The sequence below is a fragment of the Lycium barbarum genome, chromosome 6 (assembly GCF_019175385.1).
Source record: "Lycium barbarum isolate Lr01 chromosome 6, ASM1917538v2, whole genome shotgun sequence".
Taxonomy (NCBI): Eukaryota; Viridiplantae; Streptophyta; class Magnoliopsida; order Solanales; family Solanaceae; genus Lycium; species Lycium barbarum.
In genome coordinates, this window is record NC_083342.1 from 61659799 (window position 1) to 61731887 (window position 72089).

Below are 72089 nucleotides of genomic sequence, written 5' to 3' on the forward strand. Positions count from 1 at the left end.
GTACTACATAGTCCGGTGTGATTTATGCCTAGCTATTCGGGAGGAAGGATAGCCACCGAGAATTATATGTTCCGGTGTGGTGCGCTATGCGCGATATGCTTGATTCTTGGGCCTGTATTGGCATGTGTGACATTCTTATTCTCTTATGGAATTGTTGATGACTATCTTAATTGATTAAAAGGGCATATTTGAAGTTGTAACTTGACAATAGGCTTTATGAATGGGGTTTGACATTTATTATCGAGATACCTAAGCTGAATAACTGTCCGTATATTGATTTCATATCATTTTTCAGAACTGATTTCTTTATATATTATTATATTTTATTTTCATAATACTTGTTGCCCCCGAGTTGCCGAGATGAGAATGTTGAGATGGATGTGTGGGCACACTAGGAGCGACATGATTAGAAATGAGGCTATTCGGGATAAGGTGGGAGTGGCCTCGGTGGAAGACAAGATGCGGGAAATGCGACTGAGATGGTTTGGGCATGTGAAGAGGAGAGACATAGATGCCCCAGTGCGGAGGTGTGAGAGGTTAGCCATGGATGGTTTCAGAAGAGGTAGGGGTAGGCCAAAGAAATATTGGGGAGAGGTGATTAGACAGGACATGACGCAGTTACAGCTTACCGAGGACATGACCTTAGATAGGAAGGTGTGGAGGACCCACATTAGGGTAGAAGGCTAGTATATAAGTCTCGTTATCTTTCCTTATTAGTAGGCGCATTAGCGCATTATAATTTCTTGTGCTTTGATTTATGTTATTATTTGCTACTTTCTGTACTTTAATTACTCTATTTTATCTGTGCCGCTTTCGTGATTTGCATTTCCATATCGCTTTGAATTCCTTGATTATCCTGTTTTACTGTGTCGCTTGCATTATTTCATTGCAATATCGTTTTAAATCTTTTAACCTTATCTGACCCCCTTTTTATGCTTCTATTGAGCCGAGGGTCTCTCGGAAACAGCCATCCTACCTTGGTAGGAGTAAGGTCTGCGTACATTATACCCTCCCCAGACCCCAAGATGTGGGATTTCACTGGGCTGTTGTTGTTGTTGTTGTTGTTGTTGTTGTTGCCCCCGAGGCACTCACTGAGTACGAAAGTACTCAGGCATACCATTGTTGTTTTTTATGGTATGTTAGGTAACGAAGAAGAGCAGGTTCGTGATACTTTCAACGCTTAAGAGAACTTGCTGCTATTGTTGATTTGGTGAACCCACATCCTTGTTCGTGGAACACTTCCTGTTTCGTTTATTATTCTAGATTTCTGGGCTGCGTCCCGAGGTTTGACGACTGTTATGTCTCTTAGAAGCTCAATAGATAGTTATCATAATTGTGGGTAGATTGTCAAAGTCTCGTACGACTTAATGGGTGTTTGTCACGTTTATGACTATTTACTTATAAAGACTTCCGCTGATTTAATTCATGTGATCATGATGTGTTACATTTAATTTATAAATTGTTGGAGGCGAATGTTGAACCTGGCGGGTTCAAGTATTATTATTGTGTCGTTTAGGTTCTTCCGATGTTGTTCATGACGTCGGATGCCGGTCACGTCTAGGGTGGATTTTGGGGCGTGACATTAATCGACTATAAGAACGCGTGACTATTTTCTAAGGAAAATTGGGCAGCATTTCCTTTGTTTCTACTACTTTTCCCATGTTTCATTTCAACTACCAGACATTCACAACAACATTCACAATATCGTATCAACAATCGTCATTTATCTACATTTACCACATTCCACCATTTTTCTCCAATTTCTCCACATTTACGGGTTTTAGCTCATCATCACATTTTCTCATACATCACACCTATTTTATGGTCTACACGACATTTATAACATATTTATACTCCCAATTCATCAACATTCATAATTCAATCCAACTATCATTCAACTATGGCACTATTCACATTTTATGACCCATTTACTACACTCTTCTATAACCCAGGTGTTTCAACGTATAAATACTTCAATCATCATGAGAAAGTCATAAAACTTACCTTAGATGTGGTAGGAATGAGCCTTGAGTAGCAATACTCTTCTATGCCAAAAATCTTACTTCACTTCCTTTGCAATTTCTTGGTGTAGATGAACTTTGATGAGTTTCACACTCTTGATTTCATGGTTTTAGTGTTGTTGATCTTGATTTTCCTTTGCTTCTCTTGTGGATGAATATTAGAGAGTATTCTAGATGTTTCTTGAAGTGTGGAGTGAAAATGAAATGAATGGAATGAAAAAGGGTCCCTTATACTTAACTTAAAATCTGATTTTTATGAACAGTAGTCGAAGTGCACAGTGGCCGTAAACCCAGTTTACGGGCCGTATTCTGGTTTACGGTCCGTCCTTCACGACCGTATTTAAGCATAAAAGAACCAGAAAGGTTTGCTGGAGTCATGGTGGTTTACGGTCACAGTTTACGGGCCGTATTTCGATTTACGGTCCGTATTCTGAGTCGTATTTAACCATGTAGACATTTGACAGAAAGTTGAAATTTTGTATATTGGAGGACGATAGCAATTTACGGGCCGTAAATCACTTTACGGGTCGTATTCTATTTTACGACCAACTGGGCTGAAGTGCAAATCTGCAACTTTCGCATTTTCAAAACTCATAAGTAGTCATCCCCTTCTTAGTAAAACGTCATACACTCATACTCTTCGTTGGTCTATTCATTGTACGTTCACGGAGAAATTTCTGAGGTGTAACAAAAATGACCATAAACCCCTCATACGATATCGAAACTTGATGATTTCAGTTGCTATGGTTCCAAAATTACGATACGGATATAATGGTTCAGTCGAAACACGAATCAAAGGCCGTTTGCTTAATATGGTGCCCTTTATGCTCAAATCAACGTCGATGCCGAAAATAATCACCATACAACCCAAACTTATCCAAAACTCATTGGAATCTAACCAAACTTTGTGGACAAAATCATCATGTAAACTTATTGGAACTTTCAAAACATTGACACGGGATCATCTTGACCCGATGTTGACCACAGTGAACTCCAATTCTAATTTAACTAGTTTCTCAACCAATGACTCAAATCACACTTGAACCCTTTGGGAACCAAACCAATGACACCACTAAGTCATAAATCACCCTCCGGACTTAATGGAACTATCAGAATTAGATTACAGGCACGTTTACCCAAAAGTCAACTTCGAATCAAACGATTTTCGCTTTAAGACCAATTTTCTAAAAGTCATTGCAAAACCCAAAATGATGCCTAGGGAACTGTGCCACCGGTCCCCGTGGATCAAGCGGGAGTTTTGGGTTAAAATTGTCCCTTATCTATGAGAGTAGGTTCATTTTGGTCCCTCAAATATACCGTTAAGCATATTTAATCCCTTAACTATGCTAAAGTGGGGCACTTTTGGTTTCCCTAGTAGAACCCGTTTAAAAAGTAACGGTGCTAAACCCATGTGACACTCATGTGACTCGTAAAAGGCTAAACCCATCGGACAAAATGCAAAGCAGAATAATGACATTTCTCTAAAAAAAATGCAACTCATATAAGATATTAGCAAAACAACTCATAATATTTGGATCATATGGTTGGTAACCAACTCTTAAACGGTAATCTGGCAGCACACATGAAACTATTCAACTTATTTTGGAAGCATGTGAATATAAAGTTTTTTTTTTTTAAATATTAAAAAAAATCAAAATTCTTTTTAACAACTGTTATAAATTATCTTAATTTGTGGAACTGCTCCAATTTTTTTCGGAAGCATGTGAATGCAAATTTTAATATATTAGATAAAGCTTCTACCTGTTTTAAAAAATCATCTTCTTCTTCTTCCAGCCAATTGAAGCTTTCTACAGAGAGGCTAGGGCTTTTTCCGGTGAAGTGTTTATTCATATGAAGTTGGGGAGCAAGGCGAATCTGTTTAGTATTTTTGTCCGATAGGTTTAGCCTCTTACAAGTCGCGTGAGTGTCACATGGGTTTAGCACCGTTACTTTTTAAACAGGTTCTACTAGGGGAACCAAAAGTGTCCCACTGTAGCATAGTTAAGAGATTAAATATGCTTAGCGTTATATTTAAGGGACCAAAATGAACCTACTCTCATAGATAAGGGATCAAATATGCGGGTAATATTTGAGGGACCAAAATGAACCTACTCCCATAGATAAGGGACAATTTTAACCCAAAACTTGATCAAGCGGCTTCGAAATAGAAAATTCTGGCGTTTATTTTTACATAATTTACACTTATCCATCAATATCATACTGTATTTTTAGGAAACTTCTTGTCTCACAACTTCACCAATGTTATTGGACCAACACCAAATCTTTGGACAATTTATTATCGGGAAATTGACATTTAGGTGCAAGTCTTACATAGTATTGGCATGCTTTTAACCCAAAGGTGTTTAACAAAACTTAAGGCTAGAAAAATTGGCACTATGTAGCCAAATGTTTCATCCGCATATTTTGTTTGAGCAAAAATAGGGAGAATATTTTTCTCTTTCCCTATTTCAAGCGATTGTATTCTTAACACTAAGGATTTAATTTATTTTTTTTGGTTACTGCATATCCATAAAATTAGGGATCTAGTTATTCATGTTGTTCCTTTTTATTTGAAGTATTAGTTAAAATACTATAATTATTCCCTTATTTCATGTTAGATATCCCTAAAAATTAGGGAGCAATTATTTTGTTTCCCTTATTTCATGTTTTTGCAGCATCATTAAAAAAAATCATATTACTAAAAGTTGTCTTTAACATCCTAATATTTGATATATGCATTTAATGTGGATGCTAAATCTTTTAACCCAAAATGTAAACATTTATTGAAGAGTATACATCAACTGTGAAAGAGTCTTTCATTTAATGAATACATTTAGTTGATGTATACATTTAGTTGGTATAAATAATTTATGTACACATTAGGCCGACTGCATATAATATTTGATATATACATTTAACATCGATACTAAATCTTTTAACCCAAAATGTATACATTTATTGATAAAAGTATACATCAAGTGTGAAAGAGTCATTCATTTGATGTATATATTTAGTGATGTATACATTTATGCCTTAAGATAAACTTTTACTCAAAAATAGGCTTCAGGGTCAAACCTCCTTAAGGAGTTTGCAAAATTCCAGTAGAGTAATTTTTTTTTTTTTTTGCCTTTTCAAAATCAGAATCAGAAGCATGATTTTTCCTAAAGTTCTTTGAAAGACTTTTCTTCCCCATATTTGTAGTATAAATTAACAACAAGCTCCATTTTGATTCGAGGTGTATATCTATTTTGAACTCCACTAAATCCATTTTTTTTTTAAACAAGATTCTTATAGTGAAAGTTTTAGTTGTAATAGGAGTTCTAATTGAATGATTTTAGGAGAACAAAGTGGTGGGTTTAGGAGAATAAAGTGGTGGGAGAAATTTTGGAGAGAGAATGAGAAACTAAGAAAATAAATTGGACAAAAGAAACGGAGAAACTAACGTATAAAGAGAACAAAGTAGGGAGAGAATGATAAGGTGGAAACTATTTTTTCTCAAAAAGTTACAAGTCATGTTGTGCTAAAATATTTGATCCAAAACATATATACTGATCTTTTTATGCCAACTTATTAAAAATTGGCTAATATATATATGCCAAATTAGCCCAACACTTAACCCACTGTGCCAAATTCCCTTTATTATCCAACATAAACTGAACCAATATTTTTGGACCAACACCAAATCTTTGGACAATTTATTATCAAACGTAGACTTCACCCATATAATTGGACCAACACCAAATCTTCGACAATTTATTATCAAGCATAAACTGAACCAAGAAAACCGAATTGTTGTTTGTACAATAACATTTGGCCATGGCTTTCTCTTCATTGTTATCTCGTTTACGATCCTGCTCAAAACCCTTTTGCAATAATCTAAGAACTTCAATTATCCAAAGACCCCATAATCCATCTAGCCTTATAGAGCCAGTAATTTGCTCAAGAAACGGGAAAACTCCATTATGGTTTGCTTCTTTAATCCCTTTAGCCTTTGCTGTCTCTGCTGGTTCACTCTCTCTCAATGATGCTCCACTTTCTGACCCAAAAAGGTAGTCTTTTTTTTGTGAGAAAATTACCCTCTATGTCTATTTTTTAAACTATTTAAGCCATGTAGCACATACTTTGGGTATAAACACCGGATTTAGTCCATATTTGTGTATAAACACCTTTTATACACTATTATACAAGGTTGATACATTATGTATAATGCTGTATAATATTGTATAATGCTGAATAATATTGTATATTCAGCTACGTGGCGTAAATATTTTCAGAAGTGGTATATTTTTGAAATATCCCCATTTTTGTTGATAAATTAGTAATGCCATAAATATTTTCTTGAAGTAGAATTATTGCCCCAGTGTGTCATGCTTTCTGTAGTATTTTGCCATGGCTTCTTCATTTCCGCTACTTTCTTTTCCAAACTGCTTTGAACTGTTTTTCCTCGACTCGAGGGTCTATCGAAAACAACCTCTCTACCTCCTAGGTAGAGGTGTAAGGTGTGCGTACACTCTACCATCCCTAGACCCCACTCTGTGAGATTACACTGGGTATGTTGTTGTTGTTGTTGTAGAATTATTACCCCAATGGTGGTGTGTTTAACAATTGGAAAGAGCGGACCTTTCTTTTGGGTTTTCTTAAATTTGAGTTTTTTTTTTTTTTTTTTTCTGATTATGTATGTTGGATATAAAGGGAAATTAGTATAATGATGGTTTTAACTATTGGAAAGAATGATACTACTTCTTTTGGTTTACATTTGTTAGTCTATTTGATAAATTAGTCATGCCATTGATTTTTTTTCTCTTGAAATGTGTTTATTATCTGAGATTCTACTCATTTTTTGTGGTTTAACAATTTGGAAATTTTATTTTTATTAAAGCTTATATATGAATAATCCGTGTGGATCATTAGTTATATTAAAACAATGTTGGTTATTGAAAAGAATGACACTTGTTTTTTGTTTCTATTCAAATTGAGCTTGTATGGGGAAGTCATGTTGGAAAATAAGAAAGTCACATGCTTTGAGCTAGATTTTGCAGCCTTTGGATATTCACGGGTTATGTAGAATGTATGAGGTTTGATTGGAATGAGATGAACCTCAATGGAGTGAGATGGTTACAGATGATGCCTATAGTAGACCTCAATTGATTAGGGATTGAGGCATTGTTGACTTGATTGATTAGTGAAATGGGTCCGGGAAGATATAAATCTTTATCCTTCATATGATTTAGATATGTGGACTTATTGATTTTCTTTTATGTGTTTGGTAGTGTGAAAATTGGTGGCAAAGGTAGCACAGATTATGCCGTGAAAGGTTCTCGTAGGGAAGTTCCACCAGAGCTTATAGAAGAATTGAAGGGAATTTGCCAGGTATTATGTTTTAAGATTTTTCTTTGCTGAATTTATTTAATACATATTAAGAATTTGGTCCTTAATTTGCTTCCTGAATATAAGCATATATCATGCTTTCTAATTATTTAACTAATTTAGATTGTCTTCACTGCTAGCCAAGCCTTTTTTTTGGATCAAGTAAAAGTATTTTCGTTCATAAACATTGCCACAACGGCCGTATACAAAGGGTATACCAAAAGATCAAGAATCTACAAACTATGATTCTCTACAAACTCCACCCAATCCTGCTAGCCAAGCCTTATAAATCTCTAGCAGCATCAGATAATATTTAGCTAAGTAGTGGAATTTTATATGTAGTTTTGTAATTGGTTTGAGGTATGTTGAAACAATATGATGTAGGAGAACATGACAACGGACGAAGATGAGAGATATGTTCACGGGAAGCCACAAAACAGCTTTCATAAAGCAGTAAACATTCCTGATGTTGTAGTTTATCCAAGGTCAGACTCAATTTGAACCAAAGTTACTATTCTAATTTCTTTGCTTCCGATGTGGGATGTATTTCAACTCCTTGTTGGTCGCTGAGCCGCTAAAGCAATTTGGTTCATGTTTTATTAGGCCACAAGTTCTATGTACATAGGTATTGTAGGGCATGTTGACATGTGCTTTATGTCATGCTATGTTGCTTGGACTCTCCAAAGATGTTGCCGCACCCGTGTCAGATTCTCCAAAAAATGCACTACTTTTGAAGGATCCGACACGCCCCGTCAATATTATTGGAAGAGTCCGAGCAACATAGATGTCGGGTATTCCCTCTCCACATATCATACAAAAAAAAAAAAAAAAGGGAAGAACAGAGAAAAAAATGATCGGTCTTGAAAGTTAAGAGGGTTTGTCTTCTGAACTCTCCTAGTCTCAAAGTGAACACCGTTGTTTTTATTTGTCGGATATTCTAAGATATTGTTTAGTTTTCCAATTTGACAGTACTTTTACTTTTGCTTACTGTTATCTTCATGGCTACCATGGTAAATAGTAACATGAATGTCTTTCCACTGTTGCATCTCCAAGTAAATGAAAAATTAGATTTTTCACACTCCCGTACGTTTTAGACATGATGTTTTGCAATTTGAACTTAGAAGGATGTGTTAAGTCAAACTATCATATGGTACAGACAAGTAATCAGTGTGCTTTGTATAATACCTTAAATCTTAATACGAGCAAATTTCATTTAAAATTTTTAGCTTTTTCAGCAAGGTGAAGCTACAGTGGTTTTATTTTATTTTATGGTGATTTTATTGTTCATGGTGAAGCTTTTATCTATTGGAAAACATAATGATAATCATTCTGCCTGTTCTCCCTAATGCAGGTCTGGGGAGGAGGTGTCTAAGATAGTTAAGTCCTGTAACCTGCATAAGGTCTGAATTGCTCTGTTCGGACTCTTTAATATCTATTTTTTGCTTTAACTTTTTGACTGAAGGCAATGAATAAGCACTTGAACATTCTCAAGCATTTATCGGTAGATGGAAATGGCTATTTCTCATGTCCTTTACCTGCTGAAGAGTAACTTGAATTTCTTTCATTTAAATGGCATAGATGCTATGTGGTAAGTACAATGAAATACCCTTAGGAGTTATTTGGTAACCTGCATTATGAAAATGCTCCCATTAATAAAATTCTACATAAACAGTTGGGTTTTTGGTTGCAATTTTTGGATTTTGTTGATAATGCCTGCATTAGTTATGCTGTATTGCTTATATTATATTGTGCCGAATTCCATGTGAATAACACTGAGCATGTTAAAAATACCTGTACATGAATATGTAAATGGAAAAGATGCCCTTTATATTATTGCTTGTTTAATTAACCATTTCTTTACATAAATAACAAGATGCCCTTTATGTTATTGCTTGTTTAGTTTTCCATTTCTTGTTATCTTTCATTTGTATAGAGTGTTTTCTGTTGTATTGTTTTTAAAGCTAAGGAATGTATTTAAAATATATTTCATGTTAGAAGGGAAATGGAATATTTAACTTTCCAACAATTTCATATTTTCGTATGCTATTTTTGAATTTCTTTCTAGAATTGTTCTTTATTTGATATTATAAAAATTTATAATGGTAACATTTACTTTATTTCTTAATTATACTGCACTAATCATAATAGTCTTAACTATTATTTCTTTTTGGCTTATGAAACTACAAAATTATGAAATATCTCGCGCGAAAGTGTATCCTACTCCCGCTAGGATAAGTGCTAGGCACTACACAAGAACCAACTAGTCCTTTAGCTTGTAGCCACCACCAACTGAGCTGCCATATTTGTTAATCATCACACCATAATTCAACAGAATCTATGTTTAACTTGTCCATACACCATATGTTCCCTAAGTCAATATCTGTCATAAACCTTGACTACCCAGTTAATTTGACTTTATGCTTGTTTGATTCATGTACATCATCCAATTCAATTCAGGAAATTGTTGTTGCAGGTCCCTGTTGTTCCCTACGGTGGAGCTACCTCTATTGAGGGACACACCTTATCTCCCAACGGTGGTGTTTGCATTGATATGACATTGATGAATGTAAGGGCTTATATTTGAAATTTCATTTATTTACCAATCTATTTTAATTTGATTAGGTCACACAATTATATCACTTCAGATTGATGGATCCTAAGCATAATAGATCACATTTAGGTCGTGATATAATATGGTTCTTGATAGTATCTCAGCGACCATTTTCACATTATGACTTAGCAGTTGAGATTATTCTTAAAATTGTGTTTTCTGAGAGCAGATCGTACTGAAGATTAAGGGATTGGCACTTGCTTTTGGTGTCTTTTCTGCAAAAGACTATTGTAAATTGTAATTAATTGAAGATGCCATCTGGCTGCTCACCTAGGCTTGATACCCCGAAATGTTTGGGAACTTATAGTTGGTGTGCTATATGTTTTATTTTTGGATAATGATTGTTAGGGTCCATCGGTAAACAGTTGAGCTTTAGTGCCTCAATGATCGGTAAGAGGCTCTTCAAAACCATGACTGATGCATTACAGGTAATGAAATACCAATTAGTTACTGAATTGCTGCAGGAACTGCCCATTTTGATGTAACATAAAGAGAACTGTGGAAACTTCTCTATTTATAGTCCACAGGGGTGTATAATAGAAGGGTTAAGTGGATTTCCAAGGTCAGCTTTTGCTGGATACTTTCAGTGGGATTTAGTAATCGATTCTTTTAGGCTTTTCTGAGGTGGTTTGGCCCTTTGCAGAGTCTTCTTTGTTCCACCCTGGTTCTTTTTTTCTTTATTCTTTTTTGGAGATCTTACAAGATTGTTTCTCTTTCGCTTGGAAATTAACCTATTATATGAGCTTGCGAGAGGAAAAACATTTAACTTTGAAGTTGTGAATATATTAATTTGGGAATTCCATTCAACTGTGTCCAGTTTAATGCTGCAATGTCAGTTAAACATGGTGACTGTCTTGGCGGCTGCAGTCCTGAAAAAATTGCTTTTGCTAGGATATTCTTGCGTTATTCGCGGGTCTTTGTAGTCCTTACTTTTCTTTGTGAATCTACTTAAAATGTAGCGTGTTAAAGCTTTGCATGTTGAGGACATGGATGTGGTGGTTGAACCAGGCATTGGATGGATGGAGCTCAATGAATACTTGGAGCCCTATGGTCTCTTTTTTCCCCTTGATCCTGGTTAGTCTTGTTATATTTCTTTAGTTAAAAGTGTTTGTTGTTTTCTCATTTCTGTCACTTCTACTTCCTACTATCTTTTTGAATTAGATCCTTTCTTGGGCTTTAAGATGTTTTCATACTTGTTATTTATCCTTTGCAAGTACTGCTGAACAGTAATTTAGACATTGTGCACCGACTCAAAGTTGATGTTATCCCTATACGTGATTTAGGCATTTGCAAAGTTCATTATTTTTAGCCAAGTAGGAAATGATAAAAGAACTTTGACAGTAAAGTGGAATATTAAGAAATATATATTTTCCCAAACACATTCTATATGCATAGGTTTTGGTATTTAGAGTTACGTAGAGAATAATAAATCTGGGTATGTTAATTTTGTTGTTAGAAAATAATAAATCTACCCCAACGCAATCCGTCCTTTCATATGAGCTTATCAGTTGCCATATAATGATGACAATAAGTGCTCAAAGTTTTATCAGTAAAAGTTGGATCAGACCATGATCTAGTAAATTGTTGTGATTCTTGTGAATCTGGTTGTAATTGCTTTAAATAATTTGGAAAACCACTTTGTGTGCTGGCTTGTAACCAGAAGGTTTCCTTGTTAATGTTCAAGAAGATTGTCAAAGGTGTTTCTGTATTATTCTCAAGAAAAAAGAGAGACCAAGGACATGCTTGGTATGGATTTTCTAATCTAAAATTATTATAAAAGCATGAATATAAATGTTGGTTGACCAAAATAGCCTTAAACTATTGAACGACTTTTATACCCTTACTATTACTACTAATTTTACTAATTATTAATCCTATTTCTATTGAACTACCTCCCTTACTAATTTTACTAACGTTAGTAATTACTAATCCTATTTCTACTGAATTACCTAATAGAACGTCTATTACTACTAACAACGTAGTCTATTACTACTAACTTACTAATCCTAGAAATCAAATATCTGTAGAGAAAAAGAAACGAATGCTTTTTAACATGAGATTTAATAATTAGAAATCTAGAGCAAAAACAACAACCATACAACAACAACAACAACAACAACATACCCAGTGAATCCCACAACGTGGGGTCTGGGGAGGGTAGAGTGTACGCAGACCTTACCCCCACCTTAGGTAGGGAGGCTGTTTCCGGAAGACCCTCGGCTCAAGAAAAAGCATAAGAAAGGTCAGATACGGGCAAACAAATCAAAGCAATTATGAAAATGAAAACAATGAAAGTAAATAAGCCATTATAAACCAACAAATACTCGCAGAAATCAAGAGACAAGAAACTATAGAGCAACATGACTACTCGTAAGAAAGGATAAACGCGACTACCTACTAGCCTTCTACCCTAATATGAGTCCTCCATACCCTCCTATCTAAGGTCATGTCCTCGGTAAGCAGGAAATGCGCCATGTCCTGTCTAATCACTTCCCCCCAATACTTCTTCGGCCTACCTCTACCTCTTCTGAAACCGTCGCTGGCCAACCTCTCGCACCTCCGCACTGGGGCATTTGCATCTCTCTGCATCACATGCCCAAACCATCTCAGCCTCGCTTCCCGCATCTTGTCTTCCATTGAGGCTATTCCAACCTTGTCTCGGATGACTTCATTCCTAATCCTATCGCTCCTAGTGTGCCCACACATCCATCGCAGCATTCTCATTTCCGCCACTCTCATTTTCTGAACATGAGATTTCTTGACTGGCCAACACTCCGCCCCATACAACATAGTTGGTCTAACCACCACTTTGTAGAACTTGCCTTTAAGTTTCGGTGGCACCTTCTTGTCACACAACACTCCGGAGGCAAGCCTTCATTTCATCCACCCTGCACCAATACGGTGTGTGACGTCATCATCAATCTCCCCATTTCCTTGTATAATAGACCCAAGATACTTGAAACTATCTTTCTTCTGTATGACCTGGGTGCCAAGCTTCACTTTCACGTCAGCCTCATGCACTATATCACTGAACTTGCACTCCAAGTACTCTGTCTTGGTCCTACTCAACTTGAACCCTTTAGATAATTAATATAATTATTCATCTTTTTCGACTAATATTCATTTAGATACAGGTGAATACATACAAGTAAAAGTTTATTATTTTAATGCAAATTTTACAATAATTGACATGGAATATTCGTGCAAAGCACGTACATAGAGACTAGTGTAAGAGAAACGTAGAAAAAAAGATTTAAACAAGTTTGGAAGTGCACAACTCTTTCCGTTGTTGCTTATCACAAGAAAAAAAAAAAGGAATCTTTCTGAAGTGATTTATTTAATTCGTGTTGAACGATTCTTGTTTTAAATTGGTCCAAATAAAAAATGACATGGGCTAAGACAATATCCTGAGAAGAAATTATATCTTTTTCCTGTTTTTATCCATGCTCTATTGCTAATTTAAAATTTTGTTTACTCTTATGTACGAAGTCTCTACTCATCTCAGATGATACGGCATTAGTTATGTACTGATATTTGTTTTAGGACCTGGGGCAACCATCGGAGGAATGTGTGCTACACGTTGCTCTGGTTCTTTAGCAGTGAGGTAATTGCTCTGAGACTGTTCCCTCGGTGTTAATCTGATCATTTCATTTGCTGCTGGAAAATGTTCTCTAGTTATATTCTATGTGCCTTCAGAGTTTAACTCTTCTCTCTCTCTTTTCCCAGAGTGTGTTTGGTATGGAGGAAAACATTTTCCAATTTTCTCATGTTTGGTTGGTCAAAAATGTTTGAGAAGTTCCTTAAAAATGAGGAAAATGACTTCCCTAATGGAAGTAGGGAAAGCAAGTCCTATAAGTGACATTCCAAGTTCATTGATCTCCTCCCCACCCACCCAACGCCCCAGCCCCCACCCCCCCTTCCATCCCACCCCCATAGTGTTTTGCTAGATTACATATAAATGCTCTTGGGATAATATTTTGTTGCTTACTTACCAAAGTACCAAACACTAGAAGATAAGTAATAAATTCACTTGTTTTCAAGAAAACATCTTCTAGGAAAAGATTTTCCGTGGAAAATTTTTTCCTTCATACAAAACACACCCTAAGTGTTGTCGCAAATCTTAGAGGTATACTATGATTAACTAAAACATCATGTGACTTTTGTTTCTAGATAAATAGGTATGACTGGATTCTTACTCACAAATTTAAAAGCAAACCATGAAACATTGCATTCAAGATCTGGGTAATGGAACTATTCACTTTGGACTATATGCCTTATATGTGTTAAGTTTCTACATGAGGTGTACGTAAATATATCAACATAATGTTAGAGCTTCAATGTTACATGGTAAGGGCCTTGGCATTGTCGTCAAAAGTTCCTTGCTTGGCCTGAGATAAGAATCGAGACACTATGTGAAAGGACATGTAGAAGACAAGAATCAGCCTATCTATTCCCCCATGCTTGTTTAGTTTCTGTACTGTCTACTCCTCTATATGTCTCTTGAAAACAGAATATATCTGCCATCAACATTCTAACTAACAATTTGCATATTTTATATAAAAAACATTCTAACTAACAATCTTTAATGTCGTGCATTTTCCTGGATCCCGCAGCCCCCACATTCCAGCGAGAGTTCTGATCTTCGGTTACTAAATTGTTTTCTTTCTCCAGATGTCTTCCCATAGTTTATTTTTTCTAATATTTTAATTCATTCTTACATTTCTGTTTTCTGTTTTCTGCTCTTTGTTCTTTTTCTTTTTACTGGAATCTCGTGCTGTAGCACTTCCATGTTATTAAAATATGCACTTGGCATAGAAATTGTTAGTTTATTAGTGTAGTTAGATCATGATAGCTGTTATGTTTATAAAAGTGGTGATGTTCAGCTGTTATGTTTCATAAAGTGGTGGTCTAGTGAGCCCATCTACGAGGGTTTCCATATGGATAAGAATCTTCAACCATGCAGAATGTTTCCATAATCATCTAGACACCATACATCAGGGTACAGACTAGTTGAAACCATAGATTAAACCTTTTGTTTCTATTTCCTACTCTTTATTACTTATTTATTTGTCCGTTTGATGCAAAAGTGAACCAGTCAACTTTTGTCTCGTGTGAATTTGACCCAGAAGTTAGCTTGCTTTAAGAGAAATCATCTGGTGATTCTTGAACAGGAATGTGCAAAGCCGAATTCATTGCATGACAAAACTTGCTCCTCTTCATTGTTCTAAGTTTCCATCTGTAGCAGTCTTCATGAACTGATTGAGCTTCTTCTTGTTGACCTTTTCATTTCTAGAACTAGTAGTAATCTGATTATAGTAATTGATGGTTCATCTTCAGTAGCCCCAACAAGAAAATGCAAGAGGAGGAAGTTGGCTATGCCTGTTGACAGTTTTCGAAAAATTATATCTCAATTTGGAGCAAAATGTTCTAAGTGTGATCTTGTCAATATTTGATTTACAATATCTTGATCTCGCAATCTTGGAGTTACTACTCTCTGGCTTGTTTCCAACTAAGAGTTCTTTCTCTTAGCATGTAGGTATGGTACAATGCGCGATAATGTCATAAATCTCAAGGTTTGTAATGTTGACACCAAAAACCTGTATAGATGGGAGAGCAAGATTTTAAATTTAGTTTCTCTTGCAGGTTGTTCTAGCTGATGGAGAAGTTATGAAGACTGCATCCCGTGCCAGGAAAAGTGCTGCTGGGTGTGTTTGCTTATATCAGTCTCGAAGTTTTGTAACTTGATCTCCTTTTTCTTTTCATTCTGACAAATTGATCTTGTTCCAAAATGAAGAATGAGAATAGGCAATTTGGTTTTCAAAAAGTATGATAACTGGAAGCAAATGCATCTTCTCTGTAATGATAATGCTGTTTGTTTTCATTGTTTGCCATTGTTTCTGTTGATAATTTATCAAATAAGATTTCCACTGTTTTTGACGAGGAAGGTAAGTTCAAGGATTTAGCCTCCAGTCAACTCAGATAGAGATGGATTTCGAACTCCAAAAAGTTTCAGGTTATGAATTTTGAAAGTAGAATCACCGAGATACTGCATGGAGGGAAGTGAGCTGTGCGTGAGAGAGGAGGTATTTGGTGGGATTGAAAGCTAATAACATGGGACACAAATGTTGGAGTTTTCATCAGTCGCGAGTGGGTGGGGAGAAGGGAGGGGGAGAAATTGAGATTATTTTGATGAAGTTTGAAGATAATCTCATGAAAGGCTAGGAGAACAAATAATCCCAATGAAAGAGCTGTCAGTGTGATGATCAATTCTTTGATCTTCCAGAGAGAGAATCTCTTCCTTCTCCCTGGAATTACATTAGCTTTGATTTCATTGTTTTAGTTTTGATATCAGTTACCAATTTTGTACATTAAGAAAACTGTCCACATAGCATTAGTTAAAATTGGTGAAACTGCCTGTTGCAGATACGATTTGACGCGGCTGATGATTGGAAGTGAAGGCACTTTGGGTGTTATAACTGGAATTACCTTGCGCTTGCAGAAACTTCCACAATCGTCAGTGGTATTTTACTGTTTATCCTTTTCCGTGATAAACATGCTCAAATATGAGGTCTGCTCTGCACTGTAACATTCAACTCTGTCATCTATTTCACGTACTTGGGGAATATCTACTTACATTCAACTCTGTGATCTATTCCTTTTGTGTAATTTTGTTAAATACAATTTATGTCATGTTTAATCATAGTTCGAGAGGCTTGAGACAGGAAGATCCATCATCCTCTATGCTGTCCATTTTAGTCATGGAGGTGCTGAATAGGATGGTAGATAAAGTTGTGACGGGTGGATACTTGAGGGGCTTCAATGTTGTTGGGGAACATCCTTTTGTGTAATTTGGTTGAATACGATTTATGTCATGTTTAATCGTAGTTTGGGAGGCTTGAGACAGGAAGATCCATTATCTTTTATGCTGTTCGTTGCCATTATCTTTTATGTTGTTCATTGTAGTAATGGAGGTGCTGAGTAGGATGACGAATAAAGTTGTGAGGGGTGGATACCCGAGGGGCTTCAATGTTGTTGGGGAACATGGTAACGTAAGGGTTTCACATTTATTGTTTGCAGATAATACTTTGGTATATTGTGATGCAGATAGGACTCGGTTGGAAAACTTGGGACATGTATTAACAAGGTTCCAAGTGGTGCCAGACCTTAAGACCAACTTCAAGAAGTTCTAGATCATACTAGTTGGAAATGTGGTGGATATGAGATTCACTCACAGGTTTGAATTACAAGGTCAGCACTCTTCCCATCACCTACCTCAGCTTACCATTAGGTGCTTCAGGAGAGGCTTTTAGGATGACTGAAAAGATTTTTATTTAAAAGAGAAAATGAAGTGTTATTAAGTGCACATTATCGAGCATCTCACATATTTTATGTCTTTTGTTTCATGTACTGGTTAGTGTTACAGAGAATTTTGAGAGACTTAATAGAAATTTCCTATGGGATTCGACAGACAGGGCAAGGAAGTTCATTTGGTGCGATGGGAAACTGTTACAACTCCAAGTGTTTTGGTGGGCTTGGATCTTAAAATGTGAAGGTTTCTAACAAGGCCTTAGTAGGAAAATGTTTATAGGGATTTGGGTGTGGCCTAGTGGTCAATGAGGTGGGTTGAGAACCAAGAGGTCTCAGGTTCAAATCCCAGTGTAGACAAAAACATTGGGTGATTTCTTCCCATTTGTCCCAGCTTTGGTGGACAGAGTTACCTGATACTTGTTGTTGGTGGGAGTTGGCAGGTATCCCGTGGAATTAGTCGAGGTGCGCGCAAGCTGGTTCAGACACCATGGTTATTTAAAAAAAAAAAGGCCTTAAGAGGAAAATGCTTATAGAGATTTGGGATAGAGGAACATGCTTTTTAGTGAGGTGATAGGGGAAAACTGCAGGGTCTTGGTATGGGCTTGGAGGACTAAAAATGTAACCGTGCCTTACGGATGCGAGTTGTGGAGGAACATGTTGAGGGGATGGAAAGAGTTTAGTAGCTTTGTGCCTTACAGGGTGGGGGGTGGGAGGAGGGTGAGTTTTGGGGGCACAGGTGATGCAATATGTTGAGACTTACATTACCAAATATTTACAAAATGTTGCCAAAAGGAGATGACAGTCCTATGAATCTGAGATTATACAAGATGGAGAAGTCTTTTGGGATTTGAGATTTAGGAGGAATTTCAGAATTGGGAAGTGTTAGAACTCCAAAATGTAGCCGGTTTGCTTTATAAACAAGGAACACCACACAATAACCACAATGTAAGGGAGGTGGGAGGTGGGAACGATGGAGTTTTTTTAAGTCATACTATGAGAAACTACTGGATAGGGAGGAGGTTGCATTCCCACATAGATTAATTTGCATCCCTAAGATACCATGAGAAGTGTTCTTCTTCACTTGGTTAGCAACAGCGGGGGTGATTTTGACGATCGAGAATCTGAGGAAGAGGAAGCTTACATACGTTAGTTGGTGTTATATGTGTAAGAGTTCAGGTGAAGACGTCGACTATCTCCTTCTTCATTGTCAGATAGTCTCGAGGTTATTATGGAAAATTCTGTGTTGGTTTGATATATCTTGGGTGATGCCATGTAATGTGAAAGAGTTAACAATCAGTTCAAATGGTACGTGGGAGAGAAGACCCAGGGCATGAAATGTTGCTCCAATATTTCTCATTTGGGTCATTTGGAGAGAAAGAGATAGAAGAGCTTTTGAAAATCTTGAAATGAACTTTGTACAATTGAGGAATAGCCTCTTATCGCTAATTTCCTTTTGGTGCACCCATGAGGTTCCTTTATGTATAGAAGATTAGGTGTCGCTTGTAGAAAAACATATATTTTTGAATAATTTTATGATATTATTACTTTATTAAAACAGTCGTGTTTAATCCAATCTATATATGAATTCAGATCGGTAAACATTGACTGCTATTTGAGATTTCATTGAATATGGATCAGACAAATTTGCCCATGTTTGATGAATATGCAAGCTTCTGTAAATCAAACTAATGGTCCCTGTTCTGGCTATCAAATAAGAAATGGATTTTCTGAAAAATGACTCATTTTGAACTACTGAAAAACTTTTCCAAAATACCTAAGAGACGTTGAAGTTTCAAGTCATAGTGAAATACATTTACAGGTGTCCTTCAAAGCTTAGTTATCTTCAAAAGTTTTTATCAATAATGTCCAGATTTGTTCGTGAAGGGGAGTCTTGGAGCAACGATAAAGTTGTCTCTGTGTGACCGATACGTCACGGGTTAGAGCCGTGGAATCATCCATTGGTACTTGGGTCAGAGTAGGTTGCCTACATTGTACTCCCTTAGGGTACGGCCCTTTCCTCCAGGACCCTGCGTGAACGTGGAATGCTTCGTGCACTAGGCTGCTCTTTGTCCAGATTTGTTCGTCTTTTACTTAATACCTCTTTTGTCTCCAGAAGTCCTAAAACCATGGAAATGGATATTCATGTAAAACTATGATGTAATGGTAACTTTGATTTTTTATTTAATATGACTGGGTAAGATTGCAAATTACATTTTTGCCTGGAGACTTGAAAGAACTTAAGTTAAGAACTTAAGATTACATGTGCCCTGATGCTGTTGAGACATAAAAGAACTTGATAAGATACATACTACCCTGTTGCTATGGAGTCCTGAAAGAACTTGAGTTTCTTGTGGTGTCAGGCTTGCCGGTGAAACTAGGCCTCATTTGTGTGATCGCTGCAATGATAAATTTTTGAAGGCGCTGCTTTTGATCTGTGTGATGTCCCTCAGGAGTTGATGCAATAAATTTGTTCTGTATGACACCCTGTATCTTCATTAAGTTAGAGGCTTAATCATATTTTTCATGTTTGTCTTACTATTAGGCCGGTCTATGTAACCCCATTGTAGAGAGAGTTCTGCGTTCTTATGTTTTGCTGTAAAAAGCTTTGGGTTGAACTCTTCTTTTACATGATATTGGCACAGGTTGCAATGTGCAACTTTCCTACAATTAAGGATGCAGCAGATGTTGCTATTGCCACAATGCATTCTGGCATACAGGTCAGAACTCAACAACTGATATGTGTTAGGATAATGATAACTAAATTCTAATGAAGTTAGTTGGACCAGTCTCCTAATGTATATTCATGATACTGTTCTCTGTATGGCTCCATTAATTGCATTGACAGCTTTCCAATTTGTTGCATGTAAATCTAATCATGCCTTGTTAAATTTATATAAGTTAATAGAAAAGTGAACTAGATTTGTATGGAATTGTCCTTTAAATTTGCTAGAGAAAAGAGAGACATAGTTGTGCACCGATGGGCAATGGTTTTCGATTGTCTACGAGTAAAGTACAAATCAAAGGCAAAGTAGATTAGTGTACTGATAATTCTGTACTGGATGCTATACTTACCTACATAATGTCACTATTTCCAATACCTGTAAATGTACTGGAGAGAATAGATGCTCTAAGAAAGAATTCTTGTGGGAAGGAAACCGTGGCAAGAAAAATATCCATTTAGTTAAATGGAACTCCCTTACAACTAGTAAGAAGGAGGGGGCCTGAGAATCAATAAGTTTTTTTTTTTTTTGAGAATCAATAAGTTGAGCTGTCAGATCAAAGTTAAATGATGAAGTGGTTATGGAGATTTGCTGCTGAAGAACAATCATTATGGGAATAGGTGATTAGGGAGAAGTATGGCATGGAAGGAAAATGGACAACCAAAACTGTGAATGGTATGGAGTCGGTCTTTGGAAGTCAACCGGGAATCTATGGCCTTAGTTCATGAATAAGTCAAATTTCAGAGTACGAAATGGCATGAAGATATCCTTTTGGGAGGATAATTGGCTAGGCCAAGGACCTCTGAATTTGAAATAACTATTTCCAGATATTCACAGTCTGAGTCAGCAACAAGAAGCAACAATAAAGGACTTATGGAATAACCAAGGGTGGAACTTTACCTTGAGAAGATTATGAAATGATTGGGAGATTGACAGAATTACAGAGTTTTAACAATTCAACAGGAATTCAACTTCTGTGGACTGTATGATTTGGCAGGGGAATAAGCAAGGGAAGTTCTCTGTTAAATCAACTTATAAGGAATTTAACCTTTTAAACACAACCAGATTGCATGGTGATTATGCAGTTGATTTGGAAAGTTAAATCCCTTATAAAATTGCTTGCTTTACATGGCTAACTGCAAAAGAGGCAGTTATGACACAGGATGATCTAACTAAAAGAGGATACCAACTATATTTTAAATGCTACTTAGGTGGAGAAGAGGTACAAACAATTAATCATCTCTTTTTGCACTATAAATTGACTGTGCGGTTATGGAGGATCTTCATCATCTTAAGGGGTATTATGTGGGCTATGCCTAGAAGAATACCTGAAGTTCTAGCATGTTGGAATAGAGAAGGTAATTATTCTAATTAGAAAGAGAGATGGAGGATTATCCCAGTTTGCATCTGGTAGACAATTTGGGAAGAGAAAAATCAAAGAAGCTTTGAAGATAAAATCCAGTCATATCCAGAAGATGAAAATGAAGTGTTTAGTTCTTTTCTATTTTCGGTGTAAGTGAAAGTATTTAGACGATCATGAATCTATTTTGATGTTTTAGAATCTTTGTGAGACGGCAAAGGATTAAGTGTTTTCTTCTGCATCCCTCTGTAATTATGTTGACTCCACATGTTTTGTGTAGTCTATATATTAATATACAAATATGTTACCTTTAAAAACACGATATGTTTTCTTTAAGTCATCTAGACACATGAGGTGGATGATGGCTCGGGCAGTGTGAAGTTCATTAAAAACTGAGATAATTTATTATCACATATGAAAAGGTGTATTTGCTTTTATACCACTAGGGCCTTAGAATGTTAGTCGATACAGACTGGGTTCATGTATAAGAGCCTTTACGCCACTTTCTTGAACAATACACAAATATGCAAATCCAATACGCGTGTTACTATTGCTTTTCTTTTTCATGTTTAGTTGTGAAGTATAGAAGCATTTATATCACCGGATTAGCATAACTTGTGTTGAGACATTTTTGCTAAATAGATAGACCTTCAAAGGCAATGGTAAGGTGCAATACCTTTTTTTTTTCTTAAGGAGTATGCTGCTTAAGGGACATATTTCTTCTGCCTGGTAACTGGGTATTTCATTGTGTTCTTTCATGACTAAGTTCTTGGTCAATATTTGGATTTTGAAAACCTCCATGACTAGGTTTTTAGTCACCTTCAGTTTTTCTTTTGGGTCGTTAAATTTTTTGAGACTCTTTTTCACTAATGATTTTAGTAAGGTCTTCTATTTATAAGTAACCTCTTATAGCTTTAGTGTTGCTTGCTCCGAGTATTACGTGTATACTGGCAATGCATGCATCCTTTCATTCCTGCTATATAGTCTTTTCTTCTTTCTTACATGTACTGATGGAGCCAGTGCTTAGTAGCGTAAAACGTCTCCAGTTATCGTCTCTGTGTAAGAACTTCCGTCATTCACATCTCAAGAGGATACCAAATAGTTTAATGATTTTTGAAACTTTATTTTCTTTTCATGCGTCTATTTGCTCGAACTGATGACTTGGTAGAGTTAGTGTACATTTTTTATTTCTTAATTCAGCAATGGGGAAAGTGAGGGGCTCTCAATTTAAGTGTTGGACAATTCAAAGCAGAAACCATAACTTTCCAAAGTAATTATTTTGCTCCAATGCACATTAGGTGTCAAGAGTGGAGCTCTTGGATGAAGTTCAAATCAGAGCAATCAATCTTGCAAATGACAAAAAATTGCCGGAGATTCCAACTTTGATGTTTGAATTTGTAGGCACAGGTGAAGTGTGGAGGTTTGATATAAAAATTCTTGTCTGTTTATTTTTATGGTATGATCATACTAGAACTTAATCGTTGTCTCACCATATAATTGCTTAATGCCTAGTTTAACTTGTGTTATGATCTTTAATCTCATGAGCAGTACTAGAGGGCAGCAAACCAGCATGATCCGTTTTTCTAAAAAACGAAAAAAGAAGTTACAACAGTTGTGTCCGTGCCAGTTCTGATGCACCTTAAGTAATCCACGGTTAGATGATATCTCCCACTAGAACACGTACTCCTTTGTCTGCTAAAACTTAGACAGATCCCTAGCCCTTTTGCCTCTATTGGGGTTTGAACGCTTCTCTCATGGTCTATTCCAACTTCATTGACTGTTCTGCTACAACCTCAGACTTGCATCAGTTGCCTTACAAGAAAATGATTTTCTTTTTATACTCCATAAATGAGAATTTGCTTGCATCTATAGTTCTATTGAGAATTTTGATAATGAAGTACTAGCAGTTACCGTTTGGATGGAAGGATCTGGCCATCTGGGTTTCACATCCACAAGCCCAAGTTACTCCTACTTGTTTGGCTAGACAACCAAATCATTAAATTTCTATTTCAAGTCCAACTCCAAGTGATGATGGTCATGCATTTAGCACATTATATTGATGCACCAGGAGGTGTCATTTAATAGACCTCTCTTGTTCAGTCCAGTTTTGGCTAAGATGATGGACACTCCCTTGTCAAACCACTTATCACCTTTCTATCTCTCCGTTATGGTCCTTGAGATATCTCTTTCAGTTGAACTCATGCAGTATTTCCCCTCTTTCTCACCGTCCTTGAGATATCCCTTTCAGTTGAACTCGGGCAGTATTTCCGCTCTTTCTCACTCGTATTCTCTCTTTCATCTCCATTCTGGGCTCGCCTCCACTGCTCGTCCTCCTCATCCTCCTCCTTCTCTCTGTCTCTCAGAAATCCACTTGCCTTTCTGTCTGTAATACTATCTTGAGTTTCCTAATGCCAGATTTATGTACTAATGAGACTAATAGTTGATACGAAAAGATTTAACATGTGTGCTGTATTTTGTTTTCATTTATCGTGTGTTTTCTGGAAATATATTTAATTTAGAAACTTACAGTACGGAGATCTTATTTTGATGGACTCAGATTTGTCTAATAATTTCTGGGTACTCACTAATCCTAGTCATTATTCAAACAAGTAATTTGAAATTCAACTATGAAAGATTTGTAGTTTATTGATTTATAAATCTGGTCGAACAAGTTCTTTTACAATTTTTGATAATGTGATAGAAAGGTCTCAATAGATGACCATTATGGGTGAAAACTCAAGCTCCTTTCCGAGAATAGTAAGTCAGAAGAACAATTTAGATAAGTCAGAATATAGGAGTGCATATGGACTAATCAGAGTTTTGACAAAAAGTTCCTTTCGACATGTCAGGATGAGTGACTTATTTTTAGTTCCTTTCGACAGGTCAGGATGAGTGACTTATTTTTTGTCTTTAGATGGGATAGGGGGGTTACAACTCATCTGCAGAACGTGTTGAGCTTCCATCTGGCCCTTTTCATGTGTGCCTCATATGCTTACTAAGATTTGCACTCTGAGAACTCATTATTGAACCTGACTGTTGTTTTTCTTGGGGGGCGGGGGTTTTGGAGTAGGGAGGGAATATAGTCAACACACTAACTATACTGAGGCCACTCATCTATTGTTTAACTGGCTATATCCTCACTTCTGTGCCGTTATCTATCAGAGGCATATGCACGTGAGCAAACACAAATTGTTCAGAAGATAGCTTCTGAGCACAATGGTACTGATTTTGTTTTCGCTGAAGAACCTGAAGAGAAAAAGGAACTCTGGAAGGTACGTTATTATCTTAGTTCTGTTTGTTCAATATTATCTCTTCTTGGTTATGTTTCTATTCAATGTTTCTTCATAAGATTACTTTTTCTTCAGGCTCTAGTAACTTTTTAGTGTATGCATTGACACGGATATATCATATGGTATGTGAAGTAGATGGCAGCTAGCAATGGTAACTTCTATAAAAACCCTATTCTTCCTCTAGTGCCAAAATATTGAGAAAAGAATAGGAAAACCTTTTCAGATTTCTAGTCTCATGCTGTGTTGTATGAAAGAAAATATACTGGCACAAGAAGGGCTTGTTTACTATTTTTAGTAACAAAACATTGATTTTGCATCATTTTCTCATTATAGAAAAAAGATTTTCTAACTTCTAGCTAGTAAGATGGAAACCTTTAAACAATGATAAGGCTTCTCGTGGATGGAGCATGCAAATTTTGTAGCAAAATACCCAAGTCATTGATTACTTCTCAGTAATTGAAATTCCTATATGTTTTTGACACCAACTTACATTTGACCAAAATAGAACCATGAAATGAGGAGAAATACATGCAACTCAATACAATTGTACAATTGTAATTTTCTAGTACAATTAATTGAAAATGAGAAAACTGAATTAGGAAATAGGGAGATAGTATTGAGAAAAATAGATAAGGGAATGTGAATTAGGAAAAATAATACCTTAATTGATTTCTTTCTACAATTGTAATTTTCTAGTTCCATGATGGGAAGGTAAAAAGGTATTTTCCCTCATACTCTGTACTGCTCATTTATGTCTCTATGAATTATGAGTTCCCCACAATAGCTCACATGACATGGTAATCTCACCCCTTTGATAATTTGAATAAAGAGGAGCAATATTTATGCTGACCATGCTTCTGTAAAATGTAACCATCATCTCGTGTATGTTGAATAATTTCTCTTCAAATCCCATTTGACTGGTTTTTATGTTATGGAGCTCATAGCAACTAAGTGACCTCAGTGACAATGTGATTCCATGTGGTATAGAAGCCAACTTTTGAATAGTTATTAACCACTCCTTCTGACAATGTTTGCTAATCGAGTGGCTTCTTAACCGTGTAGATAAGAAAGGAGGCACTCTGGGCTTGCTTTGCGATGAAACCTAATTTTGAGGCAATGATAACGGTTTGTTTCTACTGCTACATTAGACTAAAATAAGTTGGCATTATTGAAAACCTTTTTTTATTTTTATTTTGGTATAAAGGACTACTTAATTAAATTTTCAGTATGTAATTACATTAAGCTTTTTTTAGTTCCCCCCCACACCACCACCACCTACCTCCACCTCCGCGCAAAATTGAGGGAAAAAAGACAAGTATTGCTGAATATAGGATTATTAGGAGTTTGGTGCTTTTGCTACCTCTAGAATCGTAATTGATACTCACCCTTTAGTCATAAAGTCAGCTATTAGATGCTGTTTTAATAATAAGATGTTCCTGGAAGCCCCGATGGCTTTGGTCTAGTGGTGAGAGCGCGTGATGTGTGGGTTAGGCGCACGTCACGGGTTAGAAGGATTTCTCGGTTATCAAAAAAAAAAATGATGTTCCTGGAATTGGGAATAAAATCAAGGCAGAACTAGGGTGGAGTCTTGGAGCCCATAAATATTTGGAAAAGCATTCTGCCCATAGCGTCTCAGAGCGTGGTTAGATTTCAGCTTCCTTTTCAAGTATTTCTGTCATTCTGCAGCAGAACACCAAAACCTCCATTCTCTTCTCTTGGAACCTAAATGGTCCATTGGTAATTCTGCATTCATGTTTCTGGCATTCAAAGCCTTCATTGCTTTGAGTGCTGGGCGGATAGTTAAACCCAGGTTTGGAGTGGAAGTTGGCTCGTGTACATGATTATTTGGACTGAAAATGAGCTCCTTACCAAGCTAGGGTGCTGCTAATGGATATTGATATAAGCAATAGATAATTGAGACTTGAGACTAAAGACTAGCTCTTTGTTGTGTTGTTTCTTTCAGTTAAATCCCAACTCAGAAACACTTAAAATAGGTAATTAAAATAGTATTTTCTCATTTCTGCAAAGATTCTTACTTTTATTTGGGTTAAATTTTTTTTTTGATTAAGCACCGGGTGTCCGGGTCTCTTTGAGCCCCGACTAATCCTGGGGGTGCACAGGCCCTCGGCAAGGAGTTTCCCGCAAGTGCACCACGGGTAATTCAAGGTTTTACCCCAGTCCGATGGCCCTCAGAAATTGTTTGCACCCAGTGGGTTTCGAACTTGAGACCTTGAAAGGGAGCACCTCAAGCCAATTACCACCAGGCCAACCCTTGGGTTAAATTCCCTACTCATAATCACTTTTTATAAGGTGATTCCAATAGGAGATGATATATTGACTATTTTCTCATTTTTGCAAAGATTTTGATTTCTATACGCTTCTTAACCTGATATTATTTTCTCGATTCTGTTTATTTCATTTTAATTATCTTAAAACATACTTGGTTTTGTTGCAGGACGTGTGTGTACCCTTGTCACACCTTGCTGAATTAATTTCAAGATCAAAACAGGAGTTGGATGCTTCTCCTTTAACGTGGTATGTCTTGTATGCATAAAATTATTGGACTCTTAACCCATTGGGCATTATGAACCTTAAGAATACAAGTTTGTACAATATATATTTCTCATTGGCTCTTATTTTTAACAGCACCGTCATTGCTCATGCTGGTGATGGGAATTTCCACACAGTAGTTCTATTTGATCCTACCAAAGAGGAACAACGACGAGAAGCTGAGAGGTTAAACCACTTCATGGTCCATCTTGCTTTATCAATGGAAGGTACACATTGCATTTATCTGAGGCTTAGTGATCCTCTTCTTTCCTCTACAATTTCCATTCAACACCTTGTCAAAGGGAATATAAAAGAAAGGAAGTAGTCTAGCTTCATTTTAGTCTATGAAGTTTCAATCCATGTGAAAGCACGATCAGAAGGATAAAATCACCTTGGGCAATGATTGATGTTCTGTTCAGTACATCACTGCAGAGTTTGGGAAGGCTAAGTATAAGCTTATACAGGATTTTAATCTTACTTGGTCTGCTTGTCCAGTAACTGTATCTCCAAGAAAAGTTGTTCGACTGACATTGATCCAATGGGGAAAGAAAGCTTAGCAGCCACACTTTTTTTCCTCCCTTCTTTTCAATAATAAGAATCTTCTGCCTGTATTCAGTCAACCGATTATATGTTTTCCTGGATCTGTCCCAAAACCTATCAATCCAATTGTCGTATTCAAGTTATTTGTATGCGAACTTTGAATATGCATGCTTTTTTTAGCAACTTTTGTAGTTACGGCCATTCATGATTCACCAGAAACTCTTTCTGCTGCTGTTCGTGTGGTTCTATGAGCCTGTTGGGATTGACTTATTTTAGGTGCTTTTAAGCCAAAATAGCTTTTAAGCACTTTTGTGGTGTTTGAATAAAATAAAAAAAGTGCGTTTAAACACTTGTTTTTAAGTTAAAATGACAAAAATAAGCCAAAAGTCATTAGCTAGAATTCCTAACTTATGGCTTTTGGCTTATAAGTCAAAAGCCATAAGCCCATCCAAGCGGGCTCTATTTCTTGATGAAAGTACTATTTCATCTAAGGCATGTGAAATGGTCTTTTCTATTTTAATTCTTTTGCCAACACAGGCACCTGTACTGGAGAACATGGTGTTGGTACTGGGAAAATGAAGGTACAATGTTCAAACACTTTTTGGCTTTTTGATGTGTTACAAATATGATAATGTTAATTGTTCACATAAACATGATTAGTGATGAATGTCGGTTAACCTTACATTGTCTATGTGAGAAAATATAGGAGAAAATATTATTATTGAATTGTGCATCTACGTTATTACATTGAGCCCTATTTATAGACACTATATCCTAATCCTTTTCCACGTAGGATACTATATACAAATCCTATTCCTATTCTAACACTCCCCTCAAGCTGGTGCATACAAGTCATATGTGCCGAGCTTGTTACAGATGTTTCTACTACGAGGACGACTGAGTGGCTTGGGGAAAATATCCGCAAGCTGATCACTTGACTTCACAAATTTTGTAACAATATCTCCGGAGAGTATCTTTTCCCTGACAAAGTGATAGTCAATCTCAATGTGCTTAGTCCTCTCATGAAATACCGGATTTGATGCAATATGAAGGGCTGCTTTGTTATCACACACAAGTTTCATTTGACTGATTTCTCCAAACTTTAGTTCTCTGAGCAACTGCTTAATCCAAACTAGCTCACAAGTTGCTACAACCATCGCTCGATATTCTGATTCAGCACTAGATCGAGCAACGACACTCTGTTTCTTACTCTTCCAGGACACCAAATTACCTCCTTTTAACACACAATATCCGGATGTAGAACGTCTATCAGCGAGTGATCCTGCATAATCAGCATCTGTATATCCAACGATCTGCTCATGGCTTCGATCTTCGAAAAGCAGTCCTTTACTGACTTAATATATCGCAGAATGCGGACAACTGCATCCCAATGACTATCACATGGAGAATCCATAACCTGACTTACAACACTCACAGGAAACGAAATGTCAGGTCTAGTCACTGTGAGATAATTCAACTTACCAACCAGCCGCCTATATCTTCCAGGATCACTGAGTGGCTCCCTCATGGCAGGAGTTTAGCATTCGGATCCATAGGAGTGTCAATGGGTCTACATCCCATCATTCCTGTCTCCTCAAGAATGTCTAAGGCATACTTGCGTTGCGAAATAACAATACATGATGTGGATTGGGCAACCTCAATGCCTAGAAAATACTTCAGTCTGCCAAGATCTTTAGTTTGGAAATGCTGAAAGAGATGTTGCTTTAAATTAGTGATACCATCTTGATCATTGCCAGTTATAACGATATCGTCAACATAAATCACCAAATAAATACTCAAATCTGGAGCAGAATGTCAATAAAACACAGAACGATCTGCTTCACCGCTAGTCATGCCAAACTCCTGAATTACTGTGCTGAATTTACCAAACTAGGATCGAGGAGACTGTTTCAGACCATAAAGTGACCGACACAATTGACAAACCAGATTAGACTCCCCCTGAGCACAAAATCAGGTGGTTGCTCCATATAAACTTCCTTCTCAAGATCACCATGGAGAAAAGCATTCTTAATGTCCAACTGATAAAGAGGCTAATGGCGGACAACAACCATGGATAGAAAAAGGCGGACAACAACCATGGATAGAAAAAGGCGGACAAATACTATTTTAGCCACGGGGGGAGAAAGTATCAGTATAATCAAGCCCAAATATCTGTGTATACCTCTTCACAACAAGGCGAGCCTTTAGCCGATCAACTTGGCCGTCCGGACCAACTTTGACTGCATAAACCCAAGACAACCAACTGTAGATTTAACTGAAGGAAGAAGAATAAGGTCCCAAGTACCACTCACGTGTGTAAAGCAAACATCTCGTCAATCATAGCCTGTTGCCATCCGGGATGAGAAAGGGCTTCACCTGTAGACTTAGGAATGGGGACAGAGGACAATGATGATACAAAGGCATAATGAGATGATGATAACGATGATAAGTTAGAAGTGGTGGCACTGTGACTGGAGATGTAGAAGTAACTGTAGATTCCTCAAAGGTCGGTGTAGTTAAAACCTGAGGTATAGGTATGACCTCAGAGATATCAGGATGATCAGAAGGAGACCTAAAGTAAGGTTGAGACTCAGAAAATGTGGCATCGGCAGACATAAGATATCGACGGAGATCAGGTCTGAAGCAACGATACCCCTTTTGAACCCGAGAATAACCAAGAAAGACACATTTAAGAGAGCGAGGAGCTAATTTATCTGTCCCTAGAGCTAGGTTATGCACAAAACATGTGCTCCCAAAAACACGAGGAGGAAGAGAATATAGAGCTGACTGAGGATATACTATGGAATATGGAATCTGATTTTGAATAGAAGATGAGTGCATTCGATTAATTAAATGACAAGACGTGAGGACTGCATCGCCCTAAAAACGCAGCGGAACATGGGATTCAATGAGAAGAGTGCGAGCAGTCTTAATGAGGTGTCTATTCTTCCTTTTTGCTACCCCATTCTATTGAGGTTTGTAGGGACAGGATGTTTGATGAATAATTCCTTGGTGAGTCATAAACTGTTGAAACGGGGAGGATTTGTATTCTAAGGCTTTATCACTCTGAAAGGTACGAATAGAAACACCAAATTGATTTTGTATTTCAGCATAAAAACTCTTGAATATAAAGAATAACTCAGAACGATCTTTCATTAAGAATAACCAAGTACATTTGGAAAAATCATCAATGAAACTAACAAAATAACTAAATCCTAAAGGTGAACTGACTCTACTAGAACCCCAAATATCAGAATGAACTATTGAAAAAATAGACTCTGCACGACTCTCAGTACTACGTGGAAAGGTAGTGCGAGTGTGTTTCCTAAGTTGACACGACTCACAATCTAATTTGGACAGACTAGACAAACTAGGTACCATCTTTTGTAGCTTGAACAGACTCGGATGTCCTAATTGTTTATGGATCAAGTCTGGAGGATCTGTAACGGAGCATGCTGTGGAGGAATTAGGAGAGGTAAGTGTTAGATAGTAGAGGCCTTGTGATTCATATCCTGCACCAATCACCTGTCTCGTACTGCGGCTCTGCATAACAAAAGAATCATCAAGAAATATTATGGCACAATTTAGGGCCCGTGTCAAACGACTGACAGATGCGAGATTAAAAGGACAACTAGGGACATAAAGAACAGAGTTTAGAGTGACAGAAGATAGGGGATTAGCTTGTCCAACCCCTTTAAGTTTTGTTTGGATCCCATTGGCTAAAGTAATAGCGGGAAGAGACGGTGAATAATCAATATTCGACAAAAGCGATTTATCACCAGAAATATGATCAGAAGCGCCAGAGTCTACAACCCATGATTGGTATTAGAATGTGCGACTGAGGCTACTTGTGGAGATGTCTGCTTACTTGCTCGATATTGAAGGTACTCATTATATTGTTCTTCGGATAAATGAACCCGTTGATTACCTGTGGTGGCAGTCTGAGCAACATGAGCATTCTTGGGTGGTCGACCATGTAGAGAATAGCATACTTCACGAGTGTATCCAAACCTGTTACAGTAACTACACTTAGGTCGAATCGAAATCTTCCAAAACGACCTCTTCTTCGTCGATTCTTCATGGACTGTGATGTTCGGTTTTCTGATCTCCTTATTAATGGTTATGAAGCAATCATAGGACTTGAATTTCCAATTCTCATATTTTTGGAATTAGAAATATTAAACCCGAAAGACATGTTGAATTGAAGAGAGATCACTGGCTTAAATCAGTGATAAAAGCTGCAGAAACAATACTAAACCGCCGGAAAATACTGTTCCGGTGACTGTTTTCTGGCAAAATCCCTGTGGGTGGGGTCGGACTAGATTAAGGATCCGTCTCTAAACACGTCAGAAAATTCAGATTTCTCCGGAAAAAGATGATCTGACACGCCAGAAAATTGACAGAGGTCGTCGGATTAGGGTTCCGACGATCGGAATATGGTAAAAAATCAAAGTTGCAACAGGAATTTGGGGGAACTATTCACGCCGGGATTACTGTTTACGCCGGTAAGTACTGTTCACGCTGAACCTTTTTTTTTTTGGTTCCCGGAGTCGCTGGTATTTTGCATAGCGATAGATATCTCACGAAAGCTCTGATACCATGTGAGAAAATATTATTAGTGAATTGTGTATCTACGTTATTACATTGAGCCATATTTATAGACACTACATCTTAATCCTTTTCCATGTAGGATACTATATACAAAACCTATTTCTATTCCTATTCTAACAGTCTACAAGGTACACCAAAAAAACACTGCATGAATTTATGTTACAGAAGCAAATTCTGTTGATGTTTGATGATCACGACTTTGTAATTATTGGACCTCAAAAAGGGGAAGAAAAGGGAGAAAGGCCAAATGAAAACAAATTTTGTTCAATGCAATAAGGGGGAACTTTCGAACAACAAGAATCGATTTTATTTTCCGACACTCACTAGTCGAACAAAAGGTTTAGTTCTTGGATATTTGAACTTTGTCCGACTTCATCTTTGATTAAATTTGTGTGTCTTGTTTCTTGTTCATCCAAACTAATATCCAGTATCCTAATTTACTAAGACGTTTTATTGCATTGTATTTTCAGTATCTTGAAAAAGAACTTGGGATCGAGAATTTGAGGACGATGAAAAAGATAAAGGATGCTTTAGATCCCAACAATATCATGAACCCTGGCAAGCTTATTCCGCCTCACGTTTGCTTCTGAGATAGCTGTGGCCTGTGTGAACTGGTTTCCTTTTTTTAATTCTTTTTCCTTAATATCTGTTGTGACATTGTATTTTATGTTAGATCAAGTCGCCTCTATATTAGCAGTGACGTTGCTAATGCAGGATGCTAACACTTTAATAAGATCTGATGATTAAATAAGTTTGGTAAGCCGTTGATTTGCAGGAAACATTCAACAGTTCATTTGTTGTCTTTCTCACCTTTTCGAGTTTTTATGCTCTTCCACACGCACACTGGTAAATATTTACTCACATTTGGTGTAAACATCAAACCAAGCAATTTAACTTAGCAGTTATAACTGAAGTGAGAATACCAAGCAATTTATCGCAGCAGTTACCTTGCAAATGGCTGTAAAGTGAAATTGAAGTCAGATGGTACTTTAGAATGATTGAAGGCATGACTAGTTATAACTTACTAGAGGGGATTGCAATTGACACATTCACATTCTCAAATTTCTCTATGAGCTGCTTGCTTTATACTATTCAGGAAGGGGTACCTAGCAAAATTGGTTGACACACTTAAATAGAAAAATATCCATATCAGACGTTGAAAGCGTCGAGGCTACGCAATATGCTTGTGAGACAACGTCACCATGACCACAATTCATATGATTGGTGTTATGTTTGTTACTGTTATTTGCTCTTTCATGTGTCTTTTTATTTTTTGCGTGTTTTTTGCATGTATAATTGCATTGCCTTGGAGTCTTGATTTTCTTTAATTGGTCAGTGTTACGTGTTGCCGAACTTTTGACTATTGGGCAAGAGTTGATAGTTAGTCATCAGTATGTCTAGGTTCAGCATTGCCTAAATTTTTTTCTAAGGGTCATCTTTAACTTGTGAACAGTTGAAAATCACATGCAATATTTTGCTTATGCGGTAAAATTTGTGGTCAATTAAGCAAGATATCTAGGATGGAGATAGTTCCAAATCTTGCCCTATTGTCATAACTTGTAGCAATTGAACATATAACTTTTTCCTATTGGGAAGAGCTTGTGACCAATTGAGCAGGATATGTAGGATAAGGATGGTACGAAGTCTTGCCCATTAATCATGATTTATGAACAATTGGACAACACATGAATGTATGGCCAATCGAGCAGGATAGTCGGATGATGATAGTATCAATCTTGCCCCTCCGTCATAACTCTTTTTTAGTCTTACAGAAAAAAAATAATCTAAAATAGTCAAACTAATTCATACCAAGGAGTAATTCAGTCTGTTGACTAACAAAATCTAATTCTCCGTGACTAAATATAAACATGGTTTGTTTTCCTTAGTCATATATAAAGCAATGAAAGGATTACTCCCTTCGTCCCGATAACAAGACTAAACCCAAGCTTCAAATTCCTTAGTTATGTATTGGTGAGAACTAGTAACTAACTAAACCTAGCTAGCAACCTTAACACAACAATAACAATTATACCTCAATCCCAAACTAGTTGGATTCGACTATTCCATGTCACTCCATTTAAGTCTTTGTCAGTACAATATTATAAAAACTTAATTTCTCTAGCACCAATTAGAGTAAACCTTGCTAGCTAGGTCACATATGTTATAATTAATTCTAACAAGAGGTCCCACACATGAAGTATTTGATCTCTTGCAAAACTTGATTTGGTTCTTGTGTGAAAGGGTCATTTGTGAAAAACCCATGATGCATTCCTTCAAACTCAAAATAGTCAACGTCCTTGTTTAGCTCTTTCAACCTCCTAGCATAATCTTCAACTCTTATCTTTGAGAACATTTCCTCCCACAATCACAAATAATGGATCAAGCTTCATGGGCTCTAGTTTTGGGCTTAATGGGCCAAATGGTTTGCCAATGGGTGATCTGCAGTTGCTCCAATTGGAAGTGATAGCCTCCAAAACCTGGTAAATACATCATTAATTAGCCGATTATCGAGCATAATTCCAATCTAATCATATGTACCATCATGAAATTTCACAATTATAAGCACATAATAAAGTAAATAGATCGTATTAGAAAAGACAAATAGAAAACAATATCAAAGAGGGAGAGGTTTTGAACAGAATTTCATGCTCGGCTTTCATGACTACAAGAAAAGAAACTAGCTAAGAAAGACAAATGCTTTGTTCAGACCTTTCTATAACAGTCATGCTCTATAACAACATTTCTATAACAGACTAATTACACTATCATCTAGGGTTCTCAACGGATTCAACATGGCAAGTGAGTGCTGCCAATTAATGCAGGTGGAATGATCAAACAAACAAAGTTATACGTCATAGATGGTGTCATGAGACACAATGTGATCTTCGGGAGGCCTTGGATACATGACATGAAGGTTATGCCTTTGTCGCTTCATTTATTGTTGAAGTTTCCAACCCCGGAAGGGATCAGACAGATCCGAGGTGAGCAACCAGCGGCGAAGGACATGTTCGCCATAGAAACATTGGTGGAGGAGAAGACAGAACCGATGGAAGAGAAAAAGAAGTTGGTTGAAGAAAAGTTTGTAGAGGGAAAGAAGAAAGTTGAAGACAAATAGCAATTAAAGGAGTCAGGGCTGGGCAAAATCGAAGCATCAGATTCTATTCAACAATCAGATCCGAAGAAGGAACACTTGGAAGAGGAGGTGAAAGAAGAAGTAGGTTCTCATGGAGTTCCGAGATCATTCGTGCTACTGGACGATTTAGACGCCATGAAGTCTACCATTAAGGAACTTGAACAAGTGGTCTTGTTCATTCATTGGCCTGAAAGGAAGGTATATCTGGGCACTGGACTAACTACAGAGCTCAGACTTAAATTAATTGAATTTCTTAAAGCTAATGGCAATTGCTTCGCATGGTCCCATTTAGATATGACATGTATTCCACTCGAGATTACAACTCACAAGTTGAGTTTGGATCCATGGTTTACACCGGTAAAGCAAAAGAGGAGGCCCATTACGGAGCATAAAAAAAAGGCTTGTAATACAAGAGGTAACTAAGGTACTAAACATAAGGTCCATTCGGGAATTTGAATACCCCGAATGGTTAGCAGATGTAGTGGTGGTACCTAATAAAAGGAAATAAGTTAAGAATGGGCATAGATAATAAAGATTTGAATAAAGCATGCCCAAAAGGTTCGTTCCTTTTGTCGCAAATTGATCGGTGATTGATGTTAGAGCTTGGCATGAAATGCTAAGTTTACTTGACACATGTTCCGAATAAAACCAAATTAGGATGAATCAGTAAGATCAAGAGTAAACTTCTTTTATCACCTAATATGGAACTTATTGCTACCATGTTATGCCATTTGGTTTAAAAAACGCTGGTGCAACTTATCAATGTTTAGTTAATCGCATGTTTGAAGAACAAGTAGGAAAAATAATTCAAGTTTATATTGATGATATGTTGGTTAAGTCTTTAGATTCAGAAGACCATTTGAAGCATTTACAGGAAACTTTTGAGATATTTTGGAAGTATAACATGAAGTTGAACTTGAAAAAATGTGCTTTCGAAGTTGTCTCTGGTAAGTTCCTTAGTTTTCTGGTGTCAAACAGGGCAACCGAGGTCAATGCGGATAAGATTAAAGCTATAGAGGATAACCTGAAAGTACTAGAAGACGTAAAAGCCATTTAAAGGCTCACTGGTAGACTAGCAGCACTCAATCACTTCATCTCCTGGCCAACGGAAAAAAGTTACAGATTCTTTTCACTTTTGAAAAAGAAAAATGACTTCAGTGGACACCAGAGTGCCAACAAGCGTTGAGGGACTTGAAAAAGTACCTTTCGAGTCCGCCGTTGCTGGGCAAGCCAAAAACAGATGAAAAGCTGTTGTTGTACTTAGCCGTATTTGAGGTAGCGGTAAGTGTTTTCTGGTCCGGGAGGAAAAAGGTACACAGTTTCCCATTTACTATGTCAGTTTAATTTTAACAAGCGCGGAAACTTGATATCTTCACCTAGAAAAACTAGCTTTAGCATTAATAACGGCTGCTAGAAATTAAGACCATACTTTCAATGTCATCCCGTTTGCGTAGTAACAACTTACCCTCTGAGAAATAGAATGCATAAACCTGAACTTTAGGGGAGGTTGGCTAAATAGGCAGTAGAAATTAGAGGTTATGCCATAGAGTATAGACCTTGAACAACTATAAAATACCAAGTACTGGCTGACTTCATTGCTGATTTTAGCCCGGGAATGCTGCCTGAGGTGCAAAAGAAGGTTATAGTAGCTTCGGGAGCAATGCCCGGAGTCTGGACCTTATATATGGATGGTGTTGCCAATGTGAAAGGGTCTGGGTTAGGTATAGTACTATAAACTCCTTCCGGATATACTATAAGAGAGGCAATTAAAAATGTTCAGTTGACTAACAATGAACCTGAGTACGAGGCAATGATTGCAGGTATAGAGATGGAAAGGGCTTAGGAGCTGAAATAATTGAAGCAAAAAGTGATTCACTTCTGGTAGTCAACTAGGTTAACAAGGTCTTTGAAGTAAAAGACGAACGAATGCAATGGTACTTGGACAAAGTACAAATGTTGCTGCGCCGCTTCAAACAGTGGTCCATGGAACACATATCACGGGAACAAAACATGGAAGCTGATGCTTTGACTAACAGTTACACCTCGGAAATTTCTCCGTACTTGTATGATGAGTGGAATGATGAAGAGTTTGAGTGTATGATGTTTTGTTAAGTCGGGAATGGCTAATTATGAATTTTTGGAAATAAGAAAGTTGCGGAAATTTTTTTCAGTCCAGTGGTCATATATGGCACTATACGGCCCGTAAAGTGATTTACGGACCGTATAGTGCAATCGTCCTCCAGCTTGTCAAAAATCTCAACTTTCTGTAAATTGTGAAAATGGTTAAAAACGACTTGGAGGACGGCCCGTAAACTGGTTTACGGACCGTAAACCTCAGTCGTAAACTGCCATGTTCCTCAGCCAGAACTTTCTGTCTTTGAAATGATTAAATACGGCCATGGAGGACGGACCGTAAATCAAAATACGGTCCGTATATGGTGGTTTACGACCACTGTTCATCCCGACGAGAATTCATTAAAGATCAGATTTTGTGATTTTTAAAGGGGACTTAAGCTCATTTCATTTCATTTTTCATCAAGACAACTCAAGAGACTTCTAGAACTCTCCAAATATTTCCTCCACAAGAATTCAAGAGAATCAAAGGGGATATCAAGACTATCAACACCAAATTCATGAAATCAAGTGTAAGAACACAATAAGGATCATCTAAGTGAAGAAATTTCAAAGAAGGTGGAACTAGGGTTTTAGCTAATTGAAGCATTTCAACTTAAGGATTGTTCAATCATCATCCAAGGTAAGTTTCATGATTATTCCATGATTGTTTGTAGTATTGGAAAGCTTAGACACTTGAAATATAGAAGAACATAGGAATGAGTCATTATTGAGTGAATAGTGACATAAATGAATGATAGTGGAATTGAATTACGAATGTTGAAGTATTGTGAGTACAAATACGTTATAAATGATGTTTATATCATGAAACAAGCATTAAATGCATGAAAACGCAAGGATGAGCTAGAAGTAGAAATAAGGGAAAATTGGAGGAAAATGGTGGATTTTGCCAAATGTACATAAATGACGATTGTCGATTATGATATTGCGAATAATATAATGAATATTGGGATTTGATATAGAACGTGAGAAAGGTAGTATGAGCGAAGGAAGCGCTGCCCAACTTCTCCTAGAATTAGCGACGCGTTCTTATAGTTAGTTTACTAATGTTTATACGAATTCTCTTATGAAGGTAACAACGTGATATCGACGGAGAACGAGTGAGCGATATCTTAGCTAAACGACCAAGGTATGTGAGGCTAGTCCTTCTTTCTAATGACATGAATCCTTTAACTTGAATTCCTATTCCTTTCAGGAGTTCTTACATTCTAAGAAGTTAAAAGCTTATACCTATGAATGTCTATATGAGATAAGTTATACGATATGATGACACTAGAATGATGATGATGTTATTCCTTGCCTACACTCACCTTATGTACTAGTCCTTTCAAGGTGAGGCAGAATGTCCATGATGGTTCCATAATGTAATCGGGGGATCACGACCTTACGTCACCCCGATAGAGTAAAGTTGATCATGAGTCTTATATACGCATTATGATAAGATAAGTATTTTATGATAAGCATATAACTATGAGTATTTACATTAAGCATGTCATGATTGCATTCACACCGGGCCTAGTTGGCCGGGCAGACACCGCTTCGGCGGGCGGCGATACGGATACACCACGACCTACGGGCGTGGGCAGACACCACTAGTGGGCGGCATGAGATGGTACCCCGGACGCGGGAGGCCTGGACGCGGGCTAATATTATTGATTATCACACCGTTCCGACATGGACGGGCAGCTTGCATATGATGCATACATGTTATGATGATGAGTATGAGTAAGACAACATGCATTACTTCATTTATGATTATCAGTCAGATTCAGATGTCTCATGTTGATGTTATTCCCATATTATTGATGTATCCTTTCATTATGTATGCCTCTCATACTCGGTACAATATTCGTACTGACGTCCTTTCTTTGGACGCTGTGTTCATGCCCACAGGTAGACAGGGAGGAGAGCTTGGCCCAGGTCCTCAGTAGTTGTCAGCTGATAGATAGCACTCCATTGTTCGGAGGTGCTTATGGCTATTCTTTTGATGTACATATACATATGCATATTTTGGGCATGACGGAGTCTTGTTCCGTCTATGTATTCATTATGTTAGTAGAGGCTCGTAGATACGCAGTGTGGGTTAGATGGTCTCACAAGATGTTTTCATATGTATGTATATTATTTTGATGGCCAAGAAGCAAATGTATATAAAGTATTTATGTTTTGATTAAATATGATTTTCCTACAATTGGTATGTAAAATTCATAAAAGAGTATTAAATGAGCAAGACAAGCAGTAGAGTGAGCGGTGCTCGGTAATTGCTCCGGGTACCTATCGCGGCCCCTAGCTGGGTCGTGACAGAAGTGGTATCAGAGCAGTTCGCCCTAGGAAGTGTCTACGAGCCGTGTCTAGTAGAGTCTTTTTTATGGTGTGTTGCGCGACACGCTAATAAACAAGAGGCTACAGGGCATTTAGGAAAATGACCATTCTTCTTCTCATGAGATCGTGCGATAGAGCCATGTCTAGGATTATATCATTCCTAAAAGTGCGTTATGGTTTCAAAAAAATGCCGCCGAAAGGATAAGCTACAGCTGACCAGAAAGGCAAAGCTACGACAAAGAGGCAGGCGGAAAGAGAGCCTCCGGCAAATGTAGAGGAAAGTGAATCGCAAAGTGAGGCCGCGCCCAATGTAGAAGAGCAGGGAGGAGCCTCAGCTCCAATTCCTCCACCGGGTGCTTCGGGTCAACAAGTGTCCGAGGCCATACATTTATTGACACAGTTGGTTGCCGCTCAGGCACAACGACAGAATGCGGGCCCAAGTGATCGTTCGGCTAGTACAAGAGCCCGTGATTTCCTTACTCTAAACCCTCAAGAATTTTTCGGGTTGAAGCCGGATGAGGACCCACAAGGTTTTATCGATGAGATGTTGCGGACGCTGAAACTTATGCATGCTTCTGAGACCGAATCCGTGGAGTTGGCCTCATATAGACTTCGCGACGTGGCGGTACTATGGTATAAGAATTGGGTGATAACAAGAGGGGAGAATGCACCACCTCCCGTGTGGCAAGAGTTTGTAGATGCCTTTATTCGTCACTACTTGCCACCTGAAGTCCGCCGAGCTAGAGCGGACAGGTTCTTGAATTTGAAACAGGGAAGCATGAGTGCCCGAGAGTATAGTATGCAATTCAACTCATTGGCCCGGTATGCTCCGACTATGGTGGCTGACATGGGAGACCGAGTCTATAGATTTGTGAGTGGTTTAGGACCACACTTGTTCAGAGATTGTCTGACAGCCTCTTTGCAAGTCGGGATGGATATTTCCCGGATACAGGCCCATGCTCAGAACCTCGAGGAACGACAACGACAGCAGAGAAGTGATCGTGAGGGTGACAGAAGACAAGGTAAGAGGGATAGATCTATGGGGGAGAGCAGTGAGTACCGAGGGGGACCGAGACAGACGCATTCTAGGCACTCAGGTCAGTCAGCGACCAGTGCACCTCCCAGATTCTCGGATAGGAGATTCGACCGTTCTTTTCAGTCAGGCCAGGGGCAGAGTTCGAGGGCCTCAGATTCGCAGTCTAGGGGAGACTTTAGCCAGAGGAGACCTCCAGTACCGTGGTGTAGCCAGTGCGGTAAATTGCATTCCGGACAGTGTCGTCAGGGTTCAGATGCTTGTTATGCTTGCGGGCAGGTTGGTCATATGATGAGAGATTGCCCTTCAGCGAGAGATAGAGCGGGGACTCAGCCCACAGGTTCAGCAGCGGGGTCTTCTTCAGTGCGCCCGACAGCACAGACTCCTCAGACTACAGCAGGCAGAGGCAGAGGTAGAGGGGGAGCATCCACTTCAGGTGCTGTTCAGCCCCGTGTATATGCCTTAGCTGGGCGACAGGATCTTGAGTCTTCCCCAGATGTTGTCACAGGTACCCTGACTATATTTTCCCGTGACGTATATGCTCTGATTGATCCGGGTTCTACCTTCTCATATATTACTCCCTATATCGCTGATTGTGTTGGGGTGAAACCTGAGCCAATTAAACCTTTCGAGGTATTCACTCCGGTTGGTGATCCCGTAATAGCGAGACAAGTATATAAGGACTGTGTAGTCATTATATGTGATCGTCAGACAACGGCTGATTTGATTGAACTTGAGATGATAGATTTTGACGTAATTATGGGTATGGACTGGTTGGCATCGTGCTATGCTAATGTTTGTTGCCGGACAAAGGTAGTACGATTCCAATTTCCGGGAGAGCCCATACTTGAGTGGAAGGGTAATACAGTTTCCCCAAAGGGTAGGTTTATTTCCTACCTTAAGGCGAGAAAGATGATAGCCAAAGGTTATATTTGTCATCTAGTTTGGGTTCATGACACGGAAGTCGAAGTGCCAACTTTCCAGTCTGTCCCGGTAGTGAATGAATTCCCAGATGTGTTTCCCGACGAGTTACCAGGCCTTCCTCCAGAAAGAGAGATCGACTTTGCTATTGAAGTATTACCAAACACCGAGCCTATTTCTATTCCTCCGTATCGAATGGCTCCAGCAGAACTGAAAGAGCTAAAAGCACAGCTAAAAGATTTACTTGAGAAGGGGTTCATAAGGCCTAGTTCTTCGCCGTAGGGAGCACCAGTCCTGTTCGTAAAGAAGAAAGACGGATCTCTACGAATGTGCATCGACTACAGACAGTTGAACAAGGTGACAATAAAGAATAAATACCCTCTTCCCAGAATCGACGATTTGTTTGATCAATTGCAGGGCGCTAAATGGTTCTCCAAGATAGATCTGAGATCGGGTTATCATCAGGTAAGAATTAGGGAAGCAGATATTCCCAAGACTGCCTTCAGGACAAGATATGGTCACTACGAGTTTCGAGTAATGTCGTTCGGGTTGACGAATGCCCCGGTAGTGTTCATGAATTTAATGAATAATGTGTTTAGGCCGTTCTTGGATCTCTTTGTGATAGTGTTTATCGACGATATCCTGGTATATTCTCGCACAGAATCAGAACATGCAGATCATCTAAGGATTGCTCTTGGCGTTCTTCGAGATCGAGAATTGTATGCAAAGTTTTCAAAGTGCGAGTTTTGGCTTAATTCTGTAGCATTCCTGGGTCATGTTATTTCAGATGATGGTGTTCGAGTTGACACTCAGAAAATAGAAGCTGTGAAGACTTGGCCAAGGCCTACGACACCCACGGAAGTTCGTAGTTTCCATGGGTTAGCAGGATACTATAGAAGATTTGTAGAGGGCTTCTCATCTATTTCAGCCCCATTGACAAAGCTAACCCAGAAGTTGGCTAAATTCCAGTGGAGTGATGCCTGTGAGCGTAGCTTCCAAGAGTTGAAAAATAGGTTGACCTCAGAGCCAGTGCTAACACTTCAGACGGATCAGATGGCTATGTAGTATATTGTGACGCCTCCGGTGTGGGATTAGGATGTGTATTGATGCAGAATGGGAAAGTTATTGCATATGCTTCGAGACAGTTGCGAAAACATGAACAGAATTATCCCACTCATGATCTTGAGCTAGCTGCGGTCATTCATGCATTGAAAATATGGAGACACTACTTATATGGTGTGCATGTGGACATCTATACGGATCACAAAAGCCTTCAATATATTTTCAAACAGAAGGAGTTGAACCTACGGCAAAGGCGATGGTTAGAATTACTGAAGGATTACGATGTGAACATTCTATATCATCCAGGGAAGGCGAATGTAGTGGCAGATGCACTTAGCCACCGATCGATGGGCTGTTTAAGTGGAGTTCCTTCGGAAAAGGGAGAAATGGCTCGTGAGGTCCATCGATTAGCAAGTCTCGGCGTACGGCCAATTGATTCAGGAGATGCAGGTATTAGCATCAATGACCCCACAGTTTCATCATTGAATCTAGAAGTGAAGGAACGACAATATGAAGATCCTCAGTTAAGCCACTATCGAGATCTATCTCATGAAAAGGAAAAGTCTCCATTTGAAGTTTCCATAGAAGGGGTTCTTAGATATCGAGACAGGTTATGTGTACCGAATGTAGCAAACTTGCGCCAACGGATTTTAGAGGAAGCACATTATTCCCGGTATTTCGTTCATCCAGGTGAAACTAAGATGTATCACGATCTCAAATTGATGTATTGGTGGGATGGCATTGTCACGACCCGACTAGGGGCCGTGACGAGTACCCGATACTTGTACCGAGCACCCCTTGTCTATCGTTTTACTTTTACCTCTTAGCAGGCCGTATGAACTGTGCCATATGTTTATTATATTTTTTTTTTTGAACATTAACCTTAGCAGCGTCATTATGAACATAGACTAGTAAACTTCGCTATCACTTTACATAGCAGCATTAAGATGCCAAAATACCACATATCTAACTGTACATAACTGACTGTGCATATCTGTCTACGAGCCTTTAGACATAGTACATTTATACATAGAAAGGACCAAGTACTGTCGTGCCCGAGAATACCTACACAAAAATAGTACCACTGAAGTGAGGCTCCGGAACAACTGGAGCGCTGTGGAGTACCGCTGGTAGAGCTCCTAAGGATCAAGTCCACCTGTCTGCTGACCTGCGCGACATGAAACGCAGCGTCCACAAGAAGGGACGTCAGTACGAATAGTGTACCGAGTATGTAAGGCATGGAAGATAACACAAGCAATAGCATAGTGTATGATTAATAATGTCATGGAGTCATAGGACATAGAAAATAGAACTTATATCATGTCATGTATTATCATATCGTATCATATCTTATCTTGTCTTGTCGTAGCATATCGCGTCATAGTATATCGTGTCATAGTATGTCAGGCTATAGTATATCATATCATAGCATAGCATGTTATAGCGTGTCGTGTCATAGCATAGCGTGTCATAGCATGTCTTACCATAGCATAGCATGTCATAGTATAGCTCACCATAGCATATCTTATCATAGCATGTCTGGTCATGACATGGTAGGTCATATCATAGCACCGAACAATGTCGGCTCACCCACATAGCGCCGATATACACCGGCTCACCCATATATCCCGCGTCCGGGCACCCCGCGTCCGGGATGATAAGCCAGCTGATCAGGTGGCAGTGAAACATATTTCCCTTCTCATTCCCCCATGTATCCTTTCCCCCCAGCCCAGGTTCATATACATAGCTTGCATATATGTACTTTGTATGCATATACACATCTTATATACGTACACATATTTTTGTATTCATATACATAGCTTGTATACATATTTTATATACTTATACATATCTTATATACATATACATGTTATATATATATATATATATATATATATATATATATCATATAAGCACACAAGGGAGCCCAAGGAAAAATCATGTAGCCTTCGGAGTGACGTAAGGTCGGTGACCTCCGATTACATTATGGAATACTCGTGATCGCTTTTGTCTCACCTCGAAGGGACGAATATTTTAAGGTGAGATGGTCAACGGAGAATAGTATTAAAGTAAACGTAGAATGAAATCGTGGGCGTCATAGATGACAGTTCATAGGCTTGGGAGTCTTTAGAAAGTAAAGTCATAGCTAGGGGATATAAATAAGATTCAAGAATTAGTTTATCACTTTAATATTCACATAGAATACTTAGCTCAGGAATCTTAGTCATAGAATCGTTCCGGTAGTACTTATCATAGGCATATCCTCTTGTCTAACATCATTGTCATCATTATCATCATGGAAGTCTCCTCGTTAGAATACTTATAGTACTTATCATTTGGTAACGAAATCGAGATCAAAGGATTCCCTTGGATTCAACTTCTTGTAAGTCCAACAAGGCTGTAAGGAAAATCCGAGAGTAACGGGCCCACCTCGGCCGGATGAGGTAGCGTATACTATTTGCATATGTTACATGTCATGGCGTTACTTGTGGGGGTTCTAGGGTAATCGGGTCCCATTTATGCAAGTTCTAGGAGTTTAAGGGGTCTTTCCATCATTTTGCACACTTTCTAGTTCAATTCTATTGAACAAAAAGGAGAAAACTTTAGGTGCGGATTCCGGGGAACAGAGTTTTCCCCGAGGCTCGTACCCAACTTATTATATCTAAGACATGCCATAGAAAGAAGGGTGAAGCCTTACATACCTCTTTCTGCTCCTTTTGCTGTTCCAAATTCACGTTGCAATCTCGTCAAAATCTGCGAATTGGTCATGTTTACCAAAACTCTTATTAGGATGCTTAGAGTTAGAATCTTAAGGAAACACTTGGCTACCGAAATTTCGGCAGCATTTCCTCTGTAAATATACCATCCTCAACATTCAACACAACCAAATTCTCATCAATCACAATCCGGGAATTCAAACCCGGCCAAACTATTAACATAATTCAACAACTACACTAGCGATTCACATATTTCATTCAAGATGCATGATCTCAATTTACCACTTTCTTCAAAGCCTTCCAACTTCAATGAACACAATAGCAACCTTATAATATATATTCCAACAACATCATACTAATACCATTACATGCTATCCATGTAAGAACATTGTCTTTCAATATACATAATCTTCCAATTATCAATACTTCACCAAACTTATCAAGCCTTTATTTGCAATATAAAATCTACAACACAACAACCAAAACATTAATTATAACTTGCTCATTATTCTTTCACAACTCACCAATATACACGGCCATACATCATGTACACACGGCCACATATACATGCCACAACTCACGGCCACAACATGCATGCACATCTACATTCTCTCCAAATTCATTCAACTTCCATTTTCCACATATCATTCACAATCATAACAACCAAACACTAGACAAAATAATTGAAATATGATTCCTACACATATATACACATGCTACACCTCACGGCCACAACACAACATCAATATTTATATGAATTTCATCCACTTTCACATACTACAACATGCATAAATATTCATAACATCTAAAAAAAGAAGTGAATTCTTACCTTCTTCCTTAATTCTTCACTTGGCTAGAATTTGCAACCATATGAATATAGGTTTTCTTGCTCCACCAATCACCCCACTTTGCTTAGGATCCTTCAAGGGATTTTTTGGCTAGAAAAGAAAGATTTTTGGATGAAAAATTTCCAAGGTTCTTGTGGGCATAGGGGTGGCCGAATGGCCCTTCAAATTTTTCTCCTTGTTCTCTTGTTCTTGCTTGTCTTGAAATTTCTAGAAAATTGTGGAATAAGATGACTTAGTCATCCTTTAAATGGATGAAATTAAAATACCATGTGGGCTTAAGCCCACCAAGAGGTGGACGGCCAACATGGCCCAACCCTAGCCCACTTTTTTTTTTTCTCTTTTTTTTTTGAGTTCTAGAATTCATGAAAAATTATTTCCCAAATTCCAAATTTGCCCTTCGTCTTCCTCCACGTTTCCACGAGTCATATTGCGAATTTCCTTTTTATGCCCTTGACCTTCCTCATCATTTCCACTTCTAATTTTTTTTTTATAAGCAACTCATATGCCAAATAAAATAAAATATGGCCTTGCTTGTCGTCCTCCCGCGATTGTCTTGAATTATCCGATTATACAAAATGCGGGATATAACAGGCATAAAGCGAGACATAGCAGAATTTGTAGCACTGAGTCCAAATTTCCAGCAAGTGAAGGCCGAGCATAAAAAACCAGGAGGCTTATTGCAAGTAATTGAGATTCCTACGTGGAAATGGGAAGAAATTAACATGGATTTTGTGGTAGGATTACCCCGTACGCGAGTGAAGTACGATTCTATATGGGTGATCGTGGATAGACTCACAAAAGCAGCTCATTTTCTCCCCGTTAGAACCACACACTCAGCGGAAGATTATGCTAAATTGTATCTCAAGGAGATTGTACGACTTCACGGTATTCCTTTGGTCATTATCACAGACAGAGGGGCACAGTTCACAGCCAAGTTCTGGAAGTACTTTCAAGAAGGTCTAGGTACTCAAGTGAAGCTCAGCACGGCGTTCCATCCGCAGACCGACGGATAAGCCGAGCGTACCATTCAGACCTTGGAAGATATGCTACGAGCGTGTGTGCTGGACTTTGGTGGTAGTTGGGATGAGCATTTGCCTCTTATTGAATTTGCCTATAATAACAACTATCATTCCAGTATTCAAATGGCTCCATACGAGGCCTTATATGGAAGGAAATGCAGATCTCCAATTGGATGGTTTGAAACTGGAGAAGTACAATTGATAGGCCCCGACTTGGTCCAACAAGCAGTTGAAAAGGTTAAAGTGATTCGAGACCGACTGTTAACAGCTCAAAGTCGCCAAAAGTCTTATGCAGATAATCGCCGACGAGATTTGGAATTTCAAGTGGGCGATTGGGTGTTCCTGAAGGTATCGCCGATGAAGGGAGTGATGAGATTTGGCAAGAAGGGAAAGCTAAGTCCCAGATATATCGGACCCTACCAAATCATTCGCAAGGTGAGTCGAGTAGCCTATGAATTGGATTTTCCTTCAGAGCTTGAATCCGTGCATCCAGTATTCCATGTTTCGATGCTCCGCAAGTGTATTGGAGACCCAACGAGAATAGTTCCGGTTGATGACGTGCAAGTAACAGAGAAGCTAACCTACGAGGAAATGCCCATTTCCATTTTGGATAGACAAGTACGAAGGCTTCGGAATAAAGAGGTTGCTTCAGTCAAAGTTCTATGGCGGAACAATAATCGGGAAGAAATGACTTGGGAAGCAGAGGAGAAGATGAAATCCATATACCCCCATTTGTTTCAATCCCCAGAAGAGATTCAAGATGAGACGTCGATGGTGTAAGGTATGTATGTGTTAATTTTATGTTTTTGGTCGTGTGTGGCCATAAATGTGTTGATATTGTGATATAGCCCTGTGAGGCGAAGATATTGTGGGTTGTTGTAATGGAAAGGTAGTATCTAAATTACAAAGGAAACTCTGGCAAAATTTTTCCAGAATCCCCGAGTGTCGAACATTCGAGGACGAATGTTCCAAAAGGGGGGAAGAATGTTACACCTCGGAAATTTCTCCGTACTTGTATGATGAGTGGAATGATGAAGAGTTTGAGTGTATGATGTTTTGTTAAGTCGGGAATGGATAATTATGAATTTTTGGAAATAAGAAAGTCGCGGAAAAAATTTCAGTCCAGTGGTCGTATATAGCACTATACGACCCGTAAAGTGATTTACAGACCGTATAGTGCAATCGTCCTCCAGCTTGTCAAAAATCTCAACTTTCTGTAAATTGTGAAAATGGTTAAAAACGACTTGGAGGACGGCACTGGTTTACGGACCGTAAATTTCACGACCCAGTTAGGGGCCGCGATGGGTACCCGGAGCTAGTTACCGAGCACCGCTCACTCTACTACTTATCTTGCTCATTTAATATTCTTTTATCAATATACATACCAATTGTAGGAAAATCATAATTAAACAAACATAAATACTTTATATGCAATTGCCTTTCGGCCATCAAAATAATATACATGCATATGAAAACGTCTTGTGAGACCATCTAACCCACACTGCGTATCTACGAGCCTCTACTAACATACTGTATATACATGGACGGAAAAAGACTCCGTCGTGCCCAAAATATACATATATACCAAAAGGATAATCCTAAGCACCTCCGGACGACGGAGTGCTTCCAACCAGCTGACTGCTACTGAGGATCTGGGCCAAGCTCTCCTCTCTGTCTACCTGTGGGCACGAACACAGCGTCCGAAGAAAGGACGTCAGTACGAATGTTGTACTGAGTATGAGAAGCATAAACAATGAAAGAAAACATCAACAATATAGTGATAACATCAACATGAAGTATCTGGATCTGTCTGATAATCATAAAGGAAATCATGCGTGCCATCTTACTCGTACTCATCCTCATAACATATATGCATCATATGCAAGCGGCCCGTCCATGTCGGAACGGTGTGATAATCAATAATATTAGCCCGTGTCCAGGCCTCCCGCGTCCGGGGTACCATCTCATGCCGCCCACTAGTGGTGTCTGCCCATGCCCGAAGGTCATGGTGTATCCGTATAGCTGCCCGCCTTGGCGGTGACTGCCCGGCCAACTAGGCACGGTGTGAAATGCTCATGTCATGCTTATCATAAAATTCTCCTAATAATAATATACTCATCATAAAATACTTATCTCATTGTAATACATGCATAAGGCTCAAGATCAACTTTACTCTATCGGGGTGACGTAAGGTCATGATCCCCCGATTCCATTATGGATCAACTATTGATACTCTGCCTCACCTTGAAGGAACTAGTACATAAGGTGAGTGTAAGCGATAATTAACATCATCATTATACTAGCATCATCATATCGTATTCCTCATCTTATATAGACATTAAGGAGTTAGACTCTTAGCCTTTCGGACTACAACAACTCATGAAGAGAATAGGAATTTCGTGTTACAAGATTCATGCCATCAGAAAGAAGGGACTAGCCTCACATACCTTGGTCGTTTAGCTAAGATATCGCTCACTCGTTCTCCTTCAATATCGCGTCGTTACCTTCATAAAGAATTCATATCAACATTAGCATACTAACTACAAGAACGCGTCGCTAATTCTAGGAGAAGTCGGACAGCGCTTCTCTTGTTTATACTATTTTTTTCCATGTTTTATATTAACTCCCAACATTCATAGCATTACTCACAATATCGAAATCAACAATCGTCGTTTACGTACATTTAGCAAAATCCACCATTTTCCTCCAATTTCCCTCATAATTAGCCTTATGACTCGTCCTTGCATTTTCATGCGTTTAATGCTTGTTTCATGATGTAAGCATCATTTACAACGTATTTGTATTCACAACCCTTCAACATTCATAATTCAATCCCACTATCATTCATTTATGGCACTATTCACTCAGTAATGGTCCATTTCTATGTTCTTCTACATTTCAAGTGTCTAAGCTTTTCAATACTTCAAACAACATAGAATGATCATGAAACTTACCTTGGATAGTGGTTGAACAACCCTTGAGTTGAAATTCTTCACTTAGCCAAAATCCTAGTTCCACCCTTCTTTAGAATTTCTTAATTTAGAAGATCCTTTGATGTGTTCTTACACTTATTTTCATGAATTTAGTGGTGATGATCTTGATATTCCCTTTGATTCTCTTGAATTCTTGTGGAGGAATAATTTGGAATATTCTAGAGGTTTCTTGAGTTGTGTTGATGAATAATGAACTGAATTGTAGTCCAAGCCCCTTTTAATAATCCCAAAATTTGATCTTTAATGAATTCTCGTCGGGTGAACAGTGGTCGTAACTTGCAGTTTACGGACCGTATTCTGATTTACGGCCCGTCCACTGTGGGCGTATTTAAGCATTCCAAAAACAGAGAGTTTGGCTGGTGGACATGGCAGTTTACGACCTGGTTTACGGTCCGTAAACCAGTTTACGGGACGTAAACTGGGTCGTATTTAACCATATTCAACATTTACAGAAAGTCTTGGCTGAGGGACCTGGTGGTTTACGACCTGGTTTACGGGCCGTATTCTGGGTCGTCTTTAACCATTTCAACACTTAACAGAATCTTGAGATTTTTGACACAATGAAAGACGATTGCACTATACGGTCCGTAAATCACTTTACGGGCCGTTTAGTGCCATATACGACCACTGGGTGAAAACTTTTCTGCAACTTTATTATTTCCAAAAATGAAAAATTAGCCATTCTCGACTTAGTAAAACACCATACACTCAAGTCCTTCATTGTTCTACTCATCACACAAGTACGGAAAAATTTCCGAGGTGTAACAGTAAACCTCAGTCGTAAACTGCCATGTTCCGCAGCCAGAACTTTCTGTCTTTGAAATGATTAAATACGGCCATGGAGGACGGACCGTAAATCAAAATACGGTCCGTATATGGTGGTTTACGACCACTGTTCATCTCGACGAGAATTCATTAAAGATCAGATTTTGTGATTTTTAAAGGGGACTTAAGCTCATTTCATTTCATTTTTCATCAAGACAACTCAAGAGACTTCTAGAACTCTCCAAATATTTCCTCCACAAGAATTCAAGAGAATCAAAGGGGATATCAAGACTATCAACACCAAATTCATGAAATCAAGTGTAAGAACACAATAAAGGATCATCTAAGTGAAGAAATTTCAAAGAAGGTGGAACTAGGGTTTTAGCTAATTGAAGCATTTCAACTTAAGGATTGTTCAATCATCATCCAAGGTAAGTTTCATGATTATTCCATGATTGTTTGAAGTATTGGAAAGCTTAGACACTTGAAATATAGAAGAACATAGGAATGGGTCATTATTGAGTGAATAGTGACATAAATGAATGATAGTGGAATTGAATTACGAATGTTGAAGTATTGTGAGTACAAATACGTTATAAATGATGTTTATATCATGAAACAAGCATTAAATGCATGAAAACGCAAGGATGAGCTAGAAGTAGAAATAAGGGAAAATTGGAGGAAAATGGTGGATTTTGCCAAATGTACGTAAATGACGATTGTCGATTATGATATTGCGAATAATATTATGAATATTGGGAGTTGATATAGAACGTGAGAAAAGTAGTATGAGCGAAGGAAGTGCTGCCCAACTTCTCCTAGAATTAGCGACGCGTTCTTATAGTTAGTTTACTAATGTTTATACGAATTCTCTTATGAAGGTAACGACGTGATATCAACGGAGAACGAGTGAGCGATATCTTAGCTAAACGACCAAGGTATGTGAGGCTAGTCCTTCTTTCTAATGGCATGAATCCTTTAACTTGAATTCCTATTCATTTCAGGAGTTCTTACATTCTAAGAAGTTAAAAGCTTATACCTATGAATCTCTATATGAGATACGTTATACGATATGATGACACTAGAATGATGATGATGTTATTCCTTGCCTACACTCACCTTATGTACTAGTCCTTTCAAGGTGAGGCAGAATGTCCATGATGGTTCCATAATGTAATCGGGGGATCACGACCTTACGTCACCCCGATAGAGTAAAGTTGATCATGAGTCTTATATACGCATTATGATAAGATAAGTATTTTATGATAAGCATATAACTATGAGTATTTACATTAAGCATGTCATGATTGCATTCACACCGGGCCTAGTTGGCCGGGCAGACACCGCTTCGGCGGGCGGCAATACGGATACACCACGACCTACGGGCGTGGGCAGACACCACTAGTGAGCGGCATGAGATGGTACCCCGGACGCGGGAGGCCTGGATGCGGGCTAATATTATTGATTATAACACCGTTCCGACATGGACGGGCAGCTTGCATATGATGCATACATGTTATGATGATGAGTATGAGTAAGACAACATGCATTACTTCATTTATGATTATCAGTCAGATTCAGATGTCTCATGTTGATGTTATTCCCATATTATTGATGTATCCTTTCATTATGTATGCCTCTCATACTCGGTACAATATTCGTACTGACGTCCTTTCTTCGGACATTGTGTTCATGCCCACAGGTAGACAGGGAGGAGAGCTTGGCCCAGGTCCTCAGTAGCTGTTAGCTGATAGATAGCACTCCATTGTTCGGAGGTGCTTATGGCTATTCTTTTGATGTACATATACATATGCATATTTTGGGCATGACAGAGTCTTGTTCCGTCTATGTATTCATTATGTTAGTAGAGGCTCGTAGATATGCAGTGTGGGTTAGATGGTCTCACAAGATGTTTTCATATGTATGTATATTATTTTGATGGCCAAGAGGCAAATGTATATAAAGTATTTATGTTTTGATTAAATATGATTTTCCCAGAATTGGTATGTAAAATTGATAAAAGAGTATTAAATGAGCAAGACAAGCAGTAGAGTGAGCGGTGCTCGGTAATTGCTCCGGGTACCCATCGCGGCCCCTAGCTGGGTCGTGACACTAACTTGGGTTCATCTTGGGGGAATTAATTCTGGAAAGGTTGTGCAGTTTCTGAACTCGACACTAGATGCTAGCCATGATGAATTCATGATGAATTTAACTCCACAATATTAACTTGGGAATGGCGGAACAAATACATAGAATATTTGCGAGATGGCAAGTTACCGGTTGACGTTAAGGTGTCTCGAGCACTTCGAACAAAAGCAACTCGATACTGTTTGTACAAGGTTCAGTTTTAAAGAAGGTCTTTCTATGGGCCGTTAGCAAGATGCTTAGGACCCGGTGAAACTTACTATGTGATGAGGGAAGTCCATGAGGGCGTTTGTGGTAACCATTTTGGGGTAGAGTTATTAGTTCGAAAGTTGATTAGGGTAGGTTATTATTGGTCTCAGATGGAGAAAGATTCCAAGGAATTTGTTCGAAAATGCGATAAATATCACCGTCACGCTCTGATGGTTCATTAATCGGCCGGACTCCTCCACCCAGTGGTATCTCCGTGGCCATTTATGAAACGAGGAATGGATATCATTGGACTACTGCCGGCTGTAGCTGGGCAAGTAAAGTTCCTTTTGATTATGACTGATTATTTCTCTAAATAGGTTGAAGCAGGTGCTTTCAAGAAAATAAGAGAAAAAGGAGTCATTGATTTTATTTTCGACCATATTATATGTCGTTTTTTTGTTCCAAAGGAAATTGCTTGCGATAATGGGCCTCAGTTTGTTGGGAAAAAGGTGACTGAATTCTTTGATGGGTTGAAAATTAAGAGAATAACTTTGACTCCTTATCATCCAAGTGCTAAGGGCCAGGCCGAACCAACCAACAAAACGGTACTTTAGAGTTCAAGAAAAAGATTAGAGTTGGCTAAAGGTAAGTGGAGGAAAGTGTTGACGGAAGTTCTGTGGGATCATAGAACTCAAGGACGGGTGAAACCCCGTTCTCGCTGGTATACGGTGCTAAAGCATTGATTTCCAGTCCAGATATGGAACCAGTCATTCGAATTAAAAGAATAACAACGAGGAAATGTTCGTTAACTTAGATTTGATGGAAGAACATTGGGAAATGAATTTGGTTCGGATGGTTGCGCAAAAGCAAAGGATGGAGAAGTATTACAATCGTCGAACCAATCTTAGACACTTTCAAGTGTGAGATTTGGTCCTACGAAAAATTTACCCTTAACACCAAAGACCAAAATGCAGGAAAGCTAGGTCCAAACTGGGAAGGGCCTTACTGAGTTGCAAGTTTAACAGGGAAGGGTTCGTACCAACTGGAAAATAAGGACGAAACCAAGTTACCCAGGACTTGGAACATCAGTCACCTGAAGCGATACTCTTGTTGAAGGTATGACATGTTTGCTTCTTCATTTATTTAATTATTTGTTATGCGCTAACGATATTCACATGAAAGAATGAGTTGTTATGTTTGAAGAAAAGAAGGATTCGAAAAACCTTTCACAAAAACTGAAAACACGTGCTGATCTCTTTTTCCCTTAGACCGGTTTTTATTTCGAAAAGGATTTTTCTGGCGAGGTTTTTAATGAGGTAGAAACGTAAAGCGTGTTACTCTAAATGAACGGAGGAGAAACTCAATTGTTGAGAGACTCACCAACTCTCTTATGATGCATGGAAGGAACAACGGTAAGAAGCTAATGGTTGTTCATATTATTAAGCATGCATTGGAGATCATAGCTAAATGCCCAAGTGAAACACTGGGGACTGCCGGATAAAAGTTAAATCAGTGTCTGAGTCTTCATTCTTCACACTCAAACACTGGTTTGGGGGGGGGGGGGGATACCCTCCGGTAACGAAGTGATAATTCAAGCAAGGTTCATTGAAAAGCAATACTTGAAACACGGGGGACTGTTGACAGAAGAAGATCGGAGAAGAAGACTATAAAGCTCCGGACACACCATAGCAATGGAAAAATTGTTTATGTAGTCGGATAAACTGTGTAAAGGAAATGGGATGTAATTTTTGTTATATTTTGTTGACATTTGTAAATTCGCAAGGCAATGAAAATAAAATCCATCTTTCGTACTGTCAACAAGTCTTTTCACAATTTTTACTTGGATGTTTGTACATAAACATGACCAAAGTTAACAGTTGAGAATATATAATAAATTCCAACGGGTATGCCCGAAAGGACTAAGAGATGTCTTATTCATAAGCATAAAAGATGAGGCCCTTATTTCTTTGAGAAGTCGTTAAAAGAATGACTTAAGATCGGAAGAATCTTTCCTGATCAAATCAAAATAGGTTGTAAATGCCTCGATATTAGGTAAAAAATATGAGATTTTTGGCCGTAAAACAAAAACTTCCCCAAGTTATCAAATTTAAATTTCCCGGCAATGTTATAAAACTTTCGTTCGAAATCTCTTTAAGTGATAAATTTTTCACTCGAAATCTCTTAAAGCGCAATAGAATTTTTTTTCCCTTAGACTTACATAACATAAAAAAATATTTACCTTCGAAAAAATCACTCCTTGAAGTAGAAACATTTTAGATTACATCATGAAAATATTGAATTTTGAGTCCTTTTTATGGTTCTATCCGGAACTCAAACATTTTGTGTTTCATACTTGTAAAATTGACATACTAAGTTTCAAACATAAAAAGCAAAAGGTTCCATTGATTAAAAGTCAAAAGACCAAAGAAAATTATAAACAAAGTCAACAAAGTTATTATTGAGGGGCTAAGTTTCCATTAATCGAGTCAATAGGACCGGTAGAAATAACTGGGGCTGATGAAGAGTCTGGAAGTTGCAATTCATCGTCATCTTCAACCTCATCATCTTCTTCATCAGCTTCATCTTCTTCGGCCTCATCCTCGAAGCTATCAGGATTCCGCCGGGGAGAAGGGGTTAAGTCTTTGAAGGCTTCTAGTTCTAATGTCTTGGCCTCCACAATCTTTTCGTTCAGAATTTCAATGCCATCCTGGGCTTGCTCCAAAGTATACCTCCGGACATTCCAGGTGGTATACTCAGCTTTGAGAATCATCCTAGTCTCCTGGGCATCAAGACTGGCATATGTTTCATACCTTTGAGCCTTTAGCTTGTTATTCTCCCGGTTAGGACAATCATATTAGCTTCCAATTTCTTAACATCCAGGGATTGCTGATAGCCTTGTTTCCTTGCAATAGCAAGCTTGTGCTCATACTCATGATCCAAAGCAACCCGTTCACTGACGACAACAGAGAGTTCAGTATTGAGACTTTGGACCTTGGAATTAGGAACTGCTTCCCTTTCTACGCTAAAGTGCAAAGCATCTTCCTGGGCTTTAAACTCAAACTTGAGGGCAGGGAGATCGGTATGAAGTTGATTGGCTTGTTGGCTGAAGGCTTGTTTCTCTTGGTTAGCTTGCTCGAGGTCCTGATTAGACTTCTCAAGGTCCTTCTTCACTTTTTCAAGTTCTGCTTTAAACCTGGAAGATCTCCAGCCAGTTGAGGTTCTCTCTGGGCCATTTCAACTTTCAGAAATGTAAGCTCTCATTCTTGATCATCCAATTGAGCCAACAGTCCTTCATGCTCTTCAATACAGAGGCGAAGACCTTCTCCTACCAGAACCTCGACCTGGATAAATTGGCAGAGTAAAAGTGAAATGAATTGTCAACAATAAAAGGTTGACCAAAAGTAAAAATAAAAACATACCCAAGCAGTAGCATGCATGCCTTCATTAAAGAGACATTTCCATGAAACTCCTCTCATTTTCTCTTTATCTGGTTTCAAGATCAATGGCCTCAGATAATGGGCAACTCGAACAAGCCTCAAGAGGAAATTATTATCCTCGGGAAACGTTAAGCTAGTTATCCTAACTCGGTTTGGATCTACACTTGGAGTTGGGTAGACGCTAACCAATCGGGCCTGAGAGGAAGCATGGTTTTCGGGAGCTAGAGCAACGGAAGTAGGTGAATAAAGCCCTTGGAATGCCAGTTTGAGAAGTTCTGGAGGGTCCGGCTGCAAACTGGGGACTTCCAGCAGAAGGAGAGGGTCCAAAAGCAGCTCCCATGTCCCCGAAGAGTTGATCAAAGTCATCGGGGAATGAACTTGTTGTTAGACTTGGCTCACTTGGCCGCATTTCAGGAACAACGACTGGTCTTGTCTTCTGAGGGTGTCACGACCCGACTCGGGGCCGCGACGAGCACCCGGTGCTAGCCCACCCGGGCACCCTCTTAGCTTACTCTTATGCTTACATCTAGGTGAGCCACATAATTATACATGCATTTCCATTCATTCGTCAACCAGTCCCATTTGGACAACAACACATTTATATCATCATAGGCATCTATGCCACATCAATGTACATGGGCCAACGTGGCCGACAAAATGATATACAAAACATAGGCCAACAAGGCCAAACACATCTACCCCCCCACACACACACACATGTCTACGAGCCTCTAAGAGTATAACATATCACATTAGCGGGACAGGACCCCGCTATGCCCATAATTATATACACAAAAGAATGAGTACCCAAAAGATATGGCTCCGAAGGAAATGGAGCTCTCTATGTAATCTCCGAATAGACAGCTATGGATCAAGTCTGTCTCCCTGTGCACCTGCGGGCATGACGCAGCGTCCACAAACAAAAGGACGTCAGTACGAAGAATGTACTGAGTATGTAAAACATGAGCAACATCAATAAATAAGCATCATGAACAACATGTGAAATAACATAGGAGGGGGAGACAATAATATCATCGTCATAGCACTTACCCGCCTTTCGTAGGACTTTCCATTTTTCATACGTATTTGTACACCTACGTCATCATCCATATTCCATAATAGTACTTGTACCATACTTGTGCTCATATTCGTATACATGTCCTTATTCGTATACTTATACATAGTCTTATCACATTCATATTCATATTATATACATAGTCATTTCATATACATAGCATTTACATAGCATATCCGACCTCATAGGATCGGTGTTTCATACATACTTGGCCAACCAAGGCTCAAGGTTACTCATACCTGGCCCTACCAAGGCTTCAGGGTTATCCGTACCATCTGCAGAGGTGTGCGCGCGTTTTGTAATCGTATACATACTTTATACATGTTCATGTACATATATCCTACCCGGCGTTATAAGCTCGGGGTGTCATTATAGCCCTTCATAGGCACATACAGGTATAATAGCCCGTAGGCACCTTTAGCATCATTATTATTATCATCGTCATCACTATCATCATCATTTTCGCTACATCTATATCTTATTCTTACTCGTCATATGGGGTCCGTAATACAATCGTAGTACATATCGAGGATCGTGAGCTTATGAGCTCGGAGTGTCAATCATTTGAATACAACATACTCATATAGAGGATTTAAGAGTTTGGCCAAGGAACCATGCCTTATGAAAGAAGGGTTAGCCTTACATACCTTTTTTTCGGACTATTCTACACTTGCACGTTCCCTTCCAATGCTAGCGTCTATACCTTCATTAATATCATAACAATGGTCATTAGTCATTCACATTATCCACATTATCTAGATTCCTTAATTTGCCTCTAATTCACCCATATTCATGGTCATAACATCCAACTTTGTCCATTCGTCTAAAGTGTCTAGTTCATGATCTTAGTACCATTTATAATACATTCATATCACAACACAACAACATTCATGATTCAATTCAAACTATTCCTCAAAATGTCACTATTCATCATTCATGACCTACTTGACCATATTTTCTACAATCCATGTATTTCAACTCTTCAATACCTTAAACATCATGTAAAAATCATGAATCTTACCTTAGAAGTTGTAGGAACAAGCTTTGGTTAATAATACTCCACTTTGAGCAAAATCCTAGTTTTTCTCCATTTGGATTTCTTGACCTAGATGATCTTTGATGATGTTCTTACTCTTGATTCACTTTGTTTTATGTTGTTGATCCTCAAATATCCTTGAAAACTTGTATAATAAATGTAGAGCGAGGTTTTAGAGAGAAGTAGTGTAATGTTGTAATGAAATAAAACAAGTGTTGGTCCCTTTATTTAATGACTTGCAAAATCTGTGCTGAGGTGAACAGTGGTCGTCCATCATGGTTTACGGCCCGTATTGCAGTTTACGGACTGTCCCTCACGATCGTCTTTAACCATTTCCAGAACCAGAAGCTTTGGCTGCTTGCATGGTGATTTACGACCATGGTTTACGGGCTGTAAATCACTTTACGGTCCGTCCTCCAGGTCGTATTTTACCATTTCTCGGCTGGCAGAAAGTTGAAGCCTTGCATGGCAGTTTACGACCTGCTAGTTTACGGACCGTATACCAGTTTACGGTCCGTCCTAGCACTTTACGACCACTGGGCAGTTGCAATTCTGCAACTTCCCATATTTCTTAGACTTCTCATTTTAATCACCCACGTCCATGCACATGCATTGCTCACCTTATATCTCATCTTAATTTAGCCAACTTTCTCATCTCACATCGGATACCTTCGAAATCTCGCCTATGGTCATTAAACGTCGTTTCTTGCTCATGGACATCATGCACTCATACTTATCACTAGTTCGTTCACTTACGTACCAACGAAAATTTTTTCCGAGGTGTAACATTCTTCCCCCCTTAAGAACATTCGTCCCCGAATGTTATAGTGCTGGGGAATTCTACAAAAGTTTCCCAGAGTTTCCTTTATAATATGGCGCTACCATCCCGCCACAACAACCCATAATATCGATGCCACACAGGGCCACAACATAACAACATAAAATTTTGGCCACAGATGACCCAAAAGCATTAAAGGAAAATATACATACTTTATGATCTTGACGTCTCATTTTGGGCTTCTTCCAAGGGCTGAAATAAATGTGGGTCTTTGGATCGCATACTTTCTTCTGCTTCCCATGTCATCTCCTCTCGTTTACTGCTTCTCCATAGAACCTTAACCGAGGCCACCTCTTTGTTTCTAAGCTTCCGTACTTGCCTGTCTAATATGGCAATGGGTACCTCTTCATAAGTCAATTTCTCTGTCACTTGCACATCATTTACTGGGACGATCCTATTGGGATCTCCAACACATTTTCGAAGCATCGAGACATGAAATACTGGATGGACTGACTCCAATTCCGGAGGTAGATCTAACTCATAGGCCACTTTGCCTATCTTTCGTACAATCTCATATGGCCCAATATACCGGGGACTAAGTTTCCCCTTTTTGCCAAATCTCATAACGCCCTTCATCGGCGACACTTTCAAGAACACCCAATCTTTCACTGCGAACTCTAAGTCCCTTCGACGATTATCCGCATAGGACTTTTGACGACTTTGGGCTGCTAACAACCGATCTTGTATGAGCTTAACTTTCTCTATAGCTTGCTGGACCAAGTCTGTCCCTATCAATTTAGTTTCTCCGGTTTCAAACCACCCAATTGGGGATCTACACTTTCACCCATATAAAGCTTCATAAGGTGCCATTTGAATGCTGGAATGATAACTATTATTGTAAGCAAATTCAATGAGTGGCAAATGATCATCCCAATTTCCTCCAAAATCTATCATACATGCTCGTAACATATCCTCAAGAGTCTGAATAGTACGTTCAGCTTGTCCATCGGTCTGGGGATGAAATGTCATGCTAAGGCTAACTCGGGTCCCTAAACCCTCTTGGAAAGACCTCCAAAACTTAGCTGTAAACTGAGTCCCTCTGTCAGAGATAATAGATACCGGGACGCCATGGAGTTTTACTATCTCTATAAGATAAAGCTTCGCATAATCTTCTGCCTCATAGGTCGTCCTGATCGGTAAGAAATGAGCTGACTTGGTGAGTCTATCCACAATCACCCATATGGAATCATACTTACGTCGGGAACGGGGTAAGCCTAAAATGAAGTCCATGTTAATCACTTCCCACTTCCAAGTTGGGATTTTTATAGCTTGCAACAATCCACCCGGCTTTTGGTGTTCAATCTTCACTTGTTGGCAATTAGGACACTGAGCTACGAATTCCGATATATCTTTCTTCATCCCATTCCACCAATATATAGACTTAAGATCATGATACATCTTCGTCGCTCCGGGGTGAACAGAATAACGGGAACTATGAGCTTCTCTCAAAATCTGGTGGCGTAAACTTGCCACATCGGGAACACATAATCTTCCTCTACATCGGAGAACTCCGTCTCCTGAAATTTCAAATGATGACTCATTTTTCTGAGGGGGTGTATTTCTGTACTGCATTAGCATGGGATCCTCATATTGTCGCTCTTTCACTTCTGCTACTAGCAACGAGACCGCTGTATTCTGGATAGTAGCTCCGCTGCTACCTGAGTCCACTACTCGGACTCCTAGGCTAGCTAACTGTTGAAGCTCACGGGCCATCTCTTTCATTTCTGGTCGTACATCACTTAGACATCCCATCGACCTACGGCTAAGAGCATCAGCCACCACATTTGCCTTTCCGGGGTGGTACAGGATCTCAACATCATAGTCTTTTAGCAACTCTAGCCATCGTCGTTGCCGCAAATTCAACTCTTTCTGCTTGAAGATGTATTGAAGACTCTTGTGATCTGTGTAAATATCCACGTGGACACCATATAAGTAATGTCTCCATATCTTTAATGCATGGACCACCGCGGCCAATTCTAAGTCATGGGTAGGATAATTCTGCTCATGTTTCCGCAATTGCCTTGAAGCATACGCAATCACTTTGCCATGTTGCATCAACACACAGCCTAGCCCAACACCTGAAGCGTCGCAATACACAACGTATCCTTCCAATCCCTCTGGAAGTGTCAAAATTGGGGCAAAAGTCAACCGACCCTTTAACTCTTGGAAACTACGTTCACAAGCATCTGTCCATTGAAACTTGGCTGATTTCTGTGTCAACTTTGTGAGTGGTGCAGAAATAGAGGAAAACCTTCAACGAATCTCCTGTAATAACCTGCTAAGCCCAGAAAGCTACGAACCTCTGTAGGAGTTGTGGGTCTTGGCCAAGTCTTCACGGCCTCAATATTTTGACTATCCACTCGAATACCATCGGCTGCCACAATATGCCCTAAAAATGCCACTGAGTTCAACCAGAACTCACATTTGGGAAACTTTGCAAACAATTCTCGAGTTCGAAGAACTCCAAGGACAATACGCAAATGATCCGCATGTTCTGCTTCGGATCTAGAATACACCAAAATATCATCAATGAATACGATTACAAATAAGTTCAGAAAGGACCTGAGCACATTATTCATCAAATCCATAAATACCGCTGGCGCATTAGTTATCCCAAATGACATCGCCCGGAATTCAAAGTGACCATATCTCGTTCTGAAGGCTGTCTAGGGATATCTTTCTCCCTAACTCTCACTTGATGATACCCGGACCTCAAATCAATCTTTGAAAACCATTTGGCGCCTTGCAGTTGATCAAACAAGTCATCAATCCTTGGGAGAGGATATTTATTCTTAATCGTTACTTTATTCAATTGCCTATAATCAATGCACATTCTCAGGGATCGATCTTTCTTTCGGACGAACAATACAGGCGCTCCCCACGGGGATGAACTAGGCCTAATGAAGCCTTTATCAAGAAAGTCCTTCAATTGCTCTTTCAACTCTTTCAATTCTGCGGGTGCCATTCTATATGGAGGAATAGATATAGGTTTAGTGTCTGGCAACACATCAATGGCAAAATCAATCTCCCGCTCGGGAGGAAGGCCTGGAAGCTCTTCCAGGAACACATTCGGGAATTCATTCACCACTGGAACTGACTGTAGAGTCGGCGACTCAGCTCCTACATCTTGAACTCGTACTAGATGATAAATGCACCCTTTTGTGATCATTTTCCTTGCCTTTAGATAGGAAATAAACCTACCTTTTGGTGATGCCGTATTTCGTTTCCATTCTAACACTGGTTCTCCCGGAAACTAGAAACGAACCACCTTCATCCGGCAATCATCGTTGGCATAACAAGAAGCCAACCAATCCATGCCCATAATAACATCAAAGTCTACCATTTCTAGCTCATGTAAATCAATCATGGTACGACGGTCATAAATCGTGACTATACAATCCCTATATACTCGGCTAGCTATTACCGATTCACCCACGGGTGTGGACACCTCAAAAGGTTTGATCGACTCCGGCTCAACTATAAATTGACCCGCAATATAAGGAGTAACATATGATAACGTGGAGCCCGGATCAATCAAAGCATATACATCATGAGAGAATACCGATAATATACCTGTGACCACGTCAGGAGAAGACTCTAGATCTTGGCGTCCAGCCAAGGCATAAATACGGTGCTGAGGGCCGCTAGTACTGGGAGCTCTGCCTCTACCTCTACCATGGCTGACTGGCGCATGTGAACCTGGCCCCGTAGGGCGTACATATGCTGAAGATCCGGCTACCGACCCTGATGGTTGGGTCCTACCTCTACCATGTACTGAGGGGCAATCACGCATAATATGGCCTGGTCGACCACATGAATAGCAAACATCTGAACCCAATTGGAATTGACCCCAATGCGACTTCCCACACTGGGAACATCGTGGTATAGGTAGCCTTGACTGGCCTGAATCACCTCTAAACTGGGACCCCGAATAACTCTGACTCGGCCCAGGATGAGTAGATCTATCAAGGCTCTGGCCTGAAAACCGTGGAGGTGCACTGGTCATAGAATAGCCCGAATGTCTAGGGAACTGTTGCCTGTGTCCGCCTCTGGACTCACTTATTGGGCCCGAAGATCTGGCCCTCTTGCTATGTCTCCTATCCTGTTCACGTTCAATTCTCCGCTGCTGTAGGCTTTCCTCTAAGTTCTGAGCATGTGCCTGAATGCGTGCAATATCCATACCGTCCTGAAGGGACGCAGTCAAGCATTTGTCCATCAGATGGGGCCCTAGGCCCTTTACAAATCGGTGTACCCTGTCACCCATATCTGCTACCATGGTCGAAGCATACCTGGCCAAGGAGTTAAAACGGAGGCTATACTCTAGGGCACTCATACTGCCTTGCCTCAAATTTAAGAATTTATCGGCCCTAGCTCGCCGAACTTCTGGGGCATATAATGACGGAGAAAAGCATCAACAAACTCTTGCCATACCGGGGGAGGTGCATTTGCTCCCCGCGAAGTCATCCATACCGTATACCACTGAATCGAGACATCTCTCAATCAATATGACGCTAACTCCACTGACTCGGTGTCCGAAGCATGTATCAACCGGAGCGTCCTTAGCATACCATCAATAAAGTCCTGGGGATCCTCCTCCGGTTTTGACCCAAAGAATTCCGGAGGGTTCAAAGTAATGAAGTCACGGGCCCTTGCGCTAACAGCTCTATCACCATGCCTTGAACTTTGCCTCTGAGCCTGGGCCGCAACCAACTGGGTCAACAAATTAATGGCCTCTTTCACATCCTGGCCCGAAGCATCTGGTGGAGGAGCCGGAGCTAGAGCTGAGGCTCTCTCACGCTCCTCAGTAATAGGCACTGTCTGGGAGGATTGAAATTGAGCCGCACTCTGGGACTCATCTTCCTCTACTACCGGTGGCGGTGCTCTTTCAGCCCGCTTTTCTGCCACCGTCTTGCCCTTTTGGGTTGCTGTAGCTTTTTTCTTTTTAGGCATCTCTGAAATACACAACACACGATTTAGGAACAAGAATTTCTTACATCATAGCTCTAGCGCACGATTCTCATGAAGAAAGAAGGTCAATCATTCCTAAAATGTCCGCAGCTTCTTGTTTATAAGTGTGGCGCGCAACACACCCATAATCAAGACTCTACTAGACACGGCTCGTAGACACACCCTAGGACTGAACTGCTCTGATACCACTTTTGTCACAACCCGACTCGGGGCCGCGACGAGCACCCGGTGCTAGCCCACCCGGGCACCCTCTTAGCTTACTCTTATGCTTACATCTAGGTGAGCCACATAATTATACATGCATTTCCATTCATTCGTCAACTAGTCCCATTTTGACAACAACACATTTATATCATCATAGGCATCTATGCCACATCAATGTACATGGGCCAACGTGGCCGACAAAATGATATACAAAACATAGGCCGACAAGGTCAAACACATCTACCCACACACACACATGTCGACGAGCCTCTAAGAGTATAACATATCACATTAGCGGGACAGGACCCCGCTATGCCCATAATTATATACACAAAAGAATGAGTACCCAAAAGATATGGCTCCGAAGGAAATGGAGCTCTCTATGTAATCTCCGAATAGGCAGCTATGGATCAAGTCTGTCTCCCTGTGCACCTGCGGGCATGACGCAGCGTCCACAAACAAAAGGACGTCAGTACGAAGAATGTACTGAGTATGTAAAGCATGAGCAACATCAATAAATAAGCATCATGAACAACATGTGAAATAACATAGGAGGGGGAGACAATAATATCATCGTCATAGCACTTACCTGCCTTTCGTAGGACTTTCCATTTTTCATACGTATTTGTACACCTACGTCATCATCTGTATTCCATAATAGTACTCGTACCATACTTGTGCTCATATTCGTATACATGTCCCCTTATTCGTATTCTTATACATAGTCTTATCACATTCATATTCATATTATATACATATTCATTTCATATACATAGCATTTACATAGCATACCCGACCTCATAGGATCGGTGTTTCATACATACTTGGCCAACCAAGGCTCAAGGTTACTCATACCTGGCCCTACCAAGTCTTCAGGGTTATCCGTACCATCTGCAGAGGTGTGCGCGCGTTTTGTAATCGTATACATACTTTATACATGTTCATGTACATATATCCTACCCGGCGTTATAAGCTCGGGGTGTCATTATAGCCCTTCATAGGCACATACAAGTATAATAGCCCGTAGGCACCTTTAGCATCATTATTATTATCATCGTCATCACTATCATCATCATTTTCGCTACATCTATATCTTATGCTTACTCGTCATATGGGGTGCGTAGTACAATCGTAGTACATATCGAGGATCATAAGCTTATGAGCTCGGAGTGTCAATCATTTGAATACAACATACTCATATAGAGGATTTAAGAGTTTGGATAAGGAACCATGCCTTATGAAAGAAGGGTTAGCCTTACATACCTTTTTGTCGGACTATTCTACACTTGCACGTTCCCTTCCAATGCTACCTTCATTAATATCATAACAATGGCCATTAGTCATTCACATTATCTACAATATCTAGATTTCTTAATTTGCCTCTAATTCACCCATATTCATGGTCATAACATCCAACTTCGTCCATTCGTCTAAAGTGTCTAGTTCATGATCTTAGTACCATTTATAATACATTCATATCACAACACAACAACATTCATGATTCAATTCAAACTATTCCTCAAAATGTCATTATTCATCATTCATGACCTACTTGACCATATTTTCTACAATCCATGTATTTCAACTCTTCAATACCTTAAACATCATGTAAAAATCATGAATCTTACCTTAGAAGTTGTAGGAACAAGCTTTAGTTAATAATACTCCACTTTGAGCAAAACCCTAGTTTTTCTCCATTTGGATTTCTTGACCTAGATGATCTTTGATGATGTTCTTACTTGTGATTCACCTTGTTTTATGTTGTTGATCCTCAAATATCCTTGAAAACTTGTATAATAAATGTAGAGCGAGGTTTTAGAGAGAAGTAGTGTAATGTTGTAATGAAATAAAACAAGTGTTGGTCCCTTTATTTAATGACTTGCAAAATCTGTGCTGAGGTGAACAGTGGTCGTCCATCATGGTTTACGGCCCGTATTGCAGTTTACGGACCGTCCCTCGCGATCGTCTTTAACCATTTCCAGAACCAGAAGCTTTGGCTGCTTGCATGGTGATTTACGACCATGGTTTACGGGCCGTAAATCACTTTACGGTCCGTCCTCCAGGTCGTATTTTACCATTTCTTGGCTGGCAGAAAGTTGAAGCCTTGCATGGCAGTTTACGACCTGCTAGTTTACGGACCGTATACCAGTTTACGGTCCGTCCTAGCACTTTACGACCACTGGGCAGTTGCAATTCTGCAACTTCCCATATTTCTTAGACTTCTCATTTTAATCACCCACGTCCATGCACATGCATTGCTCACCTTATATCTCATCTTAATTTAGCCAACTTTCTCATCTCACATCGGATACCTTCGAAATCTCGCCTATGGTCATCAAACGTCGTTTCTTGCTCATGGACATCATGCACTCATACTTATCACTAGTTCGTTCACTTACGTACCAACGGAAAAATTTTCCGAGGTGTAACAGAGGGACACAGTGTCATCCTTAATTTCTTCATCATCTTCAACAATGATAGCATCGGTGTGGATAGAAGGAGTTTGGTTGTGGGAAGCTCCGACGTCAGCTACAGTTCTAACATCGAATCTGGAGGAACTTTCATCTCCGGAGCTCCTCTTTCTTTTGAGAGTAAGGGTTGCAGTTGTTGCTGTGGCGGCGGCTACCAGTTTCTAAGCCGAAGAGCCAGAGGTTTGTATCTTCTAGTTTGTTTCTTGACTGATCCGGTGAGCAGAAGCCGCAGGATCGAGAATTGGGTCGGTCATAGTCACCCTTGGGTGAACGGTTTCTTTGGGAAAACCTGCCAAAAAAAGTTTATATAAGGAAAAAATAAATAAGATTTTTTCTCACAAAGAAAAGAAGCAAACTTACTGTGATATTTTGCCTTCCATCAGTTCCGAGACATTTGTTTCCAGGTTCGAGATTCATAACTCTAAATGTCTAAAAGCGTCCGAACTCTGTCAGGAAGGTCCGTAAGGGTTTTAGGAGTTCACTTGGCAGTTGAAAGAAGCAGAGGGTTAGAGATAATCGCAGAAAAATTCTATCTATTAATTCACATAAGGTAAGTAGTTACGAGACAAGTTCAATGCCTCCGGGAAGGGCATATCATCTTCCAGAATAATTTCTGCAGTGGGAACAATAACAAATATTTCCATCCAGCCTTTGTCATAGTCTTTATCTAAACCTCGCTTCGAGATAGTGATAACCCCACCTAGGAAAAATGTTAGAGTGTTAAAGGCTAATCAGATGCCTTAAAGTGAAAGGTAATTTAGTCTCATTGGCCAGAAACCGGACGCAAGCCACCACTCTCCACACTGATGGACCGACTTGAGCGAGGGAAACGTTGTAACACTTACATATTTCAATTATCACTGGGTCAATCACCGGGCTTAAGACAAGTGTGAACGAATAAGTGTATACGTTTGAGAAACCAGGCCTTAGGGTGGTAATGTCATCGTTCTCTCAAGGAATAATGATTTGACTGATGGTCTCCCAATAACAATTCTTTTGGACCGTCTCGAGATCAGAAGCTTGGACGAAGAGTGGTAGTTTTTACCATCTCACCAAGTCACTCTGAGTAACTGCAGCCCGGACGAAAAAGGTCATTCTTGAAGTTGTATGTGCCGGGAAGCATTGAAAAGGCGGTGGTCTGAGTTGGAACTTCTTCAACTTCGACACCGTTGCCGGCAGTTGTCGGCAGTGGAGCAGAGAAAGAATGAACATCACGGGCGGCGGAAGACGAAGGACGAGTTCTAGCTATGTTGATGTAGATTTAATTAATCACAAAATTTGCAATTGAGAGTAAAAAGCAAGAAGAAATTTGGCAGAAGAGAGTTTTGAATTAGAGATCGAAGAAAGTAAAAGAAAAATAAGAGGGATTAGGGGTTTTTATTGGGGAGATTGTCATCATTACAGAGACGGTTTGAAACTCGAACCGTCCATATTGGCTAACCACAATACGATACGTGCCCAGAACGTCAGTAATGAAGGGACGCACATCAAATCAGAGAGAAGTGGAAACGTTTCGTTTTCCCGCCATAAAGAGGAATAATTTTTTTTTTTAATTACAATGGGTTGAAGTTAAGATCATTTTCACTTTCCGGTCACATATTGATATTTGATCGGAAAGTGCGGGGACTAATCTGTATATGGTGAAAACTGACACTACACATGGAAGGATCTGGTGTTGACATGTGGCAAGCAGAATTGATCAAAGATGCGATTTAGTCAAAGACCAGGAGAAAGCCGTTCCATGCGCGACCAAAGCAAAGAGTCCAGATCAATTGTCTCAGAGCAGTTATAAGCGTCAGACTTTACGTATCCAGTTCGGATATACAACCTAACGTTATGCATTTTCAATTAAAGAGAATTTATTGATCAATGTTGTACATTAAGAGAGAGCAATTCACAGCCTTTGAATCCTGAAATGATACCTACAAAAGGAGCCCAACATCAGTGTTAGAGGGCATCCAATTCTAGCTTAACAAGTTAACAATCTATACTTTACACATTCTAGCAAAATAAAATCTGGTGCACTTACTTTTGTTTTGGTTTACTCTTTGTTCTTCAAGGCTTGAAGCCACTTCAGAGTCATCCCCATTGAGAGATTCCTCCGAGCCCATGCTATTTTTATTATATTATTACTTTACATTTACTTGATTTCATTCTTTATTATTATTTGTCATTTATGTTATTATCACTATTCATAACAAATCAATCCATATATCCTTTAAACCACTAAACAAATTCAACTCTACCTTTTGAGGATAGACTTAGTCTGTGTTAGTCCAATATTGTACTTAGTTTATCTAGCACTAACTAGGGTAAACCTTGCTAGCTAGCTCACATAGCTAGGTTCTTATAATTCTAACAAGAGGTCCTACACATGAAGTACTTGATCTCTTGCAAAACTAGATTTGCAATTTGTGAGAAAGGGTCATTTGTGAAAAAACCATGGTGCATTCCTTCAATCTCAAAATAGGCAACATCCTTGTTTAGGTCTTTCAACTTCCTTGCATAATCTTCAACTCTATCTTTGAGAAGTTCATTTCCTCCTACAATCACCAATAGTGGATCAAGCTTCATGGGCTCTAGTTTTGGGCTTAATGGCCCAAATGGGTTTGCCAATGGGTGATCTGCAGTAGCTCCAGTTGGAAGTGATAGCCTCCAAAACCTAATTTTGGGTTCGGCAAAATACATTATTAATTAGCCGATTATCGAGCATAATTCCAATGTAATCATATGTACCATCATGAAATTTCACATTGATAAACATATAATAAAGTATATGCATTGTACTTAAGAAAACCCAAAAAAAAAAAAAAAGAGGGAGAGGTTCTGAAAATAAGATTTCATACTCGGTTTTCATGACTTTAAGAAAAGAAACTAGTTTAAAACACAAATGATATGTTCAGACCTCTCTATATTAGTCATCCAATTCTATAACATTATTTCACTATAATGATCAAGTTTTCTTTGAAATCAACTTTCATGTTATATTATATTTTTTCTCTAAAGCATCTCACTATAGCAGTCAAAAAATATCTTATATGAAACTTAGTCGACAAAAATATACTACTTTTTCATTGGAATGCTATACCGGCAAATAAGAAGTTTCAAAAGTCTTCTTTTCTTTCTCAAACTCCGTGCCTAGTCAAACTATATCACATAACTTGGAACGACGGGAGTAATTATTTACGGTAACTACGAGTGGAACAAGAAATTAAAAGGTCGACAACTTGCTGCAATCATTCAAACTGTACTGATAAAATAAAAATGCTTTAAACTTCCAATGGATATGCATTAGATTCATTAAAAGGCAAATCTTCACATCATTTTTCATTAATTTAAACTTATTATATTTATTATTGTCTCATCGACATAATATGACAAGGAATGTGGTGCTTACCAAAATAATATGAATAAGTTAAGAGTCAACGAAATTCATCTAGCGCCCAAATTGTGCTATAATACATATCCTTAAAGCGTGATATTATATAACAACTATTGAGATAGAATCATTTTCCATTATCCAGTCCCAATAATGGGTTTGTCATATCGTAAACCTAATTGTAGATCGATACTGTTATCAGTAAATTAATAGATTAGATGGCTATATGAGGTGAAAATGGTCCTACCAAATCTTCTAAAAGTGGATCCTCTAGAAATTAGACCTTAAGGCTTGCCAAATTAATTAGATATTTATATTGCAACTTCATGCCACTTACCCAAAAACATTTTGGTTTGTTCTTTGTGACTATCTAGTCATGCTAATTACTCATGGTATAGAAAATAAAAGAACAAGTAAAAAGAAAATGGAGATATATTTTCTTACACCAATTGCGTCTCGATCAGATTACTAGTTAGAGACGAACTATGACCACACCTAATTTTATTTTAAAACCATCAACATTTTGACTCGCATTATATATCACTTATATATTCAATTACTAAAACAAAAATATACAATTGAAAAATATAGCTTGTGTTATTTATAAAGCAAACAAAAGTCGACTTAATCTTAGTAAAACTTTATCCAAAAAAAAAAGAAGAAGAAGAAGATAATTTCAAATCCAAACATGAAGCACCAAGAAAGTCTCATCCACTACTCATGGGGCTAACACTTGAAAGTTGGAAATGTCAATAAGTACTGAGATGTGGCCTCTAATTGATTTCCTTTTCCTCAACACCATAAGCCAACCATGAGTCAAATTTTAACATTATCTTTTGATGTAAATACCTTTTATTTTTTTAACATGCTATGCGTGCGTTGTCTTAATCCCACTAAAACTTTTATCTATCCTTATCATAATTACAGGGTTCTATCATTTTCATTCTAAAGAACCTAAGGTCCCATTCACACTCTTTCTCTATCCAATAATTTCAATTTGCTCATGCAAAAATGATTTATTAA

General features: G+C 38.9%; 2 protein-coding genes across 8 annotated transcripts in view; one reads left to right on the forward strand and one right to left on the reverse strand.

Annotated features, from left to right (window-relative positions):
- Nucleotides 1-5616: 5616 nt before the first annotated feature.
- Nucleotides 5617-33157, forward strand: LOC132644041 (D-lactate dehydrogenase [cytochrome], mitochondrial). Of its 7 annotated transcripts, none has more exons than XM_060360582.1 (18): nt 5623-6070; nt 7292-7391; nt 7773-7873; nt 8740-8788; nt 9862-9954; nt 10959-11073; nt 13543-13603; nt 15536-15572; nt 15643-15704; nt 16423-16567; nt 19950-20024; nt 22686-22794; nt 24550-24659; nt 25740-25802; nt 27133-27212; nt 27324-27454; nt 28305-28348; nt 32849-33157. In XM_060360582.1, exons 1-18 carry the CDS (start codon nt 5838-5840, stop codon nt 32966-32968), a joined length of 1728 nt encoding a protein of 575 aa, XP_060216565.1. In that variant the 5' UTR covers nt 5623-5837; the 3' UTR covers nt 32969-33157. The 7 variants fall into 7 exon arrangements, 6 of the variants coding, with proteins under 6 accessions (XP_060216570.1, XP_060216565.1, XP_060216566.1 ...); XM_060360583.1 differs by having other exon boundaries at nt 10959-11049; XM_060360584.1 differs by having other exon boundaries at nt 5624-6070; nt 16423-16519.
- A 36727-nt stretch (nt 33158-69884) lies between these two features.
- Nucleotides 69885-72089, reverse strand: part of LOC132599734 (carboxylesterase 15) — a 9806-nt gene continuing 7601 nt past the window's right edge. The window contains exon 3 of the mRNA XM_060312977.1: nt 69885-70349. Within this exon, the coding sequence (XP_060168960.1) occupies nt 70043-70349 (307 nt within the window). The 3' untranslated portion in view covers nt 69885-70042. The remainder of the gene's footprint in view (nt 70350-72089) is intronic.

What these genes read in the sequence shown, in the direction of transcription:
- LOC132644041 (XM_060360582.1), top strand. Translation starts at nt 5,838, where the DNA reads ATGGCTTTCTCTTCATTGTTATCTCGTTTACGATCCTGCTCAAAACCC. An exon ending in AATTGAAGGGAATTTGCCAG is followed by an intron (nt 7,392 to 7,772) that starts GTATTATGTTTT and finishes AATATGATGTAG; the next exon opens with GAGAACATGACAACGGACGA. An exon ending in GATGCTTCTCCTTTAACGTG is followed by an intron (nt 27,213 to 27,323) that starts GTATGTCTTGTA and finishes TATTTTTAACAG; the next exon opens with CACCGTCATTGCTCATGCTG.